A 50926-nucleotide genomic window follows, 5' to 3' on the forward strand; every position below is an offset into this window, starting at 1 on the left:
GCTACACCTACTCACCTGTCACACCGGGGTACATTAGACATACTATCTGCTGAGCTGTGTATCTAATCCTATACCGTGTGATACTGACTGCTGAGCTGTGTATCTAATCCTCTCCTGTGAGATACTGTCTGCTGAGCTGTGTATCCAATCCTATCCTGTGTGATACTGACTGCTGAGCCATGTATCTAATCCTCTCCTGTGAGATACTGTCTGCTGAGCCGTGTATCTAATCCTCTCCTGTGAGATACTGTCTGCTGAGCCGTGTATCTAATCCTCTCCTGTGAGATACTGACTGCTGAGTCGTGTATCTAATCCTCTCCTGTGAGATACTGTCTGCTGAGCCGTGTATCTAATCCTCTCCTCTGTGATACTGTCTGCTGAGCCGTGTATCTAATCCTCTCCTGTGTGATACTGTCTGCTGAGCCGTGTATCTAATCCTCTCCTGTGTGATACTGACTGCTGAGCCGTGTATCTAATCCTATCCTGTGTGATACTGACTGCTGAGCTGTGTATCTACTCCTCTCCTGTGTGATACCGTCTGCTGAGCCGTGTATCTAATCCTATCCTGTGTGATACTGTCTGCTGAGCCGTGTATCTAATCCTCTCCTGTGTGATACTGACTGCTGAGCTGTGTATCTAATCCTCTCCTGTGAGATACTGTCTGCTGAGCCGTGTATCTAATCCTCTCCTGTGAGATACTGTCTGCTGAGCCGTGTATCTAATCCTCTCCTGTGTGATACTGTCTGCTGAGCCGTGTATCTAATCCTCTCCTGTGTGATACTGACTGCTGAGCCGAGTATCTAATCCTATCCTGTGTGATACTGACTGCTGAGCTGTGTATCTACTCCTCTCCTGTGTGATACCGTCTGCTGAGCCGTGTATCTAATCCTATCCTGTGTGATACTGTCTGCTGAGCCGTGTATCTAATCCTCTCCTGTGTGATACTGTCTGCTGAGCCGTGTATCTAATCCTATCCCGTGTGATACTGACTGCTGAGCTGTGTATCTAATCCTCTCCTGTGAGATACTGTCTGCTGAGCCGTGTATCTAATCCTCTCCTATGTGATACTGACTGCTGAGACGTGTATCTAATCCTCTCCTGTGTAATACTATCTGCTGAGCCGTGTATCTAATCCTATCCCGTGTGATACTGACTGCTGAGCCGTGTATCTAATCGTCTCCTGTGATACTGACTGCTGAGCCGTGTATCTAATCGTCTCCTGTGAGATACTGTCTGCTGAGCTGTGTATCTAATCCTCTCCTGTGAGATATTGTCTGCTGTGCCGTGTATCTAATTCTCTCCTGTGAGATACTGTCTGCTGAGCTGTGTATCTAATCCTCTCCTATGTGATACTGACTGCTGAGCCGTGTATCTAATCCTCTCCTGTGTGATACTGTCTGCTGAGCCCTGTATCTAATCCTCTCCTATGTGATACTGTCTCCTGAGCCATGTATCTAATCCTCTCCTATGTGATACTGTCTCCTGAGCCATGTATCTAATCCTCTCCTGTGTGATGCTGTCTGCTGAGCTGTGTATCTAATCCTCTCCTGTGTGATACTGTCTGCTGAGCCGTGTATCTAATCCTATACTGTGTGATACTGACTGCTGAGCTGTGTATCTAATCCTCTCCTGTGTGATACTGTCTCCTGAGCCCTGTATCTAATCCTCTCCTGTGTGATACTGTCTGCTGAGCCGTGTATCTAATCCTATCCTGTGTGATACTGACTACTGAGCCCTGTATCTAATCCTCTCCTATGTGATACTGTCTCCTGAGCCGTGTATCTAATCCTCTCCTGTGTGATACTGTCTGCTGAGTTGTGTATCTAATCCTCTCCTGTGTGATACTGTCTGCTGAGCCGTGTATCTAATCCTATCCCGTGTGATACTGTCTCCTGAGCCCTGTATCTAATCCTCTCCTGTGTGATACTGTCTGCTGAGCCGTGTATCTAATCCTATCCTGTGTGATACTGACTACTGAGCCCTGTATCTAATCCTCTCCTATGTGATACTGTCTCCTGAGCCGTGTATCTAATCCTCTCCTGTGTGATACTGACTGCTGAGTCGTGTATCTAATCCTCTCCTGTGTGATACTGTCTGCTGAGTTGTGTATCTAATCCTCTCCTGTGTGATACTGACTGCTGAGCCGTGTATCTAATCCTCTCCTGTGTGATACTGTCTGCTGAGCCGTGTATCTAATCCTCTCCTGTGTGATACTGACTGCTGAGCTGTGTATCTAATCCTATCCTGTGAGATACTGTCTACTGAGCCATGTATCTAACCCTTTCCTGTGTGATACTGACTGCTGAGCCGTGTATCTAATCCTCTCCTGTGTGATACCATCTGCTGTGCTGTGTATCTACTTCTATCCTGTGTGATACTGTCTGCTGAGCCCTGTATCTAATCCTACCTGTGTGATGCTGTCTGCTGACCCGTGTATCTAATCCTCTCCTGTGAGATACTGTTTCCTGAGCCATGTATCTAATCCTTTCCTGTGTGATACTCTCCTGAGCCGTGTATCTAATCCTCTTATGCATGATACTGACTGCTGAGCCATGTATCTAATCCTATCCTGTGTGATACTGTCTGCTGAGCTGTTTCTAATCCTCTCCTGTGTGATACTGTCTGCTGAGCTGTGTATCTAATCCTCTCCTGTGTGATACTGACTGCTGAGCTGTGTATCTAATCCTATCCTGTGTGATACTGACTGCTGAGTCGTGTATCTAATCCTCTCCTGTGTGATACTGACTGCTGAGCCGTGTATCTAATCCTCTCCTGTGTGATTCTGACTGCTGAGCCGTGTATCTAATCCTCTTCTGTGTGATACTGTCTGCTGAGCCGTGTATCTAATCCTATCCTGAGTGATACTGTCTGCTGACCCGTGTATCTAATCCACTCCTGTGTGATACTGTCTGCTGAGCCCTGTATTTAATCCTATCCTGTGTGATACTGTCTGCTGAGCTGTGTATCTAATCCTCTCCTATGTGATACTGACTGCTGAGCCGTGTATCTAATCCTCTCCTGTGTGATACTGTCTGCTGAGCCCTGTATCTAATCCTCTCCTATGTGATACTGTCTCCTGAGCCATGTATCTAATCCTCTCCTATGTGATACTGTCTCCTGAGCCATGTATCTAATCCTCTCCTGTGTGATGCTGTCTGCTGAGCTGTGTATCTAATCCTCTCCTGTGTGATACTGTCTGCTGAGCCGTGTATCTAATCCTATACTGTGTGATACTGACTGCTGAGCTGTGTATCTAATCCTCTCCTGTGTGATACTGTCTCCTGAGCCCTGTATCTAATCCTCTCCTGTGTGATACTGTCTGCTGAGCCGTGTATCTAATCCTATCCTGTGTGATACTGACTACTGAGCCCTGTATCTAATCCTCTCCTATGTGATACTGTCTCCTGAGCCGTGTATCTAATCCTCTCCTGTGTGATACTGTCTGCTGAGTTGTGTATCTAATCCTCTCCTGTGTGATACTGTCTGCTGAGCCGTGTATCTAATCCTATCCCGTGTGATACTGTCTCCTGAGCCCTGTATCTAATCCTCTCCTGTGTGATACTGTCTGCTGAGCCGTGTATCTAATCCTATCCTGTGTGATACTGACTACTGAGCCCTGTATCTAATCCTCTCCTATGTGATACTGTCTCCTGAGCCGTGTATCTAATCCTCTCCTGTGTGATACTGACTGCTGAGTCGTGTATCTAATCCTCTCCTGTGTGATACTGTCTGCTGAGTTGTGTATCTAATCCTCTCCTGTGTGATACTGACTGCTGAGCCGTGTATCTAATCCTCTCCTGTGTGATACTGTCTGCTGAGCCGTGTATCTAATCCTCTCCTGTGTGATACTGACTGCTGAGCTGTGTATCTAATCCTATCCTGTGAGATACTGTCTACTGAGCCATGTATCTAACCCTTTCCTGTGTGATACTGACTGCTGAGCCGTGTATCTAATCCTCTCCTGTGTGATACCATCTGCTGTGCTGTGTATCTACTTCTATCCTGTGTGATACTGTCTGCTGAGCCCTGTATCTAATCCTACCTGTGTGATGCTGTCTGCTGACCCGTGTATCTAATCCTCTCCTGTGAGATACTGTTTCCTGAGCCATGTATCTAATCCTTTCCTGTGTGATACTCTCCTGAGCCGTGTATCTAATCCTCTTATGCATGATACTGACTGCTGAGCCATGTATCTAATCCTATCCTGTGTGATACTGTCTGCTGAGCTGTTTCTAATCCTCTCCTGTGTGATACTGTCTGCTGAGCTGTGTATCTAATCCTCTCCTGTGTGATACTGACTGCTGAGCTGTGTATCTAATCCTATCCTGTGTGATACTGACTGCTGAGTCGTGTATCTAATCCTCTCCTGTGTGATACTGACTGCTGAGCCGTGTATCTAATCCTCTCCTGTGTGATTCTGACTGCTGAGCCGTGTATCTAATCCTCTTCTGTGTGATACTGTCTGCTGAGCCGTGTATCTAATCCTATCCTGAGTGATACTGTCTGCTGACCCGTGTATCTAATCCACTCCTGTGTGATACTGTCTGCTGAGCCCTGTATTTAATCCTATCCTGTGTGATACTGTCTGCTGAGCTGTGTATCTAATCCTCTCCTGTGTGATACTGTCTGCTGAGCCGTGTATCTAATCCTATCCTGTGTGATACTGACTGCTGAGCCGTGTATCTAATCCTATCCTGTGTGATACTGTCTGCTGAGCCCCGTATCTAATCCTATCCTGTGAGCCATGTATCTAATCCTCTCCTAAGTGATACTGTCTGCTGAGCTGTGTATCTAATCCTATCCTGTGTGATACTGTCTGCTGAACCATGCATCTAATCCTATCATGTGTGATACTTTCTGCTGAGCCAAGTATGTAATCCTCTTCTGTGTGATACTGACTGCTGAGCCGTGTATCTAATCCTCTCCTGTGTGATACTGACTGCTGAGCTGTGTATCTAATCCTCTCCTGTGTGATACTGTCTGCTGAGCCGTGTATCTAATCCTATAATTTATGATACTGACTGCTGAGCTGTGTATCTAATCCTCTCCTGTGTGATACTGTCTGCTGAGCCATGTATCTAGTCCTATCCTGTGTGATACTGTCTGCTGAGCTGTGTATCTAATCCTATAATTTATGATACTGACTGCTGAGCTGTGTATCTAATCCTATCCTGTGTGATACTGTCTGCTGCGCTGTCTATCATTACTCTGTGCTTCTTGTCCTAACAATTCTCCAACTTTGTAAACCTAACAGAGAAGTATTGAGCTTCATTGTACAAACTTATCTCTTTTAGACAATTAAACTTTACTCTCAAATAAACAGCCAGTAATCTGCCACAATCATAGTCACTAATTATGATCAGTAATCTGTCAAAATTTCATAACATTACTTTGTGCTGTTTATTCTGGAATGTTCCTGTGCAATCTACATTACTCTGTGCTCCTCCTCCTAGACCTGCACTCTGCCTTCTACATTACTCTATGCTCCTCCTCCTAGACCTGTCCTCTGCCTCCTACATAACTCTATGCTCCTCCTCCTAGACCTGTCCTCTGCCTCCTACATTACTCTATGCTCCTCCTCGTAGACCTGTCCTCTGCCTTCTACATTACTCTGTGCTCCTCCTCGTAGACCTGTCCTCTGCCTTCTACTTTACTCTATGCTCCTCCTCCTAGCCCTGCACTCTGCCTTCTACATTTCTCTTTGCTCTTCTTCCTAGACCTGTGCTCTGCCTTCTAAATTACTCTGTGCTCCTCCTCCTAGACCTGTCCTCTCCCTCCTACATTACTCTGTGCTCCTCCTAGCCCTGTACTCTGCCTTCTCTGTGCTCTTCTTCCTAGACCTGTCCTCTGCCTTCTACATTACTCCATGCTCCTCCTCCTAGACCTGTTCTCTGCCTTCTACATTAATCTGTGCTCCCCCTTCAGTACCCATCCTCTGGCTTCCACATTACTCTATGCTCCTCCTCCAAGACCTGTCCTCTGCCTTCTACATTACTCTTTGCTTTTCCACCTAGACCTGTGCTCTGCCTTCTACATTACTCTATGCTCCTCCTTCTAGACTTGTTCTCTGCCTTCTACATTATTCTGTGCTTTTCTTCCAAGACCTGTCCTCTGCCTTCTACATTACTCTGTGGTCCTCCTCCTAGACCAATCTTCTGCCTTCTACATTACTCTGTGCTTCTCCTTCTAGACTTGTCCTTTGCGTTCTACATTACTTTGTGCTCCTCCCCCTAGACCTGTCCTCTGCCTTCTACATTAATCTGTGCTCCTCCTCCTAGACCAGTCCTCTGCCTTCTACATTACTGTGTGCTCCTCCTAGACCTGTCCTCTGCCTTCTACATTAATTTTTGTTCCTCCTTCTAGACCAGTCCTCTGCCTTCTACATTACTCTTTGCTTTTCCACCTAGACCTGTGCTCTGCCTTCTACATTACTCTATGCTCCTCCTCCTAGACCTGTTCTCTGCCTTCTACATTACTCTGTGCTCCTCCTTCTAGACTTGTTCTCTGCCTCCTACATTACTCCATGCTCCTCCTCCTAGACCTGTTCTCTGCCTTCTACATTACTCTGTTCTCCTCCTCCTAGACCTGTCCTCTGCCTTCTACCTTACTCTGTGCTCCTCTGTTATGACCTGGTGGTGAGGACAATAATGGACCTGGTGGTTAAGAGCACACGGAATGACCTGATAGTTACCAATAATACAGGACAAGCTCTGAGACGTGGGAACTCTGCTGACCGCAATCCCTAATCCTATCACACACACTAGAAATAGCCGTGGATTGCTCCTAACGCTTCCTATGCAACTCGTCACAGCCTAAGGAACTAGCTAGCCCTAAAGATAGAAAAATAAAGCCTACCTTGCCTCAGAGAAATTCCCCAAAGGAACAGGCAGCCCCCCACATATAATGACTGTGAGTTAAGATGAGAATTACAAACACAGAGATTAAATAGATTTAGCAAAGTGAGGCCCGACTTACTGAACAGACAGAGGATAGGAAAGGTAACTTTGCGGTCAGCACAAAAAACTACAAAAAGACCACGCAGAGGGCGCAAAAAGACCCTCCGCACCGACTCACGGTGCGGAGGCGCTCCCTCTGCGTCCCAGAGCTTCCAGCAAGCAAGACAAAAATCAAAATAGCAAGCTGGACAGAAAAAATAGCAAACAGAGAAAAACAAGCAGGAACTTAGCTTCTGCTGGGAAGACAGGTCACAAGAACGATCCAGGAGCGAACTAGACCAATACTGGAACATTGACAGGTGGCATGGAGCAATGATCTAGGTGGAGTTAAATAGAGCAGCCAGCTAACGAATTAACCTCGTCACCTGTGGAAGAAACCTCAGAAGCCGCAGCCCCACTCACAACCACCAGAGGAAGCCCATGGACAGAACCAGCCGAAGTACCATTCATGACCACAGGAGGGAGCTTAACAACAGAATTCACAACAGTACCCCCCCCCCCTTGAGGAGGGGTCACCGAACCCTCACCAGAGCCCCCAGGCCGACCAAGACGAGCCAAATGAAAGGCACGAACCAGATCGGCAGCATGAACATCAGAGGCAAAGACCCAGGAATTATCTTCCTGACAATAACCCTTCCACTTGACCAGGTACTGGAGTTTCCGTCTCGAAATACGAGAATCCAAAATCTTCTCCACCACATACGCCAACTCCCCCTCAACCAACACCAGGGCAGGAGGATCAACGGATGGAACCACAGGCGCCACGTATCTCTGCAACAACGACCTATGGAATACTTTATGGATGGCAAAAGAAGCTGGAAGGGTCAAACGAAATGACACAGGATTGAGAACCTCAGAAATCTTATACGGACCAATGAAATGAGGCTTAAACTTAGGAGAGGAAACCTTCATAGGAACATAACGAGACGACAACCAAACCAAATCCCTAACACGAAGTCGGGGACCCACACAGCACCGGCGGTTAGCGAAACGCTGAGCCTTCTCCTGGGACAATGTCAAATTGTCCACCACATGAGTCCAAATCTGCTGCAACCTATCCACCACAGTATCTACACCAGGACAGTCCGAAGACTCAACCTGCCCTGAAGAGAAACGAGGATGGAAACCAGAATTGCAGAAAAACGGCGAAACCAAAGTAGCCGAGCTGGTCCGATTATTAAGGGCGAACTCAGCCAAAGGCAAAAAGGACACCCAATCATCCTGATCAGCAGAAACAAAGCATCTCAGATATGTTTCCAAAGTCTGATTAGTACGTTCGGTTTGGCCATTTGTCTGAGGATGGAAAGCCGAGGAAAAAGACAAATCAATGCCCATCCTAGCACTAGCACAAAAGGATCGCCAAAACCTCGAAACAAACTGGGAACCTCTGTCGGAGACGATGTTCTCCGGAATGCCATGTAAATGAACCACATGCTGGAAAAACAACGGCACCAAATCAGAGGAGGAAGGCAATTTAGACAAGGGTACCAAATGGACCATCTTAGAGAAGCGATCACAAACCACCCAAATGACCGACATCTTTTGAGAGACAGGGAGATCCGAAATAAAATCCATAGAAATATGCGTCCATGGCCTCTTTGGGACCGGCAAGGGCAAAAGCAACCCACTGGCACGAGAACAGCAGGGCTTAGCCCGAGCACAAGTCCCACAGGACTGCACAAAAGAACGCACATCCCGCGACAAAGACGGCCACCAAAAGGATCTAGCCACCAAATCTCTGGTACCAAAGATTCCAGGATGACCAGCCAACACCGAACAATGAACCTCAGAGATAACTCTACTAGTCCATTTATCAGGGACAAACAGTTTCTCCGCTGGGCAACGGTCAGGTCTATCAGCCTGAAATTTTTGCAGCACCCGCCGCAAATCAGGGGAGATGGCAGACAAAATTACCCCCTCTTTGAGAATACCCGCCGGCTCAGGAACACCCGGAGAGTCGGGCACAAAACTCCTTGACAGGGCATCAGCTGTTATGATCTGGTAATTCAGTACCACAATGGACATAGAAGTCAGAGCACATACAGTGACCTGACAATAACCCAAAAATATAGAACGAGCTCTGAGATGTGGAAACTCTGCTGACCGCAATCCCTAATCCTCTCCAACCACACTAGAGGCAGCCGTGGATTGCGCCTAACGCTCCATATGCAACTCGGCACAGCCTGAGAAACTAGCTAGCCTGAAGATAGAAAATAAGCCTACCTTGCCTCAGAGAAATACCCCAAAGGAAAATGCAGCCCCCACACACAATGACTGTGAGTCAAGATGAAAAGACAAACGCAGAGATGAAATAGATTCAGCAAAGTGAGGCCCGACCTTTCGAACAGAGCAAAGACAGGAAAGGCAACCTTGCGGTCAACACAAAACCCCACAAACAACCACGCAAAGGGGGCAAAAAGACCCTCCGTACCGAACTAACGGCACGGAGGTACACCCTCTGCATCCCAGAGCTTCCAGCAAGCAAGAAAAAACAAATTAGCAAGCTGGACAGAAAAAACAGCAAACAAAATAGCAAAAGCGGAACTTAGCTATGCAGAGCAGCAGGCCACAGGAACGATCCAGGAGGAAACAGGTCCAATACTAGAACATTGACTGGAGGCCAGGATCAAAGCACTAGGTGGAGTTAAATAGAGCAGCACCTAACGACTTCACCACATCACCTGAGGAAGGAAACTCAGAAGCCACAGTACCACTCTCCTCCACCAACGGAAGCTCACAGAGAGAATCAGCCGAAGTACCACTTGTGACCACAGGAGGGAGCTCTGCCACAGAATTCACAACAGTACCCCCCCTTGAGGAGGGGTCACCAAACCCTCACCAGAGCCCCCAGGACGACCAGGATGAGCCATATGAAAGGCACGAACAAGATCGGGAGCATGGACATCAGAGGCAAAGACCCAGGAATTATCTTCCTGAGCATAACCCTTCCACTTAACCAGATACTGGAGTTTCCGTCTTGAAACACGAGAATCCAAAATCTTGTCTGTGCTCCTCCTCCTAGACCTGTCCTTTGCCTTCTGTATTATTCTGTGCTCCTACTCCTAGACCTGTCCTTTGCCTTCTGTATTACTCTGTGCTCCTCCTCCTAGACCTGTCTTATCCTTTCTTATATACAGTTGAAACCAGAAGTTTGCAACCACACTATATAAAGAGCAGAGAAAATTACCGCACACTCGATACTGGTATCGTGCTGAAAAAGGTATATGCCAATTTTATTTTAGAAAAAATAATAATACAAAAAAAAGATGATAGTAGCCACATAAATTGAGGTAGACAATAAACCCGAACCCGACGTTTCGACCCTCCCGGGTCTTATTCATGGGGTTACTCAAGTCCTTTGATATAAGAGCATATAGGTGGCAGAAGTGTGGGAAAAGCAAACGATCCCTTTTGTTTAGGGCATAACCTCTCGGTGAAACCAGTGGGGGCTGCTGTCCCAGGTAGTAGAAAATTTAGTACAGGAAGGGCCGTAACATGTCCAATGGGCCTGTGCAGGGTCCTGTGTGTGATCAGCGGCGCATCCCGCGCCTTGCTGTAACGTCCTGAAGGGAGGCTCCTCTAGCCTTTTCAGCTTTGCCCATAAATTTTCAATATAATTGAGATCATGGCTTTGTAATGGCCGCTCCAAAATATTGACTTGTTATCCTTAAGCCACTTTGTTACCATTTTGGCAGTATGCTTCGCATCATTGACCATTTGGAAGACCCATTTCCACCCAAACTTTAACTTCCTGGCTGATGTCTTGAGATGTTTCTTCAGTATTGCCACATAATCTTTTTTCATGATGCCATCCATATTGTGAAGTGCACCAGTCCCTCTTGCAGAAAAACAACCCCACAACATGATGCTGCCACCCCCATGTTTCACAGTGAGGATGCTGTTCTTAGGCTTCCAAGCTTCTCCCTTTTTCCTCAAAAAATAACGATGGTCATTATGCCTAATAAGTTAAATTTTAGTTTCGAGATTCGGCACCCGCAGCGGTAATTTTCGAGATTCGGCACCCGCGGCGGTGATTTTCGAGATTCGGCACCCGCAGCACTGATTTTCGAGATTCGGCACCCGCAGCACTGATTTTCGAGATTCGGCACCCGCGGGGCTGATTTTTGTGATTCGGCACCCGCGGCGGTGATTTTTGAGATTCGGCACCCGCGGGGCTGATTTTCGAGATTCGGCACCCGCGGGGCTGATTTTCGAGGTTCGGCACCCGCGGCACTGGTTTTCGAGATTCGGCACCGGCGGTGGTGATTTTCGAGATTCGGCACCCGCGGGGCTGATTTTCGAGATTCGGCACCCGCGGGGCTGATTCTCGAGGTTCGGCACCCGCGGCACTGATTTTCGAGATTCGGCACCGGCGGTGGTGATTTTCGAGATTCGGCACCTGCGGTGGTGATTTTCGAGATTCGGCACCCGCGGCGGTGATTTTCGAGATTCGGCACCTGCGGGGCTGATTTTCGAGATTCGGCACCCGCCGAATTTTAGTTTCTTCAGACCACAGGACATGCCTTCAAAAAGTAAGGTTCTTGTTCCTGTGTGCATTTGCAAACATTAATCTGGCTTTTTAATTTTTCTTTAGGAGTAATGGCTTGCTCCTGGCAGAGTGGACTTTCAGCCCATGTTGATACAGTACTTGTTTCACTGAAGCTATTGACACAATGTTACCAGCTTCCACCATCATCTTTACAAGGTCTTTTGCTTTTGTCCTTGAGTTGATATGCACATGTCGGACCAAAGCACATTTATCTCTGGGACACAGAACCCATCTCCTTCCTGAGCAGTATGATGGCTGGACATTTCTATCTTGTTTGTACTTTCGTATAATTGTCTGTACAGATGAACGAGGCACCTTCAGGTATCTGGAAATTGTACCCAAGGATGAGCCAGACTTGTGCAAGTCCACAATTCTCTTTCTGATATCTTGAGACTTTCCCATGATGCTACACAAAGAAACAGTGTGTTTCAGGTGTGCATTAAAATACATCCACAGATGTGTCTCTAATTAACTCAGATGTTGCGAATAAACCTATCAGAAGCTTCCAAACACATGACACCATCATATGGGCAGTCCAGAATTGTTTAAAGGTGTAGTAATCTAAGTGTATGTAAACTTTTGACTTTGCAGTAAGTAATAAAAATGCCTTAAAACATTCTCTCTATTATTCTGGCATTTGGGAAATATTAATAATTACGGTAATTGACCTAAAACGGTAAAGGTTTATTCTGATTTCATGTCAGATATTGAGAAAAACCTTCCAAAATGAAAACTTCTTTATGTCCTTGTCACAAAGTGACTTGCGAAATCTGGACTGGATGAGTGTGAAATCCCTGATTAGAGGATTATTTACTGTTGCACTTTTTACCTTGTTTGTCTATTACGTCCCCTCCGGAGATGCTTCACTCTTGCTCCAATTCAATATGGCCTGCGGAATGGTCAGTTGTTTTTTTTCTGAAATTTCCGTTGTTCTCCAAGTTGAGCAAGTTGAAGGAACGAGATGTCAATCTTAATGAGACCAATTATTACCCGGACTTTGTCATTCCATCCAACGGGTCGTACGAAAGGAGCATGTGAAAGACGAAAGGTCATCACCATGTATCACCTTCACACAATGGGGCCCTCGGGGCAATAGCAAAATTATTGCTAAAAAGCATCCAAATTTCATCCAGAAAAATAAATTATTTTCATCTGAATTGTCATTTATGTATCCACTTTTGTTCATCAAGACAAGACAAAAGGTGGTTTCCTTTGTTAATAAATACAATGTATCTGTAAAAATCGAGCGCTTAAGATATGATTTTTTTATTATTATTTCCATAAGGGGCAATCACCACAAATTGTTAATTAAAGAAAATAATATGTATATACAGTATTTATTATATATATTATTTATCTATATGTATATATATATATATATATATATATATATAAATAAATACTCAAAAATTTGAAGTTTCTGCTTTCAAAACTCAGCAAACCACTTAGTGTGAATCACCCTTGAGCGGAAAAAATGCTTAAACTTTGAACACCGGAGGGTTTTTATAATAAAAATGTACTAAATTGTCTTTCAAGCATTTTTTGGGGTCATTTTTGGAGTGGAACTATTCAAAAAATGTCTGTTCCAAATACCCTTACACAGGCAGCCCACTCAGTTCACATAAACTGGGTAATACTTGTTCGTGCCTGCGGGGGGTATCAGGAATCCCAAAAATCAGCTTCTACACCTAAGCATCTTCCTGAGATGAGACATCTAATATCACTTATTATGAACGAACCTACTGGGGGGGGGACTAGAGATGAGCGAATCAATTTGTGGAAAATTGATTTTGCGTTGAAATTTTCAAAAAAAAAAATTTAGATTTACCCGATTTTTAATTTATTTTTTTTTGGGGGGGGGGGCAGTCCACATGGGCAAGTAAAAAAAAAGTCTACAGAACCGTTTTAAAAACCTTTTTTTGTAGTTTGTTTTATTTTATGTTTTTTTTTATTTCACAGATTTTTTTTTTTTACTTTTTTTACTATTTGTGGATACATGATGTTTTTATTGATACCATTTTGGGCTAGATACAATGTTATTTCACAGATTTTTTTTTTTAACTTTTTTTTACTATTTGTGGATACATGATGTTTTTATTGATACCATTTTGGGCTAGATACAATGTTTTGATATTATTGCATTTTATTACAATGTTGCGGCCGCCCAGAAACTAATTCCGAGATTTTAATTTTTTTTTCTATTTATTTTTATATTTTGATAGATCGGACTTTTACGAATTTTTTCATACCAAACATGTGTATCTTTATTTTTTTATTTGTTTTATTTTTAATGAGGCAAAGGGGGGGGTGATTTGAACTTTTATATATATATTTTTTTCAGATTTTTAAAAACATTTTTTCATACTTTTCACTGTATTTTTTTTACAGTGATTGTCTGATAGCTTGTAGTATACATAGCAGGGCATGTTACAGGCAGATGATGGCTGAATAATACAGCCATCATCTGCTGGGAAAGATGCGGGCTCGCATGCCGAGCCTGCAACAAAGGCAGGGAAAAGGGAATTGACATGTCACAAATTAATCATTTGCACTTTTTTTTTTTAAAAGTGACCTTTCTTTATCATTTATTAATCGCTGTTACTATTTTTTTTTTCTCCCAATTTTTCAAAAATGGCATTTTCTGCGCAATGAAAAAAAAAATTCTCATTTTTTTTGTCCTTTCCTTTAGCTGCACTTTTTTAGAACACAGAAAAATGACAGGATTCTATAAAATGTTGCATGCAATGCTAACATCGGTACATAAAGTTCTGGTACAGGAACATTCACTCCGGAGGGGTGGGAATTGCGCCAAAAAATAAAAAATAACAAATTGTGACTTTTTTTTTCAAATGTCACACATAATGAATAGGTTACTGTCATCTGGATTACAAAAATTACGCCGAGGGTGAAAAAAAAATTACAGATAAACAGGTTCAAAATAAGTGAAATTTAAAAGAAAAAAGAACTGGAAAAACTAGAAGAAAAAAAACTAGCCGCAAGTGCAGTAATGAATCGGGCTTATAACACCATGGAATTAATGGTGCTATATAAATAAATAAATAATAATAATAATATAAAATGGGACGATCCGATGATTGACCTCCGTCCCGCTGACCGTTCCTGCGGGACAGCCCTGTCAATCTTCTGGATTATTAGGGCATCTCAAGAGCTTTCAGGGGGAACAATTATGAAAAAATTTGCGTAACGTTCATTATCCAAAAATGCTCCTTCTTACCGATGTTAAGTCAAAGGATAATGATTGCACCGTACAGTCGCCACTCAGTCACTGGTCAGACGCGTTTCCAGCCGCTTCAGGCTAGGAAGTCCAGCAAACCTGGAAAGAACTCATAGTGATACAATGTATCACAAGCCATGATTTATACGCATAGTTTAGCCGCAGTTCTGAGAAATGTGTGGGCAGATGTCTATGACCGGCTTGGCATCTATAGACTCTGCGGAGTGAGAACCCGCTGGGAGAACTACACGTATCAGTGAAGCAGGACGTTAAAAAATTAATTTCTATTGGGTCCTGGACTTAAATTTTTTAAATAATATTATCCTTGGGCATCTTGTGATCTGATAGCATCATCCTTGGTGGTCCTGTTGCTTTATAATATCATCCCTGGTGGTCTTGTGGTTTTCTAATAGCATCCCTGGTGGTCCTGTAGCTTGATAATATAATCCTTGGAAGTCCTGTGGTTTGATAATATCATACCTGGTGGTCTTGTGGCTTTATAATATCATACCTGGTGGTCTTGTAGCTTTATAATAGCATTCCTGGTGGTCTTGTAGCTTTATAATAGCATTCCTGGTGGTCTTGTGGCTTTATAATAGCATCCCTGGTGGTCTTGTGGTTTGATAATATCATGCCTGCCGATCCTGTGGCTTGATAATATTGTCCCTGGTGGTCCTGTGGCTTCATAATATAATCCCTGTTATCCCGTTGCTTCATAATATAATCCCTGGGGGTCCTGTTGTGTCATATTATCCTTTTTGATCCTGTGACTTCACAATATCATCCCTGTTATCCCGTTGCTTCATAATATCATTCCTGGAGGTCCGGTGGCTTCATAATATCATCCCTGTTATCCTGTGGCTTCATAATATCATCCCTGGGAGTCCTGTGGTTTCATAATATCATCCCTGGTGGTCCTGTAGCTTCATAATATCATCCCTGGTGGTCCTGTGGCTTCATAATATCATCCCTGGTGGTCCTGCAGCTTGATAATATTATCTCTGGTGGTCCTGTGGCTTCATAATATCATCCCTGGGGGTCCTGTGGTTTCATAATATCATCCCTGGTGGTCCTTAAGCTTCATAATATCATCCCTGGTGGTCCTGTGGCTTCATAATATCATCCCTGGTGGTCCTGTGGCTTCATAATATCATCCCTGGTGGTCCTGTGGCTTCATAATATCATCCCTGGTGGTCCTGTGGCTTCATAATATCATCCCTGGTGGTCCTGTAGCTTCATAATATCATCCCTGGTGGTCCTGTGACTTCATAATATCATCCCTGGGGGTCCTGCGGCTTCATAATATCATCCCTGGTGGTCCTGTGACTTCATAGTTTCATCCCTGGTTGTCCTGTGCCTTGTTAAAATCATCCCTGGTGGTCCTGCAGCTTGATAATATTATCTCTGGTGGTCCTGTGGCTTCATAATATCATCCCTGGGGGTCCTGTGGTTTCATAATATCATCCCTGGTGGTCCTTAAGCTTCATAATATCATCCCTGGTGGTCCTGTGGCTTCATAATATCATCCCTGGTGGTCCTGTGGCTTCATAATATCATCCCTGGTGGTCCTGTAGCTTCATAATATCATCCCTGGTGGTCCTGTGGCTTCATAATATCATCCCTGGTGGTCCTGTGGCTTCATAATATCATCCCTGGGAGTCCTGTGGTTTCATAATATCATCCCTGGTGGTCCTGTAGCTTCATAATATCATCCCTGGTGGTCCTGTGGCTTCATAATATCATCCCTGGTGGTCCTGTGACTTCATAATATCATCCCTGGGGGTCCTGCGGCTTCATAATAGCATCCCTGGTGGTCCTGTGGCTTCATAATATCATCCCTGTTATCCTGCAGCTTCATAATATCATCCCTGGTGGTCCTGTGACTTCATAATATTATCCCTGGTGGTCCTGTGGCTTCATAATATTATCCCTGGGGGTCCTGCGGCTTCATAATATCATCCCTGGTGGTCCTGTGGCTTCATAATATCATCCCTGGTTGTCCTGCGGCTTCATAATATCATCCCTGGGGGTCCTGCGGCTTCATAATATCATCCCTGGTGGTCCTGCGGTTTCACAATATCATCCCTGGTGGTCCTGTAGCTTTATCATAATATCATCCCTTTAATCATCAATCTGTTTTTATTTTTCGAAATCCGCAACACGACAATTATTTCAGCATTTTTCCTTTATTGAATGAAAAAAAAATCGCTATAAAGCCATAAAAACGTAGTAAAAAATGCACGCCATGTAATTTCTCCTTCCAACTTTTGATGCAGAGAAATCTGCTGCAATCACGCTGTGTGTGAACATGCACTAACAGTTCAAGCAAACTCAAGTCCCCTGTTCCCACAATTCATTTTTAATGATTTTTTTAATGCTGAAAATTTTATTAAAAAAAAAAAATGCAAGTACCCTATTTTACTTAATGGGTGCAGGAAATTTGCACATTGGCATTGACCTCTTCCAAAAATCCCTGTGTGCCCCATAGAATTAAGATCTACGCTTACAAATCGCACTTGGTGTCTCGGTATTTTATAGAGCGACCTTTATCCTTATAAAGATATTACTGTCGCCAACACAATCACAGTCATCGAAAGCGACTCGGAATAACAAAAAAAAATGTCAGGACCCATAAATGTTTTATTTTATTATTTGGGGGGTGAAAAGGGGGGATTAGGGATAAATCTTCCTCCTGCTCCTGATAGCATCGCTCCTCGCTCATTTACAATAGTAGAGATATAATCCCCGGAATCCTCAGAATATCAGTGCGATCGCACATTCTAATGTCACAACAATTTGAACCATTTTATTCTTCGCCGGTATAATATCTTGTGTTATTTTATAGCAGTTCCTCTATGTTTTCTGTGTAATTCCCTGCAGCACCGCACCCTCCCATGTGTACCATTCTCAGTGCACTAATGATGGGCCCGCTACACCTGTTCTGCAGGTATCAGCTCCTCGCCCATTGGCTGCCCACCTCCCAGGAAAGTATATAAACCGCTGCTAGTGGCAGGGTGATAGATCCAGGGCAGCCTGCAGGTATGTGGCTGGGGAAGGGTGTGTTACATGGGGCTGCTGGGGAGCATTAACCTATGGGTTATGTATGAAGGAAACAAATCTGTTACATTTACCTTTGATTTATCCAATTCATAATATATTCTGCTTTCTTCACTATAAACCTTGGAATTGGGCTAAAATGCTGATGGGGGGATATTAAGTAATGGAATCCTAGTTTTCTAAATATGATTCCTTTACTATCAGTGTATACATCCATTTAAAGGGTTTTTGTTTTTTTTTTCTTGTTGAGGTGGGGGGAAGTATAACTAATTTTTCTAGAAAAAAAAATTATATTTATAACTAATTTTTCTAGGGGAAAAATTTTTTTATATATATAATTTTTTTTTTTTTTTTTTTTTTTCTAAATGTCAACCCTTCTAACCAACTTAAGCTTGGTAAAATAATTTCTTAAATTAATTCCTTTTAAATGTAATTGATCGATCGCAGCAGGGACCCCCAGAAAGTAAGAATAAATTTAATTTGACACTGGCCCTTTAAACAAAACTTTCCTGATTGTTACTTATGTTGCAGTTTTTTGTTTACTGTTTTGTGTCACTTTTTTTTGCCTCTGTTAATTCTATTGGTTACATTGTGTATATATTACCAGGAGTTTGGGTTATTCTAGGGCTAGGATGATGCCAATTCCCTAATTTGTAACTGATCCCAGTAGATTTCTTCTAATCTCCCAAAATTTAAGCCAGATTATATTCTGTAACTTGCTAGTTTTTTCCAATACACATCTGGTCCTAGAACATTCTGTACGTCCAGGTCCTATATAGTCGTTTCCCATCTCCATCACTTATCAGATTTATAAACACTAATGCCCGGGGCAAGGCTTTTTCTTATTTTCTTATCTACCTCGCCCTACCATAGTCTTAGTAACCCATCTGCTGAGGCTTCAGACTATAGCGATGGAAACATTAGTTGTAGCTATTCAGTGCCTGAACTTTAACTTCTATAACGTGATGCATTTTGCGTGTAACTTTCCCTTTAAATCAGTGCAACCCACTAAGATGAGTAACACCTGGCCGTTATCTCCCAAAAAACAGCACCACGTCTACAGGTTATGTATGGTCAAGTGCCGCTCTATGGATGTAAATGGGGTGAAACTGCAATACCACATGCATCCTGTGCACAGGGGTGGCGCTATTCTTGGAAGGAACATGCCTCATACTGGTGTTGCTGGAATGGCTTTCTTAAAGGGGACTTGTCACTTGTCATAGACGCTAATTGGTGGTCCTGAGTCTGGCACTGAAGGAGGAGACATTTTCTTCTTATATAATATAAAATAGAATATAAAATATATAATATAAAATAACGTATAATATAATATAATATAAAATAATATATAACATAAAAGAACATGTATAATACAATATAAAATAATATAATGTGTGTATATGTATGTGTGTGTATATGTATATATATATATATATATATATATATATATATATATATATATATATATATATAATTTATTTTTTTTTGTGTAAGTGTCTCTGTCTTGGAAATCCCGCGTCTCTGATAATATAATACATAAAATATATTATATAATATAATATAATGTAATATAATATTATATATAATATAAAATAACATATTTAAATAATGTTATATAAATATAATAATTTATATTTTTTTTTTCGTTAGCTATGTGTTTACTCTTCACTGAGTTTAGCCAACTGGGTGTGGTTCTCAAATCTCATGTACTGAGGACCATATTTGCACACAGGGGGTCATCATATCTCTCAAATACCAGACTTAGGAATACAGTGGCGTTTTGTCCAGCTTAAAAAAAAAAATTAAAAAAAATAAAATTAAAAATGTATATTTGTATGTAATGTGTCAGCAGTTAATCTTCAGAGAATGCAACACTGTCCTGCATCTACAGTCAGTACTGCGCTGCGGCCACTAGGGGCGCTGCCTGCACTGGGCTTTATCAGGGACTCTGATCGATGCCTTCAGTGTGATGAATGTGACACGTTGACTCCTCTCAATCATTAACCTGCTGTTTGCCATAGGGGGTCTCATGGATGAGAGGAGCTTTGTGAGACTTCTGCTTGGTCCTGATCTGTCACCGTCATAAACAAATCAGGTTGAAGATTAGACCCAATAATCTAAATTAAAGGCATGGCATTGCCCTTTGTTATTGGAGACTGGGGTCTTCTGTGGACCCCTTATTGTGTGGCACGTATGCACTCATCCCCCCCACCACCAATGGCTCATCAGGTACAGTGGATGCCATGTGCTGCTTTATCCCCCTGCAAAACTGACCAATCTCCAAGAATCCAGATCCTGCCCTACTAATCCGAGTGGGAAATAGTAGGGATGCAGCAGAGCCAAACTCATCACTACAATACGACCTTGCAAACACGGCTCTGCTGCACTGGAAATGGATGTATCTGCATCTATAGAGCCAAAATGAGTTGGCGGGTCCCTGGTACAGAGCAAGTGCCAGAGGCCCTGGAGCAGGTACCTTGCTGATGGATGAATGCTAAATCTGTGCACCAATGTAATGTGTTGAATTTTTTTTTCTCCATTCACACCCAAAGCTTCCTCTCCTGCTAGTCACACCTGTCACACATCATTGCGGGGTCTTACCCCTCAGCTGTGATGTCTTGTATCTCCCCAATCGCTCACTAATTCTAAGTAACGCTTACAAATTTGGGAGCAGCTTTGGTTGTGACCGGAGGGAAATAAACATATTGTTGCCTGATTTCTTTCTACCCCTGTGCCGTTCACACTCCTCCTAACGAGCGCCTTGTCTTTCTCCACAGCCATGGGTACGGTGACCGTCCTGGGCCTCTGGGCCCTCCTGTGTGGTGAGTACACGGACTAATGGCTACTCGCTATCTGCCATCCTCCTCCCTCCATTATACCCGCCCCAGGCAAAAAAAAAAAAGTGCCGGTAAAGGTCAATCCCAGGGGATCAATATGATCTGTACATTAGTGCTGTCACTTATACAATGGTGCGAATTGTATCACTCGCTTTTACCCTGACACCAATGCTCACTGTACAGTAGTGCCGCCATATTACACCCATGTGACTAATGACTATTCAATATCTGCCTGCGGCCATAAATCTGCCATCCAGTGTGTGCAATCCTCCTTAGGTCCACAGACATGTTGGATAAATGTCCGTTCTCTAATTATACAGCTCATTCATAAGTCTACACGAAAATACCATTAACACCAGTGTCTGTACAGAAGGAGCATTCATCACGGTCTGTAGTATCAGCTATATAGTAGTTCGGCAATATTCTCATCCAATACAATAGTATCATCTCTGTAGTGTAAGCTCCTGCTGTCGCCTATAGTTCTGCATCCATTACTGGGCCTGCTGTATCCATTACTGAGCCTGCTGTATACATTACAGGCCTGCTGTATACATTACACTTGTTCTATCAATCATTAATTATCTATATGTAACGTCAAAGACTTTCTGGGAAGTTGACATCTGTTTGGCCATGATTCATAGACTTCCTCTAGATTATCTCCCGGTCTGATCATCAAGTTTACTTTAAGACTCGAAGCTTTTGCTACAATGTGTCCAGAATGGTAAATTTCACTGAATAGAAGTCCGAAATCTAAATTGCTGGCTAGAGTTGTTCACTATTTGGTATAGAAGGTAACTTTAACTAAATCTAACTTTGTCTCCATTACTCGATCCTTCATCATTGTTACATTTTCTATATACTCCAGTTGGGGATGAGCGAATCTATGGAAGGTCGGGTTCAACCAAAGTTTGGGTACCAGAACTTGACTACATAAAGTCAATAGGGACCCAAACTCTAATGCTGTTAAAAAAAAAAAAAAAAAAAAAATTTATGTAGGGGTTAGCAGGACTTAAAATATAGAAAAATAATAATCTTGAATGCGTAGGTCTGAGTGACGCAGTGCCTTGTATATTTTACAGTAAGTAATTTAAAAAAACATGGGGTCCCCTTTATTAATAACCAGCCAAAGGTAAGCAGACAGCTGGATGCCATTTTTAATAGGTTGGGAAGGTTCATGGATATTGGCCCCTTCCCAGCTTAATAAAACCAGCTTTTAGCTGTCTGCTTTCCCTTGGCTGGCTGTTAGTCATCTTTGAACTTTTACCCTATCCCTCACAAGGTGCCTCCACCTGTGATCTGGCAGTCATAAAGGATGCATCAACCGGTGGAGCTGGCCATTCCTAACTTGGCATGGCTGTGATGGCTCCAGAAGTGCCCAAAGCTTGTTGGTTGACTGTGCTTCAGCCTTGCAACATAAGGGGTAACACTGACTCCTAGGAGAAGTCGCTGTTTGGCGTTCAGTACCAGACACCTAGTCTAGTACAAACCCCCAAAGTTTACAGTTCAGGTTTGCTCATCCCTAATTGCAATAAAACTCCATAGTATTCATAATATCCAGGTATCTCGAAATGAGACACCAGATGTGGAGTATTTTAATATTACTTTAATGAAAATCCAATCTAAGGACCCTTTCCAGAAATCGTGCCCTCCTATCATACCAAACTTCAGTTACCTATACCCCTACTACCTCCATCTCTTGGCCCTTCCAGCAGTGTAGGCATCTCACAAAGTTGAGACTCCTAACTTATGGTCAAGCAGATGAGTCGTGTGAGGCTCCTGCACTGCTTCAATGGGTTCTCAGGAGGTTCGTTGGACCTTGTAGTCTTTGTTCAGTAGCCAAAACATAAAGGTGACATGGGCTAATGAGCATACACAAACTCCATGCATTCTGTCAGGGTTGTCGTGATGAAGTCCACTGTCTTCCGAATACCAGTTTCTGAAGATTGACTCCATTGTGCGTGAGCTCCTATCAAAGCCCTTTCAATGCTTGATGAAACGATAGAAATCTCTAGAAATGAATACATAAACTTGAGTGATCTGTAGCATTAAATGACCAGGAACCTGAAGTTTATCGTGTTTGTTTTAATCTGCACGGTCTTCATTCCACAGTATACATGAACACATTACTCTGTAGACTCAGGGTTGTCCCACAATGAGCTAAACCAAAGGGATTTGACTACGTATAAGCTTAAAGTTGTGTTTACTGTACACTTAAACCTCAAAGTACACAACCGCACCCCAAACCTGAGACTTGGGTGGTTTCTAGTTATCCCACTAGTGATGTAGTAACTTATTTCTCATAGCAAGACTTCATAGGAGATGGCAATGGTGGCCATTATTCTTCCAAAGTGGACAAGTTGATGACCGAAATGAGTGAGGTTCTCCATCGCTGATTTAGGTCTTCTCATTGAGGAATCTTCAGAGTTGGCTCAGTAAACTATATCAACTGATGAGATGGTCCTAAAGCTCTTCATCTATGGTTCTCATAATCAAACATCTAGACATAGACCAGGGTTTTCCCAGCTGAAAGTACAATGGCCAATTGACTATCTAGTTCAGTGCATCCCCCCCCCCAACTCTTGTCCTGAAGAGCCACCAACCCATCATGGTTTGGGGTTTTCTCAATATCACACAGGTGATGATTCCAACTAAAGTATGAACTACAACTTGTACCACAAGAAAGCACATGTCTATGGGGAAAACTAAGTTATGGCTCTAGGAAGCAGAAGGATAGAGAGCTGCCCAGTCGGTAAGGATAAAATGCAACAGAACTGACAAACTACTAGTTGACTTGTGCCAAAATGGTGCAACAACATTGGGTGATGGGGTTGGGTTTTAGTCCATAACACTTACCAATAAAATATCTTCCATCTGTCATGTAACTAGAACCTCCTGGACGCTAGTGCAGAACTTGGACCTGGGCCCTCACCTACATCTGGCAAACATGCATGGTCCCTTGTAGCAGTCTAGATCATATAAAACATACATGTGTCCTGTGTTGCACCTGACCTTGGTATGCTGGCATAGGCAGCGCATGATGGGCAGCATGCACTACCACCAGTTCCCTGTGATGCAATACTCTTCCAGGTGGAATTGGTATCGGCAGGGCCCCCACCAGTAAGGGCCTAGTCACCCTCTCACCCTCTGACCTAGATCACTGCACTCCTGCTTTCCACCAAATTTGATGCAGGCTATTTTAACCATCACAGATCTTGGGTAGATGATGCTATTAAAACACTCCTGCGGTTTGATGGCGCAAATAAGGCATTGGCATGATGAAAACCATATTTGTGCCATTGGCCCAATGGTCCTAGTCATGATTTAGGTTGAGTGGCCCAGTGTCCTGCTTATAAGTGTCCAAATTCCACTCGACACTGGAGTCTTGCGAAAGTGTGGACTTCATTGGGACAGTAAGTACAAGTCAACAAAGACTTAAATGACCCCAGTGTTTCCTTCCTGTATATTTTGGAGGTACCACCTTTTGTTGACTAGATCTTCCAATCACCAGATAAGTGCAATCGAATTCTTAATCTCTAGACTTGTGATTTAAATGAGCCCCACAAAGGTGGTTTTCTACTACTGTAAACACGTTCTTACCTTGGGTGTTTTGTGTTTTTGCAGGAATCTGTTCAGCCGGTCCGCTGGGCAAGGAATTTGTGACGGTCTTCATGCAAAACTATCAGTTATCTTACAGCAAAGCTGAATTCCAGCTCTTCATCGCTGGGTACAGTCCTTCCACCACTGTTACAATATGGATGAGCCAGTCTAGCTTCAAACAGGTCTTGACTGTGAATGAACGAGCAACGCTTTCTGTCCAGATTCCTCCGAATGCAGAGTTACCTGGATCTACCAGGTCATGCAATGTCATTGGCATCAAAGCTGATAAGCCCGTCTCTGTTCTTTCTCTGAATTACAAGTCTCAAAGTGCTGATACTAGTATCGTGTATCCCATCGAAGACCTTGGTACTGACTACTATGTGGTGACTCCTTTGGATGGACCTAGCGATGGGTACAAAGAGTTCTCCGTAGTTAGTTACGAAAACCCCACCAGTGTTGACATCTTCTTGACCGGAGCAGTTACCTACCAAGAGAAGACCTATAAAGCTGGTAGCAAACTCACTGTTTCCCTAGATCCGTTCAATGCTCTTCAGCTCCTGAGCAGCGATAACTTGTCTGGTACTCGTGTCGTGTCACAGAAACCCGTGGCAGTATTGAGTGGTCACACGTGTACATGGAAGAACACAAAGTGCAACCATGTCTATGAGCAGCTCAGGCCAGTCCCCAGCTGGGGAAGAAGTTTTATCATACCTCCAATATCCTTGCAGCTTAAGTCCGATATCATATTTGTCACAGCTGCCGAGGCTACAAAAATTGATTATCAAATAGATTTCAAAACATCAAGCCAGAACTTAAATGCAGGTCAAGTAATCCAGTTGGAAGTCCCCATCAAAAGCCCCATTTATCTCACTGCCAGTGCTGGAATCCAAGTAATTTACTACTGTACTGGTTGGCAAGACAGGCTTTTGACACAATTTGACCCAATTCTCATGACCATTCCTCCGATCAGCAGCTACTGTTCCTCTTACTACATCTACGGTCAACAAGAGTTTGACAACTATGGCAGCCTGGTGGTGAAGACCGCAGATGTCTCAAGAATCAGCTACAATAAAAATCCAGTTACAGGCCTGACGTGGAGTGCGATCCCAGGAACAGATTATTCTTGGTCTACTCAGGGATTAGGGAAAGGATTTAGCTTCCAACTTATTGAGAACCCATCTTCACCCTTCATGTTGTTGTCTTTTGGATTCGTGAAGCTGAACAGCTATGGCTCACCAGCTGTGTGCGTCAATGGTGGGTGTTTTAAGCCTCTCAATGGGGGGGATTGAATGATATTTCTTAATGTTAACCAATCTGATGCTGTTTTTCAGCTGACTCTGGTCCATCATGTAGCTCTGTAAAATGCAGAGCAAAGGAGAAATGCCAGATGTCCAACGGGAAGCCTGTCTGTGTGCCGGAATCTGAAGCCTATTGCCAAGGAACTGGTGACCCCCACTACCGCACCTTTGATGGCCGCTACTATGACTTCCAAGGAACCTGTACGTACACCATTGCCAAGACCTGTGGCAGTGATAGCAGCCTCCCATTTTTCAACATAGAAGCTAAGAATGAAAATCGGGGAAATACTCGTGTTTCCTACATCAGCTATGTTACCGTACAAGTCTATGACTATTCCATATCCTTGGTGAGATATGAGAATGGATTTGTCAGGGTAAGTTTTGATAAATGTAATGCTACTTGGTGTATAAAACTCTTATAACAAGCCATGTTCAATAATGCACTTGCAATTTCCATCTCTCCAGGTCAACAACCAACGACAACGTCTCCCTATTAATCTGAATGATGGTCAAGTCCGCTTGTATCAGTCTGGTGGCTCAGTCATCATTGATACAGACTTTACCTTAAGGGTTTACTATGACTGGAACTCCATCCTAAAGGTTTACATTTCTAGTAGCTTCTTTGGTAGTGTTTGTGGCTTGTGTGGAAACTATAATGGAAACCCTTCAGATGACCAGATGACTCCAACCGGTACCCAGGCTCCTAACTTGGTTGACTTTGGAAAGAGTTGGAAGGTTGAAGATGGTGACATGTTCTGCTGGCACAACTGTAATGGAGATTGCAAGACGTGTCCTCTTGACACTCAAAAAACCTACTCGACTGACCTAAACTGTGGCTTGATCTCTAAAGTAGATGGTCCATTCCGTCAGTGCCACTCGGTCATTGATCCCAAGCAATACTTGGACAACTGCGTATATGATCTGTGTATGAATGGAGGCTCCAAGCAAATTCTGTGCCAGAGCTTGAAAACCTATGCGGATGCCTGTCAAAGAAGCAAGGTCTCAATAGCAGAATGGCGCCAACTTTCTGGATGTCGTAAGTAGAAACTGAAGTCTCTTAATTATGAATGTATGCAATTAAGGGAGAACTAAAGGGGTATCCCTACAATTTTAAAAATGTCAATTTTTTTTTTTTTTTTTGGACTCGCCTATCCTCGCTCTATCCTCACCTATGGGCTTGAATATTGCTGATATTTCAGAAGGGGCCATTGTTATGAGGGGGTGAATGGTATGGATATTAAAGGGCTATGGCTGACAAGTGTTAACTCCAGGAATGGCACCATCCCTGACCATTGGCTGTGACAAGTGTTGATCATCTGGGGTGTAACCAACAAAGACTTTATCTCCTACATATTACTTTTTTTTCTCTAATCTAAAATGGTACAAAATATTTATTGACGCTTGATGTTTCCACAGCAATGCAGTGTCCCGAGAACAGCGAGTACAAGCTATGTTCCCAAGCATGCCCATCCACCTGCAATGATGATGCTACCCCTTCTGTCTGCTCTGAATCATGTGTGGAGTCATGTCAGTGTAAGACCGGCTATGTCCTTGATGAAGGAAAATGCATACCCAAGGCCAGTTGTGGCTGCATCTACCAAGGCAGACTATATGCACCCAATGAGAAGTTCTGGGGAGATAACAAGTGTGAGCAGGAATGCGTCTGCAACCCTTCCACCAGGAAGGTTGAATGCAAAGCCACAAAGTGCAAGTCCTCAGAGAAATGTTCAGTTAAAAATGGAATCCAGAACTGCTACCCCTTATCTTATGGCACCTGCTCGGCATCAGGAGACCCTCATTACATCACCTTTGATGGTGTGAAATATGACTTCCAGGGCACATGCGTTTACCAGTTTGCAGCGCTATGCCAGAAGATAAATGATCTGGTGGACTTCCAGGTCAACGTCCAAAATGATAACCGAGGAAGCAAAGTTGTGGCCTATGTCTCAGCCGTCCAAGTCAAGCTTTGTAACTTTGATATCGTCATCGACAGGAGGTACAAGAACAAAATTTTGGTAAGTCTATAAATGCCCTATGAGCAAAGCTTTGTTGGCCTACATTGTAGTGTTTTTTTTTCTGATTGTAATTATCCACCCTTTCTGTCTAGCTTGATGGCGTCTTGACCAACCTTCCGTTCGTTGTTGATAATGGCAAACTCTCAATCTACAAACAAGGCAATTCAGCTGTAGTCCAGACGAGCTTTGGTCTACGTGTGACCTATGACTGGGACAGTCAAATTGCCGTTACTCTTCCAAGCAGCTATACCGGAGCAGTCTGCGGTCTTTGTGGCAACTTTGATAATAACAAAAATAACGACTTCCTCATGAAAAACAACCAGTTGGCCACAAAACCAGTGCTCTTTGGAAACAGCTGGAAAGTGCAACACGTACCCGGGTGTTTTGAGGAAGACAAGGGAGATTGCTCAAAATTGGCACAACTGGAACTTCTTCACACGAACAACAAAGAGGGATGTGGCATCATTAAAGATAAGAGTGGACCTTTCCGTGAGTGTCATGCCAAGATCGATCCAGACAGCCTGTTCAAGAGTTGTATATATGATGCATGCTTCTATGAAGGAAGACAAGATGTCCTCTGCAAAACCATAGCCAGCTACGCATCCTTATGCCAAGAGGCTGGAGTTACCATATACCAATGGAGAACACCCAAATTCTGCAGTAAGTTAACCTGAGCCTATTTGCATATTTTATTAGTCTACATGGCCATAAACATTCAATAGATCTTGTTTCTAACATGCTGAACTGACAAATTTACCCCACTCTTAGAATTCAAGACCTTCAAGAATTCATGCCTTCTTAAAACAAATGATTAAGCATGTCTAGCCTACGTCACATCTGTTTAATGGAGTTAAAACAGTCATTTGAACCAACATAATTGGGTCATATGGCAAAGTTGCCCACTCTTGTTCTTAAATGCTTACCCTTGTCTTCTAACCACAGGTCCAGTTTGTCCAAAGAACAGCCACTATGAAGTGTGTGCTTCTGGATGTGCTCCAACATGCCTGTCGCTTGCACCTCCATTGGGATGCAAAGCTGGCTGCACTGAGGGATGCGAATGTGATGACGGCTTCATCCTAAGTGGTGGTGATTGTGTTCCCATAGCCCAATGTGGCTGCAGATACAACAATAAATACTACAAGGCCGGTGAGGTGTTTTTCCCCAGTGGCTTATGTAACCAGCAGTGTGTATGCACAGCAAGCGGCGTTGTCGAATGCAAAGCCTTCACCTGTGGAGCCAACGAAGAATGCAAAGTTGTAGATGGAGTCCAGAAATGCCAACCAATTGGGTCTGCTCAGTGCTCTGCTGCAGGCGATCCTCACTACATGTCATTCGATGGTCTAGCTTTTGACTTCCAGGGCACCTGCACCTACACCCTCACCAAGACCATCACCAAGAAGGACAACTTGGTACCCTTTGCCATCAACGTTAAAAATGAGAAGTGGGGTGATGGAACGGTTGCGGTCACCAAACTGGTATCATTTGAAGTCTATGGATACAATCTTGTTCTCCAATATGAAGTTCGTGGCAAAATCATGGTAAGTGATCGTTATCTGAGGTCAAACCTTCAGGGCAAAACTATAGTTGAGGTATTTCTGAGCGCCTACTTGAAATATTAAAAATACCAAGAAAAGACTAGAATGTCCTTAAGTGGTGTTCTTGGAATTTTAGAAGATCTAAAAACCCTTAGGCTTTCTCTCAAACTAAAAATGTTACCATGAGCTCTTGACTAGCTGTAACCCTCCCCCAGGACAGAACACAACCCCACAAATTAACATTCTCCAATAACCCTTGACTTGCATCCCTCCCCCCCTCCACCACCATGTCCCAAGCCAAAAGTTGAGCTTGTCCCAAGCCAAAAGTTGAGCTTGTAAAAAGGACTATTACACAAGTAGTAAATGTTCAGTGGGGAGAACATCCTTGGGGTTGGACTTTATATTCTTAACAGTGCTGTAGGGTTAACTTTAATGTTGCTTTCCATGCAGGTCAACGGTGTATACTATATCCTCCCCCTAAATTTGGAAGGTGGAAAGATCCGCTGTTATCAGCATGGAATGAGGGTCCTGATCGACACTGACTTTGGTGTCCAGGTAAACTATGATCTTGTCTACAATGTCATCGTCACAGTTCCCGGAAACTACAAGGAGCAGTTGGGTGGCCTCTGTGGTAACTATAATGGTGATAGAAGAGATGAGTTCTTGCTACCTGACAAAAAGTTGGTCTCGGATGTCACCGTATTTGGAGCCTCCTGGAAGGTTCCGATTCCTGGTGTATCTTGTGATGATGGTTGCGGAGGCAGTGGGAAACCTTGTCCTACATGTGATGACAGGAAAAAGGAGATATTCAAAACCGATAACTACTGTGGGTTCCTGAAGAAAGCTGGAGGACCCTTGAGTGCTTGCTATGCCACAATCAACCCTGATACCTTCTTCAACAACTGTGTCTATGACCTGTGTGCTGCTACGGGTGATGGAAAAATCCTTTGCGATAGCATTCATAGCTATGTGGCTGCGTGCCAGGCAGCTGGGGTCACTGTCCAACCATGGAGGACTGATGCTTTCTGCCGTAAGTTTACTTATCGATGGCACTACTGAAACTCTTGTTGGTGCTGTAGCTTAGTAAAGCAAGTGGTTTTTTTTTTTTTTGGTTTGTTTTTTTCTTTTAGCCATACAGTGTCCAGCCAACAGCAAATACAAAGTGTGTGCCGACGTCTGCTCTGTAACATGCGCTGGTCTTACTGATCCCGCCAAGTGTCCCGAAACCTGCTCGGAGGGCTGTGAATGCGATGATGGATTCTTCTTCGATGGGGACAGCTGTGTGTCCCTTGACAAGTGCGGCTGCTTTGAGGATGGAAGATATTATCCGGTGGGTGCAATTACTTCTGGATTAAAAACTCAAGAACTGTGGGGTTAAGTGACAATCTAATGGGTAACCTAAAGTAGAATGCAGCTTGGTTGCCCACTTGTACCATATTAACCCTGCTGTTGTCCTCGGTCAAAAACGACCGACCTTGAACTTCAATATTCTTTAAAATATTCAAGATGCGGCTCAAACCCGTGACCGACCCATCCTCATTTAAGTCAATCAACCACAAGTTTCAGAACCGCATCTTGAACACCCCAAAAATAGCAAAGTTCAAAATCTGTCTCCCCAGACCAAAGACAACAGGGTTAAATTCACCCCCCCAAAGTCTTTCTCTAATGATGCAATGAGGGGAAAAAAATAACATTGGGCACATCCTATGGCTAAACTGTCAACACTTGTCAAAAATTACCTAAAATGTACTTTTTTGCTTCTCTATCAACAGCCTGGTATAAAAGTTCTATCCGGTGACTGTTCCCAAGCCTGCACCTGTAGCCCAATGGGTGGACTTATCTGTGACAATACCGGATGTGCGGCTGATGAGAATTGTCAGATCAAAGATGGCGTTGTGGCTTGTGTTAATAAAGGTAATGTTAAAATTTTGGGTGGAAATGGCATCTTCTCATCTCAAACCCCCAACCATTTCGAGCAACAGAATCCTTAAACTTTGAGGTATTCAGGCTTCTAAACATTACTTATGCAATCCATGCATTTTATTTTTCAGATCCATGCAAGTCAATGAACTGTAGGATCAAGGAAACGTGTAAGATACAAGATGGAAAGCCCATTTGCGTTCCAAATTTCACAGGCACCTGTTGGGGATGGGGAGACCCCCACTATAGTACATTTGATGGATACTGCTATGACTTCCAAGGAACTTGTACCTACATCCTGTCTAAATATGATGGTGGTGATGCCGGACTGGTTCCATTCAAAATTGAAGAGAAGAACGATAATCGAGGAAGCCAGGCCGTAGCCTACGTCCGATCGGTGGCCCTTTACACATATGGGTACAAGATTGTGATCATGAAGAGTGAATTCGGCAAAGTTCGGGTGAGTAGAAGCTTTATTGGACATGATGACTTCTTCTATCATTTATTGACTCTGTAGTCTATTGAGATGGAGCTTGCAGAATGGTCAATGCAGCCAAAATATGAATGTCACACCCTGTATTTCCCAACAGGTCAATGATGTGATCACTAACCTGCCAGTGACCTTGCTCAATGGGAAGATCTCAGCCAGTATCAGTGGGTTGTACGCCGTGGTTAATCTAGACTTTGGCCTCAAGGTGACTTATGATTACAACACTCATGTGGTGTTGACTCTGCCCAGCAGCTACTATGGTCTTACAAAAGGTCTCTGTGGAAACTTCAACCAAAATTCAAAAGACGAGCTGATCACTGCAGACAACAAAGCTGTCACCTCCATTATCGACTGGGCCAAGAGCTGGAAAGTCAACGACAGAGATCCCTTCTGCTTTGACTCCTGTCCCGGACTCAACTGTCCAACATGTGATGATGCCAAGAAGGCCCAATATGGGGGAGACAAGAAATGTGGTCTTATTAGCAAAGTTGGCGATGGACCCTTCAGGGAGTGTTTCTCGAAAGTTAGCCCAGACACTTTCTTCGATAACTGCCTGTATGATGTCTGCATTAATGGTGGCGCTAACCAGTTCCTGTGCCAAGCTCTCAATGCCTATGCCAGTACCTGCAGGAAAGCAGGAGTTAAAATATACGACTGGAGGACTCCATCAGGATGTGGTAAGTGAGGAACGCATTATAAAATACCCAGGAAGCAAAGATGATGCACATCTAGCCTTATGGAATGGGGGGTATCTAGTACACCATGATGGCATCTGGTTGGAGGGAGTCTAGTTTGAGGCTAAATGTTGAAAGGACTAGAAAAGTAACAATGGAGGAGGGAGATGAAGCTGCAGTTTAGTTCTGTCAGGCTTGTTGCTGGGAGGAGCAGAAGTGCTGATGGATGCTATGAATATATCTATTGACACCACATTCCTTGGCCAATGGAATGACCCTTTAAGTGAAGCCTACTGGATTGCTTAAGGTTACATGGTCAACACTCCTGAAGGAAATGGCTGGTACTAGTGAACTAAACTTACACCCAATTTTATTTTTTCTTTTCTTTGCAGCTTTGCCGTGTCCAGCAAACAGTCATTATGAGTTCTGTGGAAACGCCTGCCCAGCCACTTGCACAGACCGCACGGCTCCATCACGATGCACGGATGCCTGTGTTGAGACCTGCCAGTGTAACGATGGTTTTGTACTTAGCGGTGACAAATGTGTTCCAATATCAGGCTGTGGCTGCACTTACAATGGTGCCTACTACCAACCTAATGAAGAATTCTGGGCTGATGACGGCTGCCGCACCCTCTGCAAATGTGATCCAAGTGTTGGCATGGTGGTCTGCAAGGCGAGCAGCTGTAAAGCTAGCGAAAGGTGCATGGTAAACAACGGTGTGAGGAGCTGTCAACCCTTCAGTTTCTCCACATGTACAGGGTCTGGAGATCCACATTATAAGACTTTTGATGGCAAATTATTTGACTTTATGGGTACCTGTATCTACCAACTTGTTGGTGTGACCTCCAACAACCCATTAATTCCACAATTCAATGTCAAAGTCCAGAATAACAACCGTGGTGGAAACACAGCTGTATCTTATACCAAAGTGGTTACCCTGGAGGTCTACGATATCGTTTTGACTCTTAGCATGGATTACCCTCGCCGTATCTTGGTATGTACTAGTAGAATGTTCTCAACTTAAATGGGGGCACCAATTGACTCCCTCTTTTAAAATGATCTTGCTCCAAACTCTTGAAATCCGATTAGTCTCACTCAAAGTTCTGTTTTTCAGGTCAATGGAGAGGTTACTGCCCTTCCATTCTACTTCCAAACTAACAAGGTCATTGCCTACATCAGTGGCTCTCAAGGAATTCTAAAAACAGACTTTGAAGCCACCATCAAGTATGACTGGAACAGTTACGTGGAAGTGACCATACCCAGCACCTTTGAGAACGTTGTTGGTGGCTTGTGTGGCAACTTCAACAAAAATCCCAACGATGACTTCCTCACAAAGGATGGAAAATCGACTACAAACGTGGTTCAGTTTGGTAACAGTTGGAAAGTTGGTGATGTCCCTGGTTGTTCTCCAGAGTGTACAGGAAGCTGCCCTCTATGTTCTGAAGCCCAGAAACAACAGTACAAGACTGAGAAATACTGTGGACTTATCAACAAGCCCAATGGGCCATTCAGCCAATGTTATTCGGTAGTGGACCCAACTCCATTCCTTAACAATTGTATCTTTGATACTTGCCAATACAAGGGACACCCATCATCTTTCTGTAATGCCATCACTCTATACGTAGCAGCTTGCCAAGCGGCTAATGTCCCATTAAAGGAATGGAGATCATCCTCTTTCTGCAGTAAGTTATTTTCTCATAATAAATGTTTGTGTTAGACTTGTCTGGTAGTGACCCCAGTTGTCGTTTACTCTTCCACCTAGGTCTATCCTGCCCAATAAACACCCACTATGAATTGTGTGGAGACTCCTGTTCTGTCAATTGCCGTGGATTGTCTTCGCCAGCTGGCTGTGACACCCCGTGCAAGGAAGCCTGCTACTGCGACAATGGCTACGTTATGAGCGGCCACAAATGTGTTCCAATTGCTGACTGTGGTTGTGTATATCAAGACAAATATTACCAGAAAAACGAAATCTTCTATCCCAAGGGCCAATGCAGTGAGAAGTGCCAGTGTGGTGCTGACGGCACTGTCCAGTGTAAGTCTGAAGCCTGTGGACCTGAGGAAGAATGCAAGTTGGTCAATGGTGTTTGGGGATGTCAAGCAAAAGAATGTGGAAGATGTGTTGCTTCAGGAGATCCTCACTACACTTCCTTCGATGGCCTTAAATTCGACTTCCAAGGTACCTGCACTTACACTCTTTCAAAAGTCGTTGACTATGATCCACGTCTGGTGAGCTTCTCGGTCACTGTGGAGAACGAGAGCTATGGAAACGGTAAAGTCGCTGTGACAAGGCTTGTGGTGGTGTCCGTCTATGGTTACACAATTGCCATTGAAAGAAACGTGAAATCGAAGGTCAAGGTGGGTATCGTCAACCGCAACGTGCTGCAACCTGAATATTGAGTTTTGTCTTCATCATGGCTACTTTGTTCCTTAGGTTAACGGTGAACTCGTCAAGCTTCCTCTGGTGATTGACGATGACTACATCTTCGTGAATCAAGAAGGAAGCAACGTTGTCCTGCAGACAGACTTTGGGATGAAGGTTCTTTATGACACCGTGTACCATGTGGTCCTCAGTATTCCAAGTAACTACCGTGGCAAATTGGGTGGCCTCTGTGGCAACTTCAATGGTGACAAGAGTGATGAATTCCAGCTTCCCAGCAAACAGGTTGTCAAGAATGTGAACGAGTTTGGCCTCTCCTGGAAAGTTAACATCGCTGGGGCTAAGTGCAGTGATGGTTGTAATGCAGGAGAGTGCCCGGTATGTGAGGATGCCAAGCTCCAACCATTCAAGGCCATATCTTCTTGTGGCATGATCACAAACCCATCTGGACCATTCAAGGCATGTCAATCCCTGATCAGCCCAATTGAGTATTTCGAGAACTGCCTCTTTGACTCCTGTGCAGTTAATGGAAAAGATGAAATTCTGTGCAAGAGCCTCCAGGCTTATGCAGCCGCTTGCCAAACTCTTGGGGTAACAGTTGGCACTTGGAGAACTGCAGCATTCTGTCGTAAGTATAGTAAACTTTTAACTGTTCTTTGCTAAAATTTTAAATATTGGTGAAAATTAATTAACTTTAACATTACTTTCCTGTAGCAATGTCTTGCCCAGCAAACAGTCATTATGAACTTTGCACCCAAACCTGTTCACAAACCTGCTCTGGACTCACGGCACCAATGAGATGTTCAGGCCGATGCTTTGAAGGTTGTGAATGTAACGCTGGGTATGTGCTGGATGGAGATAACTGCATCACGGCTGACAAATGTGGATGTGTCTTCAATGGAAAATACCTTAGTGTAAGTATTGTCTAATCTACAGATGCAGTAACTCTAGCATGGGATGTCTAGTCAACATGGTCGGATATCTACAACCTGTTGTGTTTGCCTATACACTGCCATCATATTCAGTAAAACTTTAGCCATAATTGTGCCCCACTAGGACACTTGATCTAAATTCCTTATCACTGTTTGAGGACACCCAAGCAAACAAAGGGAGAACATAGTAGCTTCTCGTACATGGTCGGATTAAAACCCAGGACTCTGGTGGTACCCACACATCAAACCTGTGAAGATTACTTTTGTTTAGTAGCCCTACTCATATAATTTATGGGATTTGATCATAAATGAAGCAAAGCTAGACTAAAGATGCCTAAAAGTTCCCACTCTGGCCTAACCAGTGCATCAATGAGATCATGATGGCCATTCACCCCTAATGCCATCAGGTCTACAACTGGCTTTCCAAAAGCTAACCATTTTATTCATTTTCGTAGGATGGAGATTCCTTTATCACAGCTGATTGTACCAGTGTGTGTAAATGCCAGGCTGGAGGTGTAACCTGTAACGCAGTAAAATGTAGTGACAAGGAACGATGCGGCATAGTGAATGGAGTCCGTGGTTGCTACAAGGTGGAAGGTGAATGCTCCATGAGTCCTCAGAAGCTGGTGACTTTTGATGGCCTCTCAGGAGGTCCTAGTGGAAATGGTCCAGTAGAGCTAGTGCGTCTATGTGATGACGGAGCTTCTGGATGGTTCCGCGTTACTGCTAATTTTGAAAACTGTGGAAAGGCTACAACACTCTTGTCCAGACTTCATATCTTCCTTGGTAGCTCCTTGGTGACCATCTCTAAAGACAAGGATGTATGGGTGAGTAATCATTTTGAGGGTACTACTGGATGCACTTTCTGAGAAATCTAAAACTTTTTTTCTTTTTCCTCCCTTGTATAGATCAATGGCCGCTTGGCTAGTTTCCCTATTGGGTCTGATACTTTCTCAGCCAGCGTTGTAGACAACTTGATTTCTGTCCAGATTGGTGCCGATTTTAGGATCGACTGGTCAACAACTACTGGCAGTGTTGTACTGCGTGTCTCTGATAAATTGTCTGAGGCGATCTGTGGAGCCTGTGGAAACTTTAACGGAGACATTACTGATGACCTCAAGTCTCCAGATGGGAAGTCTGTCGCTAATGTTGTACAGCTCATAGCCTCTTGGAAAGCTCTTGACTTCACTAGTTGGTGAGTAACCTTTGACCAATAGGACCACCTGAATATTAGAGTGCAACATGGACTCTAGCATGTTTATGAAAAGTAGACAAGACTTTATCTGAAGTTTTGGGTAATATAGGAGGCTAGAAGGGTGGTTCAGTGAAAAACTGTCCATGACTCCTCAAATGAAAAGGCACCATTATGGATGTAGACTCTTCCTCGAAGGGATTCAACCAACTGGGGCACTTTATGAAAAAATGTGGGAGGACGAAAGTGGCCTACTTGGGGATCCAGGCATGAGACTTGTGACATACTTCCATGTTTCCAGATGTCGGAAACGCACAAGTCATAGAATGTCCGCAAAAGCGTAACAAACCTAAATGCTTGTTTAACATTCTGTTTCTTTGTGTTTTTTCTTAATATAGTAACGCCTGAACCATAAGTCCAGAAAGGTCTAAACTTTTATGAAGGATGCTGTACATAATTGAGATTAATTTTTTTAAATACATGGAATAAAGAAACTGGTGGACTACAAGATTTACACTGTATGATGAACCATGACACGGGAACTGCAACAAAGCCAATATATTGGGACGATGAGATGAATGTGTATGTAAAGACTTTCTACAAAACCCACAACCAATAAATTGTCATGTCTGCCAATGGTTTACAAGGGTCAATAAAGTTTTCTAATGCTCAACTCGTGGTCTAAGGCTCTTGTCTCATAATGTTTATGGAAATTTCATATTCTGGGGTAGCTAAACAGATCCAGGGACTTACTATGACTTACACTCAAAAAATACCTCACAAAATGAGGTGTTAAGGGCCAGTTTGGGCAGCTGTAGTGTAGTCTGAAAATTTTTAAATATCAAGATGGAAGATATCATCAATGTATCTTGTCTCAATTTTTGGTTTGACAATGCCAGGGCTGGCTTTGGGCTAAATGGTGGCCAGGGCAAAACATTCAAACAAACCTGTAAAGGACTGGGGACCACAAATTTTTAACCCATGCAGAACTAGTCATGAAATGATTCATGTGAGTCGGAGGCAGCAGCTGAGCTCATGGGCTCCTGCAGAAAGCTCAGCACAGATGGGGTTAATGTTTGGCCAATCTGCAATGGCTTCATTGAAGTCTCTTCTGGGTTTGTCTTAAATCTGACGGTGTAGTGCGAGGGAAGCCACCGGCACTCTACAAATGGTTATGGCCGGCCATGTCCCTAGCATTTGTGCCCGATTCATGAACTTGCTGTTTTTTCCTTCTTGCAGTCTTTAACTTGGCAATCGGCCATCTAATGTGTCTTATGGCTTTCTCTCCCAGCTCAGAGCACAGAATACTTGGTCCAGTGCTTGTGTAAGCAAAGGACCAATGCTGGACCGGGCAGATGTATGCCTCCCAGAAAACAAGGGATCGGAACAGCAAAGTCCTGATCCTGTTGACAGATTAAAACTCTGACCATTATCGGTGGGTCCACCTAACTGTAGCCACTAAAATAAGGGGGCTTCTAATAGCTGCATCACACCACCTCTCCTTGGGGCAAGTGGGCACATACCCCAGACTCTCCTCCACCCAAAAAAAATCAGTGGAAGCAACCCTCACCATTATGAAATACTCTAATGCACTGACAATACTTGGCGCACACCCTAGTCAGTGTGCCAGCATCAGTGTAATGAATTGGCTCCGGAGTCTCTGTAGCTACTGGTAGAGTGCAGTAGCTAAACATCCAACAGTTACTCCTCAAATCTTATATTTGTTCGGACTCCCATGACAGCACCATGAGACAGGGGATCTGCCCCTTAGGAACAGGAAACCCACAGATAAGTGGGAGAGGTGCCACCCTTTTGTATCAGTTGGTTTCCTGTTCCTAAAGGGACAGGATCCTACAGAATTTACAAAAGGATCCCAGGCTGGCTGACTCAGGTAGCAGGGGGGGGTCTCCTACCTCAGCCAGTGCGGAGATCCTGGAGAGGTCACAGTAGTCCTGGCAGGGCTTCATGGCAGTGACATATCAGCAGGGAGTGGTGTCCGGTCTCCAGGACCAGCGCTAGGTGAGAATGTTCCCCTGAGCTCCTCTTCCCAGTAGGATGGTGTGACTGGGGGCTGTGTTCAGCGGAGCAATTGGTGGCACCAGCCAGTGTGCTGCAGGCTAGCCAGCATCCCATGCTGATCTAAGCACAGACAGGGAGCCGGGGTGACATCAGAGGCGGAGCTGGCAGTCCATTCTGGGTTTTCAGGGAAATTAACTCCATACATTAGATGTCAGGAGATGCCTTTTACAATATATTTCAGTTACTAATGACTAAAAGAAAGAATGCACTATTCCTATCTTTCCAAAGTCCTAGGAAAGGGGTTAGAGCATCAAAATACACACTCGCTAAATGGATTAGGGAGGCTATATCTCCGGCTTACACAGCAGGTGGGGGTCTGGCTCCACAGAATCTGAGGGCGCATTCCACCCGAGCCATGGCATCATCCTGGGCGGAAAGGTCTGGAGTGTCAATCGATCACTATCAGTTGGACTTGGGGTTCTCCTCAGATCTCACCTTCAGGTTGAGGGTGCTGTAGTCCCTCCCTAAAATGGCTTGCATCTCTATAAATCTCTCATGGTGCTGTCATGGAAGTCAGCATTAAGCTACTTACCGGTAGCGGCATTTTTCAGAGGCCCATGACAGCACCCTTAGTTCCCTCCCTATTCACATGGGGGTTGCACATCCTTAGAATGTTAAGTATTTTTTTTTTTTTTTTAATCTGGATTGTTACTTTAAGATATTGTATTTAACTCTATATAATGTTTGCTTGTCAATAACTGCGGTAGTCCTCTCTGGCTCTGTAATACAACTGATACGTGGGAGAGGTGCCGCCCTTTTGTATCTGTGGGTTTCCTGTTCCTAAGGGGCAGATCCCCTCTCTCGTGGTGCTGTCATGGGCCTCTGAAAAATGCCACTACCGGTAAGTAGCTTAATGCTTTGTTCCCTCTAGGCTTCTGTAGTGAAGTAAAAAAGAACACAAGTTACTCTGATGTAGACACTTAATTTTTGTGGCCAATTATCTTGATCTGTTCAGTCACTCTTGCATTGACACATTTTAATATCTTCTCTGCCTATATGGTATCCGACTTCTCAAGATACGAAGACCTTATCCGGCACATTGCTGTTGGTGCCTTAAACGCTGCACTCAATCTGACAGTGTCGGTGTGCTGTGGGGGTGGGAATTATCAAGTAGTTCTGTGCCCATCACCAACTCACGCCCCTGACATGATCACAGGAAGTCAATGGATTCCATTGGCTGAGACCCCCTATAAGTGCCACTCCAGAGAAGAGGCTGGTTTGACTCATTAGACAAAAGTCATTTTTTGCTGTATGATGCAATAGTGTGGTATTTCCAGATAAAACAATCTCAGGCGATCACAGGTACAACCCCCCCCACCCCAAAAAAAGACGAAAAATTAAGACAAAGTATTTTCATATCAACCTCATTTTCCCTGAACAAAATGGATATAGCTAAAAAAACAAACTTGGTTTACTGCAAGAGTACAATCAACTCATAAAATAAGTTAACTTGATAGTTAAATACTGAAAAGGAAAAAAATTGCAGTTTCAGTCACCATAACAGTGCAAAAAAAAACCCTAAAACTTCATATCCCAAAAATGGTATCAATAAAAAAGCATCAACTCTACACAAACAGCCTCACTGATACACAAATGTTAAGTTTTCATGCCTAGAAAAAAAATGGCAATTGTACAAATTTTTCTTAAAAAAAATAAAAATTAAATAAAAATTTGAAATCGCTGTAACTATTGCAAACTGGAAAACTCCACTTTTTCCATCACACATGATGGCACCACGAGAGAGGGGATCTGCCCTTAAGGACAGGAAACCTTCAAGCTAAAAAGGCAGCTTCTCTCTCCGCATCAGTTGGTTTCCTGTCCTTGCTAGTGACTGCTCCTCCCAGGTAGGAGAGAGGTTCTCTCACTTCCCCCTCGCCTGGGAGAGGATTTCATCCAGCTCCTGGATTCGGCAGATCGTGGGATTAGGCCTAAAGTTTCCACGCGCTGCCACCACAGAGGTACACACAGACCCCGATACAGGCCTCTCAAGAAAAACAACGGGGCCTAGAAGAAAAGGTAGTGTCGCTGTTAGACAAGAAGGTGCTGGAGGAGGTCCTGGTAGAAGAAAGGAAACGGAGATTCCATTCCCCCCTATTTCTCATTAAAAAAACGGATGACTCCTGGAAAACCATCATAAATCTGAAATGTCTCAACAGCTATCTGATAATCCCTTCATTCAAAAAGGAGACGTAAGATCAGCGGTAAAACTTCTCTTCCCACAATGTTATATGGCAGTCCTAGACCTCAAGGACGCATACTACCACGTTCCCATCCGCCAACAGGATCGCAAGTTCCTCAGGGTAGCAGAACAAATAGTCTCAAATAGGCCATTTTTAATACAAAGCTCTGCCCTTTGGGTTAGCAATAGCCCCTCGGGTGTCCACCAAGCTGATTGAGGAAGTTACGGCTCATCTCGGGAAGAAGGATGTACTAATAATACCATATCTGGATGACTTCTTGATTGTGGGGAAAAGTTCTCACTGTCAGGAACAGGTCAAGATAGTCATGGACACATTACAAACTCTGGGATGGCAGCTGAATCTAAAAAAAAGTCCAGACTGAAACCAGCAACGGTACAGGTTTTCTTGGGGCTGCTAATAGATTGTGTCACAGGAGTGTCGCCTTCCAGAGGAGAAAGATCAGAAAATCAAAGCTAGTTTTGGCATCAATAAGGAGGCCGGAATTGACACACAAAAAAACGATTTTGTTGTTAGGGTCCCTAACCTCTTCCGTACCAGCGGTGAAATGGGCCCAGTTCCATACAAGGGAACTACAGTGGTGCATATTACAAAACAATCTAGCACTACAGGGTCAATCAGACCAAAAGCTTCCCCTCCCAGACTCCGTAATCCGGTCACTCAGTTGGTGGTTGCAGATCGAATTAGCCCCAAGAGGAGTACCCTGGGTATGTGGAGCTTCCAGGACAGTCACAACAGACGCCAGTCCCTGGGGTGGGGAGCCCACCTAGACACTCTGTGGCTTCAGAATCCATGGTCCCAAGAGGAAAGGGACCTGTCATCAAACGAATGGGAACTGCTGGCGGTCGAGAGAGCCCTAAACGGGTTGTTGCCACATCTACAGGAACAGCATGTAAGAGTCCTATCGGACAACCAGTTGGCAGTAGCCTACATAAATCACCAATGGGGTACCTGTTCTCGAGGACTGATGCAGATAACAGAAAGGATTCTAGGTCTGAACATCATTTCCTCTCATTATCGGCCCTGCATATCCGAGGAATAGACAACCTGAAGGCCGACTTTCTAAGCCGCAATCAATTGAGTCAGGGAGAACGGTCCCTAAAGAAGTCAATTTTCAATCAGATTGCATATATGTGGGGTCGGCCCAGGTTAGATCTCTTTGCTTCAAGAGCCAACAGAGAGGTTCAGAAATTTTGCTCTCTAAGTCCAGCAGACAGGCCGATGACAGTAGATGCCTTCAGAATACAGTGGACATCAGGACTCCTGTACGTCTTCCCTCCAATATGCCTCATGCCAGCAGTCTTGAGGAAGATCAGGGAGGACAAAGCCAGAGTAATCTTGATAGCCCGTTTTGGTGAAAGAGGCCATGGTTCTACTGGCTAAGGACAATGTCCGTGTCAGATCCATGGGTACTCCCAGAGGACAAGGACCTTCTGTCCCAGGGAACCTTCCGTCATCCTCAGCAAAAAGAGGAGATGGATGTTAGAAGGTGTCTCCTATGATACCTAGAGGTAACAGAACCCTGGAGAAAGCAAAGGGCCTTGTTTGTCTCGTTTCAGGGGTCAAGGAAGGGTCTTAAAGTCTCTAAGCGGACTATACAATAGCTACATGGGTGAGAGAGCCCATTAAGCTGGTGTATAGTAGTACAGGCAGGGATGTTCCAGAAGGTCTGAAGGCCCATTCCGCGAGAGCCATGGCAGCATCCTGGGCGGAGAGAGCAGAGGCTTCCATCAACCAGATCTGTAAGGCAGCCACTTGGTCCTCTCCGTTTACCTTCTTCAGACACTACAGATTGGATCTGTCTGTTTCCTCTGTGTTACAGGCGGTGATCCCTCCCTAAGAGTATACAAAATCTCTGTAAATATCTCGTGGTGCCATCATGGGTGATGGAAAAACACGGGTACAGTACCTGGTAATGTGATTTTTCATGACCCATGACGGCACCCTTATATTCCCTCCCTATTGATCACGTTATTTGATTCGGTGCATTGTTATATTTGGACATTCACTTACGTGTTGGTAGTCTAGAAATTTAAAGATTAAATGGATGTATTATTTTGAATGTACACTAATCTGTGGTGTTCCTCTCATGCTCTGGAAACCAACTGATGTGGAGAGAGGAGCCGCCCTTTTTATCTTGAAGGTTTCCTGTGCTTGAAGGGTGGATCCCCTCTCATGGTGTTTCCTGTCCTTGAAGGGCAAATCCCCTCCCTCGTGGTGTTTCCTGTCCTTGAAGGGTGGATCCCCTCTCTCGTGGTGTTTCCTGTCCTTGAAGGGCGAATCCCCTCTCTCGTGGTGTTTCCTGTCCTTGAAGGGCGGATCCCCTCTCTCGTGGTGTTTCCTGTCCATGAAGGGCAAATCCCCTCCCTCGTGGTGTTTCCTGTCCTTGAAGGGTGGATCCCCTCTCTCATGGTGTTTCCTGTCCTTGAAGGGCGGATCCCCTCCCTCGTGGTGTTTCCTGTCTTTGAAGGGCAGATCCCCTCTCTCGTGGTGTTTCCTGTCCTCGAAGGTGGATCCCCTCTCTCGTGGTGTTTCCTGTCCTTGAAGGCGGATCCCTTCTCTCATGGTGTTTCCTGTCCTTAAAGGGCGGATCCCCTCTCTCATGGTGTTTCCTGTCCTTGAAGGGCGGATCCCCTCTCTCGTGGTGTTTACTGTCCTTGAAGGGCGGATCCCCTCTATTGTGGTATTTCCTGTCCTTGAAGGGCGGATCCCCTCCCTCGTGGTGTTTCCTGTCCTTGAAGGGCGGTTCCCCTCTCTCGTGGTGTTTCCTGTCCTTGAAGGGCGGATCCCCTCTCTCGTGGTGTTTCCTGTACTTGAAGGGTGAATCCCCTCTCTCGTGGTGTTTCCTGTCCTTGAAAGGCGGATCCCCTCTCTCGTGGTGCCGTCATGGGTCATGAAAAAACACATTTCCAGGTATGTAATACCAGTATTTCATAATATTTTTACAGTTCAAAAAACGCCATAAAACAAATCCTAAATATCCTTGGCAGAATTGCAATATTTTCTTTTTTTTTGGTGCAGTGTCACCCCACTTGGATTTTTTGCTTTATTTTTCCGAGTATACTAGATGGTAAAATAAATTCATTAAAAATTACAACTTTTCCAGCAAAACAAAAAACCCTCATTCAGCCTGAGCGTCAAAAAAGTAAAAAAAAAGTGCAAAAATGAGAAATCTCACAGTTGAGGGGGTTAAACCTTGATGTATTTATATGAAAATTGTTTTCGATTTTTGTCTGACATCGACCCCCCGCCCCGATCATTAGGTGTCATTACTGATGGACGGGGTAAAACGGCGGAGCCATAAACCGCCAGTAACCGCATTCTCGCCACATTCTTCCAGAAGAAAAACCTGCAGAACAAGAACTCGCGGCACAATTTATAGCTGGAGAATAAAATATCTTCAGGTACTAAATAAAGTTTTCTCACCTATAACAATCCGGACGTTTAACCCTTTATTCTCAAAGTGCAGTCCTATGTAACACCACAGATAACACAGTGATAACTCTCTGAGTACAGATAATGTAGTAGATGTCACCCGCAGTCCTATGTAACACCACAGATAACACAGTGATAACTCTCTGAGTACAGATAATGTAGTAGATGTCACCTGCAGTCCTATGTAACACCACAGATAACACAGTGATACCTCTCTGAGTACAGATAATGTAGTAGATGTCACCCGCAGTCCTATGTAACACCACAGATAACACAGTGATAACTCTCTGAGTACAGATAATGTAGTAGATGTCACCTGCAGTCCTATGTAACACCACAGATAACACAGTGATAACTCTCTGAGTACAGATAATGTAGTAGATGTCACCTGCAGTCCTATGTAACACCACAGATAACACAGTGATAACTCTCCGAGTACAGATAATGTAGTAGATGTCACCTGCAGTCCCATGTAACACCACAGATAGCACAGTGATAACTCTCTGAGTACAGATAATGTAGTAGATGTCACCTGCAGTCCCATGTAACACCACAGATAGCACAGTGATAACTCTCTGAGTACAGATAATGTAGTAGCTGTCACCTGCAGTCCTATGTAACACCACAGATAGCACAGTGATAACTCTCTGAGTACAGATAATGTAGTAGATGTCACATGCAGTCCTATGTAACACCACAGATAACAGTGATAACTCTCTGAGTACAGATAATGTAGTAGATGTCACCTGCAGTCCCATGTAACACCACAGATAACAGTGATAACTCTCTGAGTACAGATAATGTAGTAGATGTCACCTGCAGTCCTATGTAACACCACAGATAACACAGTGATAACTCTCTGAGTACAGATAATGTAGTAGATGTCACCTGCAGTCCTATGTAACACCACAGATAACACAGTGATAACTCTCTGAGAACAGATAATGTAGTAGATGTCACCTGCAGTCCTATGTAACACCACAGATAACACAGTGATAACTCTCTGAGTACAGATAATGTAGTAGATGCCACCTGCAGTCCCATGTAACACCACAGATAACACAGTGATAACTCTCTGAGTACAGATAATGTAGTAGATGTCACCTGCAGTCCTATGTAACACCACAGATAACACAGTGATAACTCTCTGAGTACAGATAATGTAGTAGATGTCACCTGCAGTCCTATGTAACACCACAGATAACACAGTGATAACTCTCTGAGTACAGATAATGTAGTAGATGCCACCTGCAGTCCCATGTAACACCACAGATAACACAGTGATAACTCTCTGAGTACAGATAATGTAGTAGATGTCACCTGCAGTCCTATGTAACACCATAGATAACACAGTGATAACTCTCTGAGTACAGATAATGTAGTAGATGCCACCTGCAGTCCCATGTAACACCACAGATAACACAGTGATAACTCTCTGAGTACAGATAATGTAGTAGATGCCACCTGCAGTCCCATGTAACACCACAGATAACACAGTGATAACTCTGAGTACAGATAATGTAAATAAAGTGATGAACAACCTACAGATCACATTATTTACACATACCTGCTATTTCCATTGATCATGCTTCTCCACTTCTCACCACTAGGTGTCTCCCTTGTGTCTAAATTGATATTAAATGCAGTCAATCTCAGAGACATCCAGGCAGAGGGCAGGAAGAGGAGACAGGTGTACTTACTCATAAGTAGGGGTGTACTTACACATGCTGTCAATTCATGGCCTGAGCAATGCATGCTGGGAAGTGATTGGGAGGAGGTTCTGTCTCTCATAGTGCTGGCAGAGTGCTGATGAGGAGGAATTGTCCAAGTTTCCAAACCTGAGGATGGTGACGGTTCCGGGACATATTAGGCTGGTATGTTGCGCCAAACTAGCTGCAGTGTTTTCACCAACGTTAGATACGGGAGCCTGATATCCTGATAGTTTTGTCTTTTCCTGACGAGTCTCCTAACGAATCTCTTCCAAAAAAATCCCTATTACCTATTGTTCGAATGCAGATGTAGCAGAGCTGGATGTTAGCCGTTTTGCACAGTCGCCGATTTTTTTGTTGTAACCTTAAACTGTTTATATGTGGACTATAAAGGATTAACGCCGCTCAGAATCTGTGAAAAGTTGTGTGACGCCCACTAAGGTCACAATAACGATCAGCTGTAAAATTTTCATTTTTATCGCTGCCACCTAGTGGCCACAGTGTATAATTTCATGTAAACATTGATACCATCGCTTCTCACGAAATGAGAATATCAGCAAAGAGTTAATTTATTTCAGTTCTTCAATACAAAAAGTGAAGCTTTTATATTATAAAGAGTCATCATTACACAGAGTGATCTATGTCACGTGTTTATTTCTGTTAATGTTGATGATTATGGCTTACAGTCAATGAAAACCCAAAAGTCATTATCTCAGTTAATTAGAATACTTTATAACACCAGCTTGAAGAATGATTTAAAATCGCAAATGTATGTTCAGTAAATGCACTCAATACATGGATAGGGCTTTTTTTTCGTAATGTACTGTATGTACACAGTGACTGCACCAGCAGAATAGTGAGTGCAGCTCTGGAGTATAATGCAGGATGTAACTCAGGATCAGTAATGTAATGTATGTACACAGTGACTGCACCAGCAGAATAGTGAGTGCAGCTCTGGGGTATAATACAGGAGGTAACTCAGGATCAGTAATGTAATGTATGTACACAGTGACTGCACCAGCAGAATAGTGAGTGCAGCTCTGGGGTATAATACAGGATGTAACTCAGGATCAGTAATGTAATGTATGTACACAGTGACTGCACCAGCAGAATAGTGAGTGCAGCTCTGGGGTATAATACAGGATGTAACTCAGGATCAGTAATGTATGTACACAGTGACTGCACCAGCAGAATAGTGAGTGCAGCTCTGGAGTATAATACAGGATGTAACTCAGGATCAGTAATGTAATGTATGTACACAGTGACTGCACCAGCAGAATAGTGAGTGCAGCTCTGGGGTATAATACAGGAGGTAACTCAGGATCAGTAATGTAATGTATGTACACAGTGACTGCACCAGCAGAATAGTGAGTGCAGCTCTGGGGTATAATACAGGAGGTAACTCAGGATCAGTAATGTAATGTATGTACACAGAGACTGCACCAGCAGAATAGTGAGTGCAGCTCTGGAGTATAATACAGGAGGTAACTCAGGATCAGTAATGTAATGTATGTACACAGTGACTGCACCAGCAGAATAGTGAGTGCAGCTCTGGAGTATAATACAGGATGTAACTCAGGATCAGTAATGTAATGTATGTACACAGTGACTGCACCAGCAGAATAGTGAGTGCAGCTCTGGAGTATAATGCAGGATGTAACTCAGGATCAGTAATGTAATGTATGTACACAGTGACTGCACCAGCAGAATAGTGAGTGCAGCTCTGGAGTATAATACAGGATGTAACTCAGGATCAGTAATGTAATGTATGTACACAGTGACTGCACCAGCAGAATAGTGAGTGCAGCTCTGGAGTATAATGCAGGATGTAACTCAGGATCAGTAATGTATGTACACAGTGACTGCACCAGCAGAATAGTGAGTGCGGCTCTGGAGTATAATACAGGATGTAACTCAGGATCAGTAATGTAATGTATGTACACAGTGACTGCACCAGCAGAATAGTGAGTGCAGCTCTGGAGTATAATGCAGGATGTAACTCAGGATCAGTAATGTAATGTATGTACACAGTGACTGCACCAGCAGAATAGTGAGTGCAGCTCTGGAGTATAATACAGGATGTAACTCAGGATCAGTAATGTAATGTGTGTGCACAGTGACTGCACCAGCAGAATAGTGAGTGCAGCTCTGGAGTATAATACAGGATGTAACTCAGGATCAGTAATGTAATGTATGTACACAGTGGCTGCACCAGCAGAATAGTGAGTGCAGCTCTGGAGTATAATGCAGGATGTAACTCAGGATCAGTAATGTAATGTATGTACACAGTGACTGCACCAGCAGAATAGTGAGTGCAGCTCTGGAGTATAATACAGGATGTAACTCAGGATCAGTAATGTAATGTATGTGCACAGTGACTGCACCAGCAGAATAGTGAGTGCAGCTCTGGAGTATAATACAGGATGTAACTCAGGATCAGTAATGTAATGTATGTACATAGTGACTGCACCAGCAGAATAGTGAGTGCAGCTCTGGGGTATAATACAGGAGGTAACTCAGGATCAGTAATGTAATGTATGTACACAGTGACTGCACCAGCAGAATAGTGAGTGCAGCTCTGGGGTATAATACAGGATGTAACTCAGGATCAGTAATGTAATGTATGTACACAGTGACTGCACCAGCAGAATAGTGAGTGTAGCTCTGGAGTATAATACAGGATGTAACTCAGGATCAGTAATGTAATGTATGTAGACAGTGACTGCACCAGCAGAATAGTGAGTGCAGCTCTGGGGTATAATACAGGAGGTAACTCAGGATCAGTAATGTAATGTATGTACCCAGCGACTGCACCAGCAGAATAGTGAGTTCAGCTCTGCTCAGCTGTTGCTCATGGTGGTGATTGAGGGTGTGGTCACTACTGATCCTGTTGTGTGCTCCAGAGCTCAGAGAACCAACAACTTTCCAACTGGGGACCTTATTTAGTGGAGGCAACCATTGCTGTAACTTGACCTGGAGAGCTGTCCACAACTCTTGAGCTGTGTAACTGAGATCTCCAAGGCGGTGATTGCGTTGAGCCCTGGCTGCGCAGTATGGAGGTGGTGGGGATTCACTCTGCACTGTTGGAACGCGTGTCTCATTAAGGGAGAGGGCGCTAAGGAGGTGGAGGAAGCAGAAGCAGTGGAGGAAGTGTTACATACAGAGGTTTGTCCTGCAAGCCTTGGGGATTCCAAGACTTGTGAAGTAGCGCCTGCCCCCACAGCCACCAGAGTCACCCATTGCCCAGTCAGCGAGATGCCACACCCTTGGCCATGATTACTTGTCCAGGTGTCTGTGGTGAAATGCACCCTGGCAGACATAGATTTAGTCAAGGAATGGGTGATGTTGTATGAAACATGCTGGTGTAGCACAGGTGCAGCTTGTTTAGAAAAGTAATGGTGACTGGGCAACTGGTACTGGGGGGCTGTAACGACCATCAGCTTTCGGAAACCATCTGTAACTACCAGGTGGAAAGTCAACATTTCCGTGGCCAACAGATTGGAGATCGTGGAGCTCAACCTCTTAGCTATGCCAAGTGTAGGAGGAAACATTCTTTTACGTGACCACTACTGCGGGACGAAGGGCTGGCTTCTGTGCTGAGAGAGGGTGGAGAACGGTCAACCAGACAAACTGCTGGACCATGAGAGAGGTGCAAGTGGAGAGGTTATGGTGGATTGAGAAAGATGTGTTGTGCTAGGTGACACAAAAACAGCTGTCATTTCTACTTCTATAACAGCTGAAAGGCTCTCGCTCACCCTGACTGTAGCTGATAAATAAGTGAATTTTCTGCGGCTTGAGAGCTGTGTGTAAACACTTGGCATGAGGAAGAAGCAACAAATGAGGTTGATGGGACGGCCGGTGGTTAGTGAGGCCCGCTAGTCTGCATTTCAACACAGTGAGATTCCCACACTAAGGCATGTTGATCACGCATGAATGTAGTTGTCAAATTATGGCAATTTTTGCCACTACTGAGTTTTTTTGCAAATTTGGCTGATAACATGAGTTGGGTCATCCTTTGTTGTCTCAAAAAAGACCCAGGTTAGGCAACCCTTGCGCCAAAGCAAACTTGCAATCGGTGCTGGCCGCAGCCAGAGTTGGAACTGAGGTTGAAGTGCTTATCATGGTTGCTTTACTTTGTGTCTGTGTGGGAAGCCGCATCGTAACCTCCTTGTCTTCCTTCTCCTCCATCTCCTCTGCTGAGCTACTCAGTTGCGTACCTCTGGGTTCACACCAAATTTGATCTACAACCTCATCGTCATCTACTCTGTTCTCCCAATCCTCGCCCTGAGAGTCACCCTCCTCCTCTTCCTACCCTGACACCACAGCACAGTCCGCGTGCACCTCAGGTATCTGAGTCTTATCAGGAGGACCTCAACTCTTGGTGGTTAACATCTGATAAAGAGGGTCTGGATTCTGTTCAGACTCTACTTTGTATGGCCTGGATTCAACATGAAACATTTTTGTTCATCGGCACAGATGCTTTCCTTTTCTGGATTCTGTGATTCTTCAGAGCAGACCTCTGATGCCCATGGAATACAATATATTAACAGTTCTTCAGAATGGCCCATCTGAGGTTCCCCATTGTCAGTTGGACGTTTGGAAATTTGCTCCATTGCAAGTAAATAACTGTTTTATGATGTTAAAGCTTGTGAGACATTTCAAAAGAGATCCGAGGGACTGTCCCTTTACCTTCAGGACCAGTAAGCCCTTGAGTACCTGAGCTCATTTTGCTACTAGGTATTTTTTTGTTGTGCCTCTTGCACCTTTTACTGCTGGAATTGTAGGCACTGATGCAATGGTGAAAGTCCAATATCCTCAATAAAAGAGATTATGCATTT

At 43.9% G+C, this 50926-nt stretch overlaps 1 protein-coding gene across 1 annotated transcript; it reads left to right on the forward strand.

The window, feature by feature from the left end:
- Positions 1–17765: 17765 nt before the first annotated feature.
- LOC138651828 (IgGFc-binding protein-like) lies at positions 17766–37340 on the forward strand. The gene is made up of 21 exons (XM_069742356.1): positions 17766–17779; positions 20575–20619; positions 24256–25485; positions 25563–25903; positions 25995–26565; positions 26946–27544; positions 27637–28204; positions 28487–29082; positions 29530–30109; positions 30210–30409; positions 30852–30993; positions 31131–31459; positions 31590–32166; positions 32556–33157; positions 33278–33845; positions 33926–34521; positions 34598–35171; positions 35258–35457; positions 35931–36302; positions 36384–36670; positions 37066–37340. Exons 2-21 carry the CDS (start codon positions 20577–20579, stop codon positions 37073–37075), a joined length of 8985 nt encoding a protein of 2994 aa, XP_069598457.1. The 5' UTR covers positions 17766–17779; positions 20575–20576; the 3' UTR covers positions 37076–37340.
- The last annotated feature ends 13586 nt before the right edge of the window (positions 37341–50926 follow it).

The sequence above is a fragment of the Ranitomeya imitator genome, chromosome 10 (genome assembly GCF_032444005.1).
Source record: "Ranitomeya imitator isolate aRanImi1 chromosome 10, aRanImi1.pri, whole genome shotgun sequence".
In the NCBI taxonomy this organism is placed as follows: Eukaryota; Metazoa; Chordata; class Amphibia; order Anura; family Dendrobatidae; genus Ranitomeya; species Ranitomeya imitator.

Excerpts from the sequence above, each read along its gene's own strand:
- LOC138651828 (XM_069742356.1), top strand. The coding sequence starts at position 20,577 with ATGGGTACGGTGACCGTCCTGGGCCTCTGGGCCCTCCTGTGTG. Across the intron at positions 25,904-25,994 it reads ATGAGAATGGATTTGTCAGG|GTCAACAACCAACGACAACG; the intron begins GTAAGTTTTGAT and ends CCATCTCTCCAG. Across the intron at positions 33,158-33,277 it reads ATTACCCTCGCCGTATCTTG|GTCAATGGAGAGGTTACTGC; the intron begins GTATGTACTAGT and ends TCTGTTTTTCAG.